Below are 72089 nucleotides of genomic sequence, written 5' to 3' on the forward strand. Positions count from 1 at the left end.
CAGGCTCCTCCTGTGATGTGAATAATTAAATCTTTTTTAATTACTTGAAGATATTTTTATGTTATTTTCTTCTCTTTTCTTAACAGTTACATTGAAGGCACTGAGAGGTATGAACATGAACAATGTCCCTAAAATTGCTGTGCTGTAATGAATCATGACTGCATATGCCGTCATCAGCAGCTACCTGTAAGAACATGCTGCAGTATCTGGTAAAGTGACACTTCGCTGCCTACACATTGACTGTCTCCCCTCTAAACGGAAGCATTTGTTCAGCCAGTTACGCCCTCGGTGTCTCTGATTCTGTACCCCTAAATGGTAACAGAATTGAGTTTGCACTATGAAAGTGAATTTCTTCCTTTCATCTGTCACATTGCATAGTATATGAAATGAGTAAGAGAAAAATCTATGATCTAAATGGTGAATATTCTAGTTAAATTTAACACGTTTGTGGCACAAGTTTCAAGAAGCAACTGGCATAAAGTGACTTATTCTAAAAGTACAGCATGAGCTAACTCTAGCTCTCTCTGTCTCTCTCATTTTCTCTCTCTCTCTTTCTTTCTTTGACTAATTAGCAAAGGAAAGGATGGAGTCATTTGCTCCTAGAGAGACAAAACTAAGAGTAAAGATTTGCATGAAACTGCATATGATTGAGAATGATCTTTAAATGAAGAGATGGTCCCAGACAGTCTACTGCAAGCACTGCCTGTGAATCTAAGTCCTGAATGATATTTAAAAATCACAATATATTTGATTTCCATTTTTTCTGGCACTCATCCAATTTCAGAAATCTTCTTCAAAAATAACTTCTCTTAAAAATTCCTGGAATAAAAAGAAAGTCTCTGATAAATTTTTGTAATTTATTGTTTTTATTGAATTTATATAATTTACTATTTTGTTAGTACAAATATAAAAATCAATGTATTACTTAAATTATCACTTTTTGACAATTATACATTTCATCTCACTTGTCACTGGGTAAATATGCCACATTAATTTCAAAAATAAAAATAATATGAATATATTAGTGTAGGAATAAAAATTAAAACCAAAATTTATTTTTGTGATTATGTGATAGAATATCTCCATTTTAAAGTAAGAATCCCCAAGAAATTAAGTGTTTTGCTCCAGGTAGCTGTTATAGTCAAAGGACTTTTGATTTCAAGTCAAAAGACTGCTGGAAGTCCAAGACTTAACTTCAGAAGTGCAATCATTTAATCACTCTAGTTCTGTTACTATTATACAAGTTTTTTCAATAATGAACACATAATCTATGAAGTATTCTAGAATGTTTGTTGTTTCTTCTGTGTCATGATATTCTCACAGCTAGAAGTTTACCTACTAGAAACCCTATCACTGTCTGTAGTATTATTGTGTTTGTCATAGATGCTGTTATTTCTGCATGAGTCTATGGTTGAATTTTCTCTTCTATGACCACGTGTTAAGTTTTAGGTTTAGATTTCAAAGTGTTTTTCACATGAACTGTTAGACTTCTATAGAAACCACTTCCTTGTCTTTGTTGTATTTTAAAATAGGGCCTCATTTGAATTTTTATGGAACTATACAAGTTGAGTTGTATAGTGTTTTCTTTTTAACTCAAAACTAGGCTTTTACAATTCATCCAAGTTGATTACTATAGCTGTGATCCATTCATGATTGTGGCTATATATTTTGCCATGTGAGTATACCATAAATCATTTATTTTATTTTTATGAACATCTCGGTTGGTTCTTATTGGTGCAATGGTAAAAACGATGCTCTGCACTTGTCGGTGCATGCCTTTCTGGGTGTATTTTCATAGTTTGCAACCACAAAAGTGTGATTGGAATAATATTCTGTTGAATAAATATTTTACTCAGTATACATTTTAATTTTAAGTAATTTTAAAAATATGCATTTTACTGAGTATGAACAATGGGTTGTCTCCAACTTTGGTTGTTACGTTTAGTGAAGCTGGAATATTCTTGTACATGTCTTTTGTTGAACAAATATATGCATTTTTGTTGAGTTTATAAATAGGAATGCTGGGACATAGGAAATGCATGTATTTGGATTTAATAGATATTGTCAAAGATTTGTTTTACAAAATAATTTGGCCTATTTGCCCTCTTATTTGCAGAAAATGTGAATTCTGCAGCATTCACATCGTCAGTTATCTGTTATTTTCATTTAAACCATCCCAGGATCTGTGCATTTCTCTCCCATTGTGGTTTTTAATGTTTTTTTCCTTGATTAATAATGAAAGGAATTACTTTTGGATAGATTTTGAATTATTTATAATTTTGAATTTATTTTGAATTATCTATATTGTAAAGTGCCTGTTTATTTTCTTGCCCACTTTTCTTTTGTCTTTCTCTCACTTAGTGGTTTGCACAATATTAAACTATATTTTAGAAATGAATTTCTTATTACTTATGCATGTCATAAATAACGACTCTCATTTTATGATATTCTATTCTTTATTAACAATGGCCTTTGATTAATTTTTCCTTCATTCTGAGAAAATTTTAAATTAATGTATATGAACATAATGAAGACATTATTTATTATAAGAGTAGTCAACTGCACTTTCCCCCAACTTGTTACAGATTGTGGTCTGCCTGGAAAGTGTCCAACCATTGTTAATATAATGAGAATAACTTGCATGACACCAGTATAACCTGGCAGCCAAGGAGAGTGGACTGGATGCCCATGCATAAACAATGATGATTTCATTTACTAGTCAGTGGGGGTGGTAGACAATGTTGAGTGAGCGTGTGTATTATGTGGCCATTGCTTTCAAAAATGATCAAATGAGTAGAGCAACAAATCTGCATCAGATTTCTTGTTAAGCTTGAACATCCTCCATGGAAACTATTCGGATGATTCAGAAGGCTGCAGTTATGGACAACTGGTGATGGGCAGCTTTATCATGACAACACACCTGCTCATGCGTCATGTCTCGTGCAGAGATTTTGGCAAAACATCAAATCACCCAAAGTGACTCAGTCCCCATGCAGCCCAGATTTGGTGCTCTGCACTTCTCTTCTGGCTTTTCCCAAAACTAAAATCACCTTTGAATGGGAAGAGATTTCACACAACTGATGAGATTCAGGAAATTCAGTTGGCCAGCTGATGGTGATTGGGAGAACTGTGTGAGGTCCCAAGCTGCCTACAGGACTAAGACCTACATTGTCTTATGTACAGGGTTTCTTGTATCTTGCATCTTCTTCAATAAATGCCTCTATTTTTTATATGACATATATTATATGGCTGGATACCTTCTGGGAAAACCTTGTACCACACACACACACACACACACACACACACATATGTATGATACTATATATGTGATACCATATATATAATGACTCTGTAGCCTAAATGTGAAGTCTCATCTTTACTTAAAGTCTCTTCATACCATGTCATTTTCAAAGTAGAGATCACTTTCAAATTCTTATCTTAAATGTGTACAGAATGTTTGTCCTTTAGTAAGGATGAATAGAAAAAACATTTGTAGTTTATATACATATAATTTTACACCTTAATTCATTCTAGAGAACACTGTGCTTGGTTTAATAAATGCCTGATAGTTTGACTTTCATCAGGCATGTATTTTGCTCCTGGGAAATTCTTAATCATTAGCCTACACAGTTCTTAAATATTAGAACCAAGGGGAAAATCTGCCATATTGAAGGCATGGATTTTGCTGAAAAACATTTAAATAGTTAAGAATATGCAATAATACAATGGAAAATATGACAAATTGAAAACTGGAATATTGGCACAAATGTAAGAGCATGGATGGGATTCATAACATGAAGAGTCAAATTAAAATGATGATAAAATACAACGGTAACCGGTTACTGTTAAACCGGTAACAGTAAACCGGTTACTGTTTACTGTTACTGTAAAATACAACAGGTTACAACAGTAACCTGATGCAAATCTGGGCCAAGATAAATTCATCTTTCAGAAGGCTAGAAGATTTTTAAGTACTTTTCAGGAAGTCATCTTTTTCTCAATCAAACATTGAAGTAATTTTTACTTCCCTTAGAGAAACAGTTTATTGCTAGACTGTGGTATGGTTGGTAAAGAACATAGCTGGAGTTTTTTCTTTCCCTGAGATAGCATCATGGCGAGTAAATGGAAGGGTGCCAATAATGTCTAGGATTCATGAGTTCTTGCCTCTGATGAGTAAATGCTTTTATGATCCTAGACTTGTCACTTCTTTTTTACCTTTTATCCTCACACTAAGCGATTCAGGATTCTTATCACACTTGCCTATTTCATCGAAGCAGCATAAGATTAATTGCCAAATTCTGCCTAAAGCTCCAAGGGAAAAATTAATAAAAAGAAGTTGCCAAAAATGTTGCACTGTCCATTTTTTAAAATATCAGAATATCTAGTAAGTTCTTCCACACATTTTCATCTGTCAAAACTTACTCATCTTTCAAGCCTATGGAAGAAGTAATTTTATGCTTTTTTTTGTGAAGTTTTCCCTTGTCTCAGTCAGAATAAATCAATAACCTTTTTCTCAATACTCTCCAAAACTTTGTTTTTACCTTTGTTGCAAAACTGCTCCCAGGCTTTGCATGCTGCAGTTGTGTAAGTGTCTGTATACAAACCCTTTCCATTTATTTTATACTTTCAAGGTTTGCTATTAAATAAATGAGAAATACCAAAACATTATAGGTCACATTTAGGAAAACTCTAATTTTTTTATTATTTTATAAATCCCATGAACTCAATAAATGAAGGTATTTCCTGGTTTTCATTATCAGGGATGCCTCCCTAACCTAAGTGTACACCAAAGTGGAGTGAACTAGGTTGAAGGAAACATCAAGTAGAAAATAAGCAAAAGTGAAGGTGAAATAAGAGCAACCATTGTTTGTGATTGAGGTGACAAAGGTGGCCACTTGTAGACATTACAAGATTGAGATTGGAAAAAATAATAATTAGACAAAATTAGATTTGTAAAAATATTAAAATAAGTACATGTAAATGATTCAAAGTCATATCCAAGACTTATTCTGCTGTTATTATTAAGATACTTTATAAGTGAGATAAAATTTATCTTTCCTAATGTTAACATTTGCTACCCCACCAAATCATTATTTTAGAGCATGGAAGTCTCTTTTTCTCCAAATAAGTCTCTTTCTATTCTATATACACCCTTTACCCATTTTTCCTGGGATCTTTCCTGTTACGGTGAGAGATTACTTACTGCCGGATGGTTATAGGAACAGTACTCTTGAGACAGGAGAGAGAGAGGGAGAGAGAGAGGGAGATTTCATGTGAATATAAATAAACATGTATAAAGAAAAAACAAACTGTGTGATTTTCATAGGTAAAATGGACTTAAAGTACTAAAAATTAAAACCAAAATAATTTTGGAAAAAAGAAAAAAAACAAATGAAATTAAGTTAAATGTATTTCTAATAATTGTTTTATTTTTAAAAAGGATGCTGTATTACTCCTAAGGAATTTTTCATATGTATTAACACAAAATTAATTTTATAAAATTTTATGTTTTTTTATGATTTAAAATAAATAATATTTATCTTGTACACATGTAGAATATTACATGTAATGTTTTTAATTTTGCTTTCATTAGTGCTATATTTTAAATAGTACCCATTCTGAGGTATATGTCTATTAAATGGTGTGAATATGTATTTACTTATCTATACTTGTAGTGTGATTTTATTTTGACTACTAATATGGGTTTTTACATTAATGAATTAGCTTTCAATATTGAAACTCTGCTAATGCTCAGTGGTTCTCTAACCCATGACCTTGGTCATATTAGGACAATGTTTTCTATGTTTAAATAATTTATATTTATTTAGTTATTTAATTATAATTCAATCATTAATTTATTTATCCACATTCACTAAATGGCAATTATATGTCAGTAAATGAGGAGAGACAAGGTTTTTCCTTAAATGTAGATTAGTTTTGGTTAAATGTGAAAGTTTTTAGCTATAAACAAACAGAAATGAAATATAAATTATTGTTCTTTAGAAAATGAATGTAAAGCCATGGACTAGGGTTTGACCAAGTGGCTACTTTAGACTGAAGGTACAATAAATCCCTCTGAGAAAGAGATTCAAGTACAAGAAGGTGCCAGTCCAGGGGGACATGAGAGGGAAGAGCTAAGGCAGAATCAATTTTATACTTTTAAAGAATAGCCAAAGACCCATTTACTCTAAACACTGTAGACCAGGGAAAGATACTGTGCAGTGAGATAGGAGATATCTATGCTGGGACCAATTTAGGTAGAGATCGGTAGGTTAGAGTGAAAGTTGAGAAGAATGACTCTGAGTCTTGGGGGAACTACTGCACTTCCCACTCAGATGTGTTCCATACCTTGGCTGTGGCCACTCTATAACACTGTTGTTCAAAAACAGCTGCCCAGCTTGATTTTCAATAATGTCCCAAAAGGCAGAGTTACCTTTAGTAATTTTGATATTTCTAGTGCCTTTTGATATTTCTCCCGCAGTTGTGAATTAGAATAATTTATACATGTCTGGCATTTTATATATCATGGATATTTTCACATACAGCACTTGGTATGGTTGTCACTAACATCCCTACAGAGTATGCTGAGAGGTAGCAAATAGAGCACTGGTTGACAGTGGAGACTTTGGGGTTAAACTACATTCCAGTTTTGTCATTCAGTAACTGCAACATTAGAAAAATGATTTAACTTCTCTCTGCTTCTTATGCTTCATCCATGCATATTTTTTTTAAATTTACTTTTTATTTGAATACTCATTTAGCCAATTTACTGAAAGCTCTTAAGAGTATTCATTGCTCCATTATTCACAATAGCCAAGATGTGGAAACAACCTAAGAGCTGTTCCACAAATAATTGGATAATGATGTGGCAATATACAATGGAATCCTACTTGGCCATAAAAACGATAAAATATTCCCATTTGCAACAACAGGAATAGATATTGAGAGTATCATGTTAAATGAACTAAGTCAGACAAAATAGGATAAGAACCATATGAGTTTACTCATAAAACAGAAAATAACAAATGAACAAGCAAAAAAACCCCTTAGACACAGGCAACAGTATGGTAGTTATGGCAAGGAATGGCAGTGGGGGAACAAATAAGGGGGTAGAGGGGGTAGAGTACATGGTGATAGAAGGAGACTAAACTTTAGGTGGTGTCCAGATAATACAATATACAGATGGTGGATTATACAATTGTACACCTGAAGCTTATATAATGTTAATATTAACTAATGTTACCATAATCAATGTATTTTTTTTTTAAAAAAAGAGTGTGTCTGGCATTTTCTAATCATATTAACTATTATTATGATGTACAGTAGAGGTCTTGCCAAAATTGTGGTTTCGCTCATGTGTTATTATAAGTAAATGGCTGTTTAATCTTTCTGGGCCTTGGTTTCTTCCTTCCTTGTGAAATGGTGTAAATATCTCTACTAAGTCTACATGGTTTCCTGAGAGTTTAGTGACATCTATCAGATACATTTCTGACAAGGTAATGTGGTTCCAAGTAAATGATTTCAGTGACTCCCTTTCCCATACTGAAGAGGTGGGGCTATATTTAGAGAGATGTAATGAACTCCCAAACTTTGTCACACCAACAGATAAGAGGTGACTTCACCTATCACTTCAGATTTGACTTTGATGATTCCCTTCACTGGCATGGCCCATATCAGAATTGCCCGTAATGCATCAGTACAGAAAACGTGAACTGGAGCAGGTCTTTGAGAAAATGACCAGTTTGAATAAGTTGAGCTACAATAGGTTTTATTCCTTATTAGCACTTATTGTTATTTTAGGATTTTACCATTTCTTCACCTATACATTGAGTGCAAGGGGAAAACACATTGAAAAATACCTACTGATGGTGGTTTTCTACTTTTATTAGAAGGCACAAGGATATATAATTATTACATGGCCCTCAAATGTTTTAATATAAAGATTGTCTTAAGTTATCAACATAGCCTTATTGTATGAATACAGATAATTTTTTTATGTTTAGCTCTACCTGAGATTTTGAGTGACATTTAATTTTACTTTCAAAGTTGATTTTTCATAATGTAACCAAGTTTTTTAATTTAATTATGTTGTTTATTTATTGCAATAGCACTTAAGAAAGTGAAGAAACCATGACCTGGTAATTATGTGATATTAATTTGGGGATATTACAAAGAATATGCCTCTGGGTATATCTGAACCCAGACCCCCAGCTCTCCCGTGACAGAGCTACAGGAAGTCATTATCATGTTTTAATTTATTTCCTTATGCTCTCACTGTGCTGACCTTTGTCATTTTGCTTTTAGATCTAGTCTTCTCTCTTAACCAACTATTTTTTTTTTACCAGTAACTGATAACAGACACTGAAAAATAATTTGTAGGGTCAGAGAACAGGAGAGTCATCCATCATCTTTTTTTTCTGCTTCAGGGGGCATTTCTACAAGTAGCTGGATCTCATCTGTGGTTCTTATTTCTACCCAAAGCCCTGCATCCAAGACTTGGGCAACTAACTCCACCTCCTCCTTGCAGGTAGTAGTAGTGTGCTATTCCTCATCACTAGATTGCTTCACTATCTGATCTTTACCCATTCAACTTCTTATTTCCTTTGTAACTATTTCACTCTGATGAAATATCTGAGCTGGGCTCTGTTTTTTTCTAACTGATATACTCGGTTACTCACACCCCAGAGTTATATTGCGTAACAAACATCTTTGTATTTGCCATGATACAAACCTAAAACCATATTGGTTTGGAATACTTACATTTTGAACAAAAACAAATCTTTCCAGTTATTGATAAAAATTCCATGACCGCACCTTGCAGCACAAAATTATCTACTTAACATAAGTATGAAAGTGCCTTAGCTTTTAAGGACAGCTGGAAATCAGTTTTTTTACTTTGTTCTGCAAGAATCTAAGTCCACTCAAATCTTCAGTGTTTTTAAAATTGAGATTGTTGTTTTCACTAGTTTCTCTGAGGTGCTTCATCTGGTATACTTTAACAGACAAAGAGCATTTAATTCAGTTTCCCGAGAGGAGTAAAAATATATCTACTGAATATGAAGGAATAAGATTACCTCCTAGAAAACCAGTGCAATCTGGATCTCTTCCCTCTAGGGGCAAACAACTCAGCGTATCAATGTTACGGGGCTGTCATTCATCAAGGCTTCACAACTGATGACTGTAAAGAGAACTCCTAACCTAAGCTTTCAGGAGAAGTTAAACTGTAGTCATGTACCCTGATCAATAAGGTAGGAAATCATGCAAAACTATCTGAATTACAGTACTAAAATTTTTTGATGCTTTAAATAATAACCTTTCAGTTTTTCAGAAAGTCATCTGGTAAATAATAATAGCTTGCATTTATTATATGTTGGTTATGCTGTGGACAAATTATAAGCATGGCAATGCATATTAAACATTACAGCATTCCTGAAAGATAAGTGCACTTATTGCCTATGTTACAAATGAGAAACTGAAGCTCACAGTTAAGTGGCTTGCTCAACTTTACTTAGCTGGTAAGTAGCAAGCTCACCCTAGAAATCATGCAATTAACTTCTTTAATGTGTTCTCTCTCAATGTCCTAGTGGGCTGTTTAGAGAGACAGCTAAAGCTGGAAAATTTCAGCTCATGCTAAGTGCCAAAAAAGGAAGTGTTGAAGAGGAATTTGGGGTTAGCCTCCAACCTCCAGTGCCTCTATTACTGTGTGTAAACAGCTTGCATAATTGGTTCCATTTTTATTGGTTTGCCTGTTATTCCTACATATAGATGGGTATTAGATTCACTTGGAGTAAATTTCCCTATATGGTTTCTAATACCCATCCAATGGCTTATGGGATTTCTTGGTTTAATGGGATTACAATGCCTTACAATGCCAGAAGTAAGGCCAAGGAATCTGTATTTTTTAAAGTGCTCATTATGTGTTGACAAGACTTAGATCTAATGCAGTGCACTTTGAAGTTTTTGAGGGTGGAAACTGTGTTTAACACTGGTTCTTGAATAGAAATAACTAAAAATAAATAAATAAAATAAAGACTTTCAGCAAAGGCTTGTTAAACATGGCAAGTGAGCAGATCTTCAGGATATATTTAAGGGTTTGGCAACACAGATGAGGCAAGAGAGATAATTCTGTAACTATTCCCTTCAGGGACCCAGCTCAGCTCTAGCAAAGATAATCCATTGAAAGCTCTCACATAGGGGTATTGGTAGCACCTGATAAAATTTTTAAGCATTTCTAAGAGCATAAAGGAGAAACCATCAAGACAGGAATAAATGTTATGATCTAAGAGTGAATTAGAACCAACAATGGAGCTGACCTTGGTGGTTAAGAAAATGAGTTATGCTACCACAGGTAGTGGGAGAATAAGCAGTAAAGAGGACCAAAGGCTAAGGCAGGGAGGGACTATATTCATGTCTGGATAATGGAGAACCGAGGAAACCAAGGGCTGGTCATGCACCAATTTCCAGCCTGCGAACTTTAAGTTCTGCTTCTAAATTTATCTATGATATGTGGATGTGGGGAGAGCCTCTTCCAGCATCTCTCCATTAAGTTTAGGTAGTCAGCAATAGCTCCTAGTAAGATGATATCTGAGACAATGCAGGGGAATTAGGAATCTTTGTAGTAGATAAAGGGTGGAACTAGCCCCAATAGCTTTTATTAAACAATGCTCTGATTTTATCAATGATTTTCAAAATACAAAATATTTGTTCTGTGTTTCTCTTTGATTCTGTCCCTGAATTACATATAATAAAATTGTTTAAAGACAGTGTCAGTTGTGGGTCACAGGGTTAGAGAAAATTACATTTCTTCAATATTCATTTTGCGCTCTTCAAATAATAGCGGTTCAGTGGAGTTTTCTTCCCTAAAGGTTCAATTATTTATATATTCCACACATTAGTAGCTAAAAGTGTAAGTTCAGCTTTCTATTTTATGGCACTATTAGATTGGATGCTTTAATAGGGAAAATATATAAATATATAAGAAAAATATCAGCTTTAAAACTGGCAAATGGTGCTTTTCTGCCCTTTTAATTTGCATTCTATAGGTCAATCTGAAATTCCGGCATTTCCAAAATTATGACATAAATTCAGAATTAGATTGTTGGAAATGATAACATAGTTAACATTGATCCACCTACAGTTTTTTCATAGAGGAAGCATTTGAATATTTTAAATGTTCTCCCATGACAGTGGTTACCTTAAATCTAACTAAACTCAGATGAAATTCTTTCTGATTGGAGAGAATGCTATATTTTCTTTATGCTCTTAGAAATGAAGTATTTGTTCATCAATTCCTGAATTTGAGAAAATTCGCTTAGTAAATGATTGAATATTTAATCTGAGAATTCACTAACATGACTAATTTGATCTTCATTCTCAGAGACCAGAGGGCTGACCTTTGACTCCTTGCAGTCTCCTGATTCTTCTAGTAATGGTATATGTTTTTTCTCGTGTCAATTTTTAATCTTTGCCATTATACATAGAATTTGAAAAATTCTACATGTCTTACTATTTTAATAAAATTAAAAAATGGACTACAAAGATGGTGTTCTAAATTTTTAAATAACTTTTTGAAGCATAATGCAACATTTTGGGTAACATGATAAGGAAACTGAAAGATAATTTATGATAGTATTTCATCATCTCTGTAAACTATTTCATCCTTCTAAAGTTACTGTATTTATTCTCTTATTATTTTGTATCACAGTTATATATAATTATAAGTAATGATAAATTATGATAAAATGTTCCAAAATATAGGAAAACAATGTCACTGATACCCTATAAAATATGCAATATATATAAAAATTAAGTCTAATGGATTTATATTGTATTTTCAATGGAAAATGACATTTAATTTTTAAAAACAAGTCATTTTTCTTATTTTTTCCTTGAAATACTTCTGACAAAGATCAAAAGCCTTAACATAACAATATTAAAACATAGTTGGAACTACTAAAAAAAAAAAGAAAGAAAAAACCCTCTATAAATAAGTTGGTACCAATAGACCTTGATGGCATATGGAGTATTAATGAAGTCACAAGCAACCTCTTCCTTCAATATCACCTTCATGTTTTATAGCTCATTGATGCCACTTTTGGTTAGAGTTGGGAGATATTTTCTTTTCTACATTGTAATTTAAAATACCATCAATTTTCCCATCAGTGTGTAAAAAACCCACAACAACCCATTGTTGATAGCTGCATAGTTGTAACCTAGTAGTTAGATGCAAATTCTGATTACCACAATATGAACATGAAAGGCAATTTTCTTCTTTTTCAGCAGAATAGTCAAGAAGAAAAATAGGGTTCTTAGCTTTTCATATAAGAGGTGTCTTAAAGAACATGATTATACTAAGGGAAAACAGTAAAATAGACCTACACATCTTTCCCTCTCTTCTCGGGTAATCTATAAAAAATATTGCCTTAGAATAAATAGAAAAAAAGGAAAATCTTAAAAACATATAATCACAAATAGTTTTGCAGGTTTGTATCAAATATTCATACAACTTGGTTACTATGAAGAACCTGAAAGCCAAAATTTAATTTCCTGTGTGCCAAGTAATCTTCCAAATGCCTGACAAGGAGCAAAAGCACACATGCTCCGTAGAAACTCAATTTCAAACCTGGCCTCGAATAATTCCCATGGAAAAGTTCCATAAATTTAAACTCACCACCACAAATCACAAAACCGTAAGAGAAGAGACAACATTATTCAGGACCAGCAAATAAAGTAGGAAACAGAATGAGATCCGTAACAATAACATATTAGAATTACCAAGTGAAATGTCAAATTATCATGTTAAAATACTTAAAGAAATCATAGTTATTGAAAGTATGTTTATGATAAGAGCTACATAAAAACAAATAGATTTGAAAGGAGTCTAAAGATAAAACTAAATGAAGAAAAATCAATAGTAATTGGACAGGATTCATAGCAGAACAAGGACATCTGAAGACAACAACATTAATGAATAAAGGTAAATCTAAATAAATTATACAAATACAACACCAAGAAGTAAAAGACCTATAAAAATATTTCAAAAAATTGAAAGTCAACATGGGAAGAAATGCCACATATATAATTAATGTTTCCCAAGAAATGGAGAGAGAGTGAGGAAGAGGCAAATTTAGATGAGGGACTGATTATTTAAAGTAATATACATGTTTTCAGAAGCTCAAGAATAATAAGCAGGACAAGGAAAGAGAACACTTCACCTAAGTATATCACAGTAAAAATCCAGATCATCAATGAAAGAACTAAACTTTTAAAAGGTTCTAGAACTAAAAGAATATTTTCAAAGACATGATAATTATCCTGAGGGCTGACTTCTCAACAGCAAAATAATAATAATAATAATAATAATAATGTGCTTAGAAGACCAACAAAAAGAAGACATCAGAGCTCTACATCAACTGAAAACATCTATCACAGATTAGAACAATATTAGGGCATTTTTTACCAATGAAAATTTTGACTGTTCACCCACACAGCACACCCTTTCTAAGGCAAATCATGCAAAATAATTGGATCCTCTAAAAGTAATATTGAGACAATGGCTTTATGTACACATTCTTTTTTTATTGGAAACTTTCTTTTATATCTATCATTCCTTTTACCCATATTTTTTCTTTTCTAATCTCTGAAGATTTTAGTTTATTACCATTTTCTTTACTTTCTAAAATGGATATGGTTTCCTATCATTTCTTCATACCCACATACAATAGAAAACTGATATTGACTATTAATGTACTATCTTCTACATTTTACAAATATTGAAACATTTCAGAATTTGAACACAACATATGTCTGAAGACAAAGGTCTATTTAAAAAATAAATATTGGTCAGGCTGTCATGGAAAGAGAGTCACCTTGGAAATCAGAAATTTAGGAAGTGATATTTCTTTTCATCTTTGGTATTCCCACTGTGCTGACAATACCTTGGATCTAAACTCACTCTCCCCACTCTGCTCTCTCCATTATCTTTAATGCACTCATAATCCAGAAAAGAAGAAACAAATCTTGCATTAATCATTTATAATTGCAATGACAGGGCAAATCTCAGGGAGGGTAAGTGTAACTATACATAGAGTTGGTGATATAAGAGCAGAGCTGACTTATCCCCTCTCTCCTAGTTGCAGGGTTCCAAAATTTCTCACACTAAGGTGAGATATGAGAAGAAATATATTCATTTAATATATGTAGGTTTATCATAATGATTTCCATGAGACACCTTCAACCAGTGAGGGTTTTGTCAACTATAACTATTTAAAAATCCCAACTGTAATTTTTATTTCTTTTTGTTTTAAAGATTTTGTTCATTTTATTTTTAGAGAGGGAAAGGAGGGAGAAAGAGAGAGAGAGAGAGAAACATCAATGTGCGGTTGCTGGGGGTCATGGCCTGCAACCCATGCATATACCCTGACTGGGAATCGAACCTGAGACACTTTGGTTTGCAGCCTGAGCTCAATCCACTGAGCTATGTGTAATTTTTATTTCTATATTATTTTAGATTATATTTATTTTTATTTAGAGAAAAGAGAAGAGAGGGAAAAATAGAGGGAGAGAAGCATCAATGTGAGAGAGAAATGTTGATCAGTTGCCTCATACACTCCCAGACAGGAGACTGAACATGCAACCCAAGCATGTTCCCTGACCGGGTATCAGATCTGTAAACTGTCACTTAGTGGGACAATGTGCAACTAACCGACCCACACCTGTCAGGGCTGACTCTAATTTTTAAATTGTAATATGGACTGTGAATGACTTTTAGTGACTTATAAATATGTTATGGGAGGTTATATATTTGATTTTTTATATTTATGCTTGGAATCTTTATAGCATGTAAATTTACACATGTAACAACTGCTTTTACTAGTGCAGCAAAATTATCTCTCACTGTTTTTGATGTTTTAGCTCTTTTTGAGATATTTAAAAATGGTTAGATTGTGAAGACTCTAAAATCTCATGGAAAAAAATGGGAAATAAACATTAGAAGAGGATCAAATTATTTTCATACACAAACAAAATTTTATAATACTTTGTGGATAGAGACAGCAAGAAAATAATGAATATTAAAGAGAATGACTAGAACTGGGGATAATGAAATAGAACTTAGTAAAAAGAAGTACAGGATCTGAATAATAAACAATCTTTAATTATAAATTATATAAAGAGAGAGAAGTTCTTCTATAAGAACTGCAAATGAAGCAAATGGTGACCAGAGGTAAACTTTTAGAAGAATGAAAACATTCAATGTCACAATGAAAATGTTTTGCTCAACCCATCTGCTTTTCTGTTTTACTTCCTGATTTATTCTACAATCAGCTTAAAAGGAATGTATCAAAATTTCAAAATTACCAAGTTAATAGAGAATACAGCTTAATAATTAGTATTGTATCTTTGGGTACCATTTTTGTGTCCTCTATGCACTGTGTCCTATATGAGATACTCCCAATCAACCAGCTAAATAAATAAATACATACATAAGATGTGTTAACAAGTTATTAATTTCTGTTAATACATATGAGAATGTTGTGTACACTATAGACAATGAAACTACTATATATGTTTATTTTAGTTTCACTTGTTATACATAAATATATTTATATATACTTATTTTAAGAAAACAGGTTTCCCACTGACAATATAAAAATATGTTCAGATTTCTTATTTCTTTTTCTGTAATGCTAATTTCATTTACTCTAATGTCTATGAAAGCATCGCAATATCGTCTGAGATTTGGATATTTCTTTCTTTAAAAAATACCAAAACTGTCTTCCACACCTGTGACCAGCCATCTATGCTTGTCAGAAACAGTAAAAGGGAACTGTCCTAACCACTGGGAACAGGTCTTTCCACAGGACCATAGGGAATCCCATTCGGGAAGCAGCTGCTCTGCTTAAATCTATTTGGCACTACAAGCCATATGCAAGAAGTTCTCCTGAAAGCCGTGCTTACATAATTTATTTTTTTTTAAAGATTTTATTTATTTATTTTTAGAGAGAAGGGAAGCGAGAGAGAAAGAAAGGGAGATAAACATCAATGTGTGGCAACCCCTCCCATGCTCCCTACTGGGGACCTGGCCTGCAACCCAGGCATGTGCCCTGACTGGGAATTGAACTGGTGACCCTCTGCTTCATAGTCTGGTGCTCAATCCACTGAGCCACACCCTCCAGGCATAATTTATTTTCAAATAAGCTTTTTGGTTTGATTATAAAATTGCAGTGTGATATTTTTTAACTAAAAAATTTCCATCAGTTATAGAAGTTATGAATTTGCAACCACAAATTCCAAGCATTAAGAGAGGCTGTGATCTGGGTTGTATATTTAATCTCTCCCAGAAGTGAATATTTTCCCTTTTACTAAAAAGGAAGAAGGTTTCATCAAATATATGGAATGAAAGTCATAGCTCCTTGTGGCAGGATGTTTGATCCTGACTCAAGTATCACCTGAGATCAAAATAAATTCGATTTTTTGTAGGTGTGTATTTTAAATATCATTCAAAATTCAAATTGGACCTTCTAGAAGGTCCTACCTGGACCTTCTTTCCAGGTAGAATTTGAATATGTTTAAATTGACATGATTGATTAATGTTAGCATATGAATAGAAAGTGGAGAAGCAACAAAACTGGTAGATTTTTCCCCCTACAAAAATGGTACCCAAAGATACAAGACTTATTATTTAACTGTATGTTTTATTAATTTAGTAATTTGGGGATTCTGATATACTCTTTTAAAGCTTATTTTAGAATAATGGGGAGAGGTGTTGGAAGTCCCAAGATCACTGACAAACTACTTCAGCAATTATCATTTATATGTAACAAACAAATAACAATACAAATTTGTATTTGTTCAAATACAAATAAGAAAAACAAATATTTTTATTTAAAATTTTTAAAATTTTTAATTGTGTATTGTTGTTCAAGCATAGTTGTCTCCATTTTCACCCCACCACATCCCCCTGCCCCACTCATTCCCACATCCCACACTTGAACCTTCCTCCTTTTGCTTTGTCCATGCATCTTTTATAGATGTTCCTTGATGGCCCTTCCCTTATTATGCCCTATTATGCCTCTCCCCTCTCCTCTCTGGTTACTGTCAGTTCTTTAGTTCAATGTCTCTGGTTGTATTTTGCTTGCTTGTTTTGTTGATTAGGTTCCACTTATGGGTGAGATTGTATGGTATTTGTCTTTCATCACCTGGCTTATTTTACTTGGCATAATGCTCTCCAGTTCCAACCATGCTGTGGTGAAGGATAGGAGATCCTTCTTTCTTTCTGCTACATAGTATTCCATCATGTTAATGTATCATCGTTTTTTGATCCACTCATTTACTGATGGGCACTTAGGTTGCTTCCAGCACTTGGCTATTGTAAATTGTGCTGCTATGAACATTGGGGTGCATAGGTTCTTTTGAATTGGTGTTTCAGGATCTTAGGGTATAATCCCAATAGTGATATTGCTGGGTCAAAAGGCAGATCCATTTTTAGTTTTCTGAGGAAATTCTATACTGTTTTTCACAGTGGCTGCACCAGTCTGCATTCCCACCAACAGTGCACTAGGGTTCCTTTTTCTCCACAGCCTTACCAGCACTTGTTGTTGATTTGTTATGGTGGCCATTCTGACCTGTGTGAAGTGGTATCTCATTGTGGTTTTAATTTGCATCTCTTAGATGGCTAGTGATGCTGAGCATCTTTTCATGTGTCTCTGGGCCCTCTGTGTGTCCTCCTTAGAGAAGTGTCTGTTCAAGTCTTTTGCTCATTTTTTAATTGGGTTGTTTGTCTTCCTGCAGTGGAGGTATGTGAGTTCTTTATATATTTTGAAGATCAAACTTTTGTCCGAGGTATCATTTGCAAATATGTTTTCCCATATGGTTGGTTCTCTTTTCATTTTAATGCTATTTTCTTTAGCCAGGCAGAGCTTTTTATTTTGATGAGATCTCATTTGTTTATACTTTCCTTTATGTCCCTTGCTCTATAGCACATATCGGTAAAAACATTGCTGTGTGAAATATCTGAGATTTTCCTGCCTATACATGTTTTCCTTTAGGACTTTTATGGTGTCACACCTATATTTAAGTCTTTTACCCACCTTGACTTCATTTTTGTGTATGGTGTAAGCTGGTGATCCAGTTTCACTTTTTTGCATGTACCTGTCCAGATCTCCAAAGACCATTTGTTGAAGAGTCTATTTTTACCACATTTTATGCTTCTGCCCATTTTGTTGAATATTAATTGATCATAGAGACTTAGGATTATTTCTGGGCCATGAAATCAAATTTAAATCTGAATGATCCTTTATGTCTTTTCATTTTTTATTCTAAATATTTTCAAAATTGAATTTTATAAATTTTTGCACCCACAATCCAAGAAATAAAAAGAATAAAAAGCTAAAAGAAGCTAAAATTGTCTTTAGCTCAAAGTAATCTGCATACTACTGAGACACATCTCAGGGTGACTTATTCTAAAAATCCACAAAATTGATAGCTAACATGTATTCAGTGATTTCTATGTGGTATAGCACTTTCCATATGTTTTTTCCCTTATTCTTCACAAGTCAAAGAGATGCATACTATTTTAATCTGTTTTACACATGAGGAACTGCGTCATGGGCAAGTTAAATAACCTGATCAATATTGATAAGCAGTATGTGGATTGAACCCTACAAAAATATCTGTCTTCTTTAAAAGTGAAGTGTATGGAAGTTAAAGATATTAACTTTTATTGTATTCATTTATAAATATAAGGTAAGAAAATCAAGACCCTTGCTTTTAGTATGATCTGAATCTGATTATGACATTTTCTTATTTTCCATAAACTTACAGAAATGTTAACAGAGTGGCCAGGCCAAATCACTGGAGAAGGCAGGGGGTTGGGAGAAAACCCCAAGGGGGCATTGAAAGTTATAATTGTCTTGCCCTGCCTGTGAAGGGGTGGGCTTCCAGATAAGGGAGATTGCCCCAAATGCAACTATAAACAACTGTAGCTGCAAACAAATTGGCATGTGTTGTCCTGACAACCAAGCATCCCATGCCTCCTCAGCAGGAGGTGCTCCAGGGAGGAGTGCCTCAGGCAGAGTCACTAGCAGTGTTGCTAGCAGGAGGAGGGGCAGAGAGGCAGAGCTCACTCTCCAGAGGACACCTGAAAGGGCTTGGGAGGCACCAAAGGAACAATTAACGGAGCTTGTGACACAGGTGCAGAGAGCCTGTGTGAGGTGTGGGGGCTGGATGCCCTGCTCCCTTACGCAACATGGTGCCTGGAAGAGGCAAATATGTCTGACATTAACCCTCACTGGTTGCAAAGGTGGACATGGCCACTGGTTTTGGTGCATATGGGATTCTGGGAGAGGACTTTTAAACAGGAGGTGGACAGAAGATGCTATCTGCTCTTGCTTTGCCCCATAGGGGCAGGAGTGGCAGACAGGGGAATCCCCTGGGGCTTAGGCCTCACTGGGTTGGAAGCCAGCGCCCTGGAGGCAGGGTCCCATGTTGGAATGTGTGCCCCTGTGGAGCACGGTACACAGGTTCTAGGCTGCTTCCTCTCCCATGCCCTGAGAGCAATGCATGGAAACTGAGGCCAGCACTAAAGATGAGAGCTGCTGTGAGGTGATGGCGACTCTGGCCACAGAGAGGGAGAGGGGTGCTGGAGTTGCACAGAGACGCAGTCCAGGAACAACCTTAGGCTACAGATGAGCAATAATGAGGAACTTCTGGACATGGATTGGGGCTTTAATCTCTGTGGGGGTGGCTAGTTTTCTGTGTTTTGCAGGAGATGCCGCCTCACTAGGCCTGGAGCATGAATGCTTTCAGCCCCCTCAAATTGGGAGCCCTGTTCATAAAAACCTATTTCCTTCCCCACAGTTCCTTGTTAGGTGCACATGGTGATAAGTGCCTGGATCCCTTGCTGCCCAGTTACAGCTATAATACATCCATTATCATTATTTGTAATACTTTCCAAAAAGTTTAGTAAGAAGTTAAAACCACTCACAAAGAATACTTTTAATATCATTTTAATGTCTTTTCCTTTATTTATGTTTACATAAATCCTACTGACTTTAATTAGTTTTTTAAATCAATTAGACTATGCCAAATGTTTCATTATTGATAGCTATATCTTAATTTTTTTTACCATTATTCAATGTATTTCTGAAAATTTGATTAAATCATATAATGACAAAAAATATTTAATGCTCACCAAATACCCATGTATCCCTCTGCACGCCACAGCTGACCCTGTAGTCTGTTTGGTACGCTATGACCAGGTCTGGGCAGTGAGTTTTAGGGTGTGGTGTGTAAACTCCCATTGGAATAATAAAAGATCTATTTGTTTTACATATTCCCTCTTACCCTGCCCCCAGAACACTAAAAATACATTTTGTAAAGACAGCACAAATGACACGTTGGCAACCTGTGATATCTTGGTGGAAGCGGTTGAGATGCTCACTGAGAATGTCCCAGAACATGCAGCAGACACTGTGCAAACCAGCAATGAACTTCTGTGGTAAACCACTGAGATTTCGGGGTTAATTTGTCCCAGAGCACACTCACCGGTTCACCCTGACCGATATAAAAGAATTAGGAGCTAACACAATTGACTCCTGGTAACCAAAATAATTCACCTGGTGAGAACAGATGTGCATGGAAATACTTCAGAAGATCCAATTAAGAGAAAATCTCAGCATACCTGGGCATCAGTCAGCATGTTTTGTAGAAGAAATAACTACACTGATTACAAAAGTTGTATTGTGTGTCTGAGTGTAAAATCACTAATTTAAATGGCTTTCCCAAGCATTATAAATGTATAAAATTTCATCTTTTTAACCCAGAATATTTAAAATATATTAATTGATCTACTAGGGTATAGTTCCCATGTTTTGTAGGCAAATTTTCTTTATTCTCTTTACCTAATGACATTTTCAATTATGTTTGTCACAGATCAAAAAAGTATTGTGAGCAGCCAGAGGTGAATAGGAGGAATTGTACTGTTTAAAATCCAGCTCAGCCGTGTGAGGTTTTCATGACTGTCTGCAAAGCCCTAATGGTTTTATTACATCCCCTACAGCAGTGAATTAAGTACTAAGAATGAATAAAGGCAACAATAACACATTTTAATAAAGTACATTAATTAACATATGTTAAACGTTAACTAATCTCTTATTCTGTCAGAAGCTTTACCAGCCAGAGGGCAGTAAAATATATGAAGGGAGCTCATTGTACTTCTGTCACAAGAGCTTATTTGGAGAAGACAGGCAGTGACTCACAGGCCATGTTAACACATTAATTTCTAAATTGAAATTATTCAAGCAGAGTAAGCTTTCATTTACTTATTAAAGGGGTGTTTCTCACCTTATTACAATTTAATGTATGATCAGTAAAAGCAGAATTACAACTGCCATATATCAACAAACTCTGGAGACTTCTACTTAATTAATGTGCATCATAAGTCAATACAACTTAGCTCATGGAATTCAGGCTCCATAGTAGAATCCCTGCTGGTTAATATTTGCTGGGGAAACGGTAATGTGCTAGTTACGACTTTGGTGCGGAGTGAGTATTGCTGATTGACTACACAAGTGGAGTGAAGAATAATTCCACCTGGTAACAATATGACAAGTGATTCAATTAAGACATTGCCAGTGAAAATCAATCACTCCTGATTGAAAAATATTTGCAACATTCTAAAGACGAAGATGTTATAGTTAAGCAATTTGTCTATTTTTTTTGTATTCTGTTATCACAGACACACAGGAGCTTCATTTCTTTAATATGGCCTCTTTCTTTTCATTTACACCACCGTTATCCAGTCTAATAACAGCACCATGACCTACTGTACACCTACTCGCTTAACCGTCAGGCCACAGCACATCAGATTCAGGTCAGAGTCAAACTGTCCTGAGAATGAAGCCTCCGTTTTGTTGATCAAGGGAACAGAGCTTCACTCGGATTGGAGACGACATCTGGACCTCAGTTGCCGGCTCCCGGCTCCCGAACAGAACACACCCTCATGAAACTAGACAGCATGGTGCCACGGCTGGCGTCAGGAACTAATTCCATGATGTTACTCCCTATCCCGTTCCCAACAAATTAATAGCTCTGATAATCACCCTGATTAATTATTTTCCCATATATAGTCTGTCTCCAAGTGTACCATCAGGGGTACCTGTCTCTGGGCTTGGTACCATTTCCTTAATTGAATAAAACCCTCTACTTTCTTTGCTACAAACTCCTGTTGGCATCTTTTTCTTTCTTTATTGAATTTATTGGGGTGACACTGGTTAATAAAAGTATATTGCTTTCAGGTGGAAATTCTATAATACCTCATCTGTATGTTGCATTGTGTGTTCAGCACTCCGAGTCAAGTCTTCTTCCACCCCCTTTCCCTCTGGTAATCAACGCATCTGTGCCTACGAGGGTTTTAATGTTATTGTTTTAGTTGTTTTGTTTTTTTGCTTAATCTAATGAACAAAATTAACTAACAAACAAAACAGACTCATAGATATGGAGAAGAGACTGCTGGCTGTCAGAAGGCAGGGAGTTGGGGTCCCGGGTGGAAAAAGTGAAGCAATTCAGCAAACAAACAAACACTCCTGTTAGCATCTTATTGGACTTTGATGCATGCAGGCAAACAAAGTTCTGTAACAAGATTTGAGGGATTCACAATTCTTAACATGGTTACTGACAAATAGTAGTTATGCTGCAAATGGATTTCAGGATGCATAAAGAGTTAAATAAAGTATAGATGCCAGAATTTATTTTCTTCTTTATAATTCTCCAACTCAAGGACCTCCATTTATTGGTACTATGGAGGTCCTCCTTTGTGGAAAGGAAGTGAATTCTGTTACTGTATTTAAATAAGGATTATTACAAGATAATGCAATATTTTCCACTCTGTATACATACACCAAGCTTTTTGTAATTTTAGTTCTTTAAGTCAAACGTTACATGGGGTTTATTTTTCTTTCATCTACTTAAAATGGGATTCCTGAACACGCATGAGGAGGGACCCCAAGAAAACCAGAATTATCTTCTGGAGGGCAGGCCCCTCCTATCACAGGCTCCCCGACTAGGTGAGTGGTTTAGGAACCATCTGTATCAGTGTACCACTCAGTGTTGCTGTGAGAGGCTGTGTTTGGTTTCAGTGAATGTATTCTGAAGAATTTTTCAGCATGTTTGGTCATTTCGCAATGGATGATTTACAAGCACACAGGCCCACACTGCACTGAGTGTTCCGTAGTTTTTGACCAAAAATGGCCTGACCCCTGTGCCCCACCCTCCCTATTCACCTGATCTCACCCCAACCAACTTTTTTGGTATTCCTGGATGAGAAGAGTCCTCAAAGGGAAACATTTTGCTGATGTGGGAGAGGAAATGAAAAACAGCAGAAACACTTAAAGGCATCAAAATCAACAAGTTCAAAAACTGTTTTGAGCAGCGGAAAAACTTCTTGATAAGTATACTGCATCAAATGGAGAGTATTGAAGGTGACTGAACTTTAAACATGTAAGAATAAATACACAGTATTTTATAAATAAACTTTGTTTTGGGGGGATTCCCCCTTGTATATCATATTAATTTTTCTACAGTTTATTAAAAACAGGTTTCTTTTTTCAAGTTTCGAGATTTTGTTTTATGTGAAGAACATTAGAGGTTGGAGAAGCGATGTGTTCACTAGGCAAATTATGGGTTTTACCCCACTAAGTGAGGGAAGGGTGGTCTGGGAATACTGGGATTCGGATCCATTTTCCACCTCCTTCTGCTTTGCTCACATTTTCTCTTCCCACAAATAACAGAGGACACAAACACAAAGAAAACAAAAATCAGAACCAGCAAGATCCACCTTGGATGGGGCCGTGCCCAAGCTTTCCCTTTCCCAGGCTCTCCAGGGCCAGGCAGGGGTAGCTGCTCCACAGCCCCTACTGCAAGGGAAGGGAACCGTGCTCCCTTCTTAGATTGGATGGACTGACATTAATAAATTATTCATATTTTATTCATCAAAAACATTACGTTAAATCTTATGCAAAAGTAAAACTACAGGGAGAGAAATCAGATCACTGTGCCAGGTGCTAGGATCTGGGGGAAAGAGACTGTCTACAAAAGGACGAGAGGGGACTCTAGACATGACAGAAATATTCTGTCTTTATTATGGTGGTGGTGTTTGTACGACTGCATCAGAAATGTGTTACGATTCTCCTGTACATCTAAACACCTTTACTGGATATAAATCATCCCTCAAGAAACCTGAAAAAATATTATGCAAAATTTGCTGGTTATTTTCTGTTGTCACAAAGCATTTGCTAGTGTTGGTAAAATCTGTGTACGGAATGTTGGTTTTCGGCCTGTGGATAGCATGGGACTTGCAACTTGCAACGCTGTCACGTATTTCTTGACACAATTTCTCCTTTCTTCATAGTATAAGTTTGGCTTTCCCTACTGCTTTCCTTGACTAAGAGACACAACTTCTTAAAAATCTGTCTGGCACAGGGAAAAAGTCCCGTGGGACACTGTACTTCTGGTTTGATTCTCAGCTTCAATGGGTGTTAACTGGGTGAAGGTGGGCAACTTAACTCTCTATGCCTGTGTATATTTATTTTTAAAATAGTGAGTTTTACAGTTTAGATGAATAAATGTTTAGAAAAGTGACAGAATCCAATATCATTGAAGCTTTAGTTATTACCTATTGTATTGCCAGTATTATTATTACTGTTTGAAGTGACCCGTTAAATGCCTGGACTTACTAACCTGACCTGTGACTTCAGAGTAGATAGATCACTCACAAAGTCTCTAGAGGAGATACCAATGAAAAAGCCTTCGTGACAATTATTCTAGAGTCTCTACTAGCTGGTAGAGTTAGCTTTTATAAACTCCCTCTGTTGTAGATGAAGGCTCCAAGTGTCCTAAAATCCTTTTCACTTCCGACTCTTATGAAAGAAGAAACGTCTGTGACATTTTATTCTTTTTCTCTTCTAGTATTTCTAAGGCAATTCAATTTCATTGTTTAAAATCTAAAGGTCTACATAGAAAATAATCTTATTATTAATAATGATTTAAAGTTTCAAAAAGTCTATTGGTATTCATTGGAATATGGAATTCTTCTGGAAGTTTTCTTTAGAAGGCAGACAAAGAACTGAATTTTGACATATTTTTGTGCTTTCTTCCCAGGTAGCTGTCTTTGAAGTGATATGACAGTCTGCTCTGGCGGCATTGCTTGGCTCACTTTTGTAGAACTTAACTCTTAAATCAATAGCAGGAAAAAAAAGATGGGTTTAACAGAGAATACAGAAATATTAGAAACTTATATAATACATTTTAAATATACCAAAGTTGCACTGTGTAAATTGTGTGACAATCCCACTATTGTTACTTAATATATGTCATTAATATAGCAAATTTCCAGATCACATTAAAGATACAGAAAAGCACATATAAGTATTAACAAACCCAAGGAATATGGGAAGAATATAATTTGTTTAGAATTAAATAATTCATCACTCTGAGACCTGAGAATGACTAGAATATAACTTTATAAGAAAATTCCATGAAATACTAAATCTCATTAGGTCTCATCAAGACCAGCACACTCTGTCTCTCATTGGACAAAGTGAGAAGGGAAAGACTGCTTATTGTTTTGGTACTGCTCCTGGATGAGGATGCTCCTGGAGCTCTTCCGGGTACCCTTTCCAGTCCATGCCCTATTTGCTAGAAGCTGCTGAGGGTTGGCTAATACCTACTCACAGCTACCTTCTTTCCCAGAGAGGTGCCCTGGTCAAACAGCATCTGCCTTAGCAGCCAGAAGAGGCTGTCGCCAGCTCTGCCCTCCATCCTCCACCCTCCACCCTCCACAGATCACAGCCAAAGACACAGAGTGAAGGGACAGAGCCTCCATTCACAGAGGGGCCTGTTTTCTGGTACAGTTCAAGCTTTGGAACCTGCAACAGCATCAGGCTGATTCTTGCCTAAGTGTTTTTTCTTCACTGTTGGGGTGCTCACCCTCCTCCTCTTCTACAAACATATGATAATTTTCTTGTTACCTTTTAAAAAATTGATTTCTTGCCTAAATGTGGCCAGAGAACATTTTTGTCATTATTTGAAATTTGTTGACACAGACACTTTTGGCAAAAAAAAAAGAAATGAACATTTTTGTATGTAAATATTACATTTGGGTTTGAAACATATTCTGATTTTTTGATATAATGTTCAATATATATTTATTATGCCAAGTTTTAGTGCTGTAGTTCACATATTTTGTTTCTTTGTTTTTTGTTTTTACCAATGTGAAAACATAATATTCAAATAGATAAACATATTCTTTTTAGTTTTATTTTTCAATTACAGTTTTCATTCAATATTATTTTATATTAGTTTCAGGTGTACTGCATAGTAGTTAGACAATTATATACTTCATAAAGTGTTCCCCAATATTCCTAGTACCTACCTGGTACCACACGTAGTTATTGCAATTATTATTGACCATATTCCCTATGCTATAATTTACATCCCCAGGACTATTCTGTTACTACCAATCCCTTCACCTTTTTCATCCAGTCCTCCAACCCCCCTCCTCTCTGGTAACCAACAGTCTTTTATCTATGAGTTTGTTTCCATTTTGTTTATTCATTTATTCTGAACTTCAGATTCTACATATAAATGAAATCATATGTTACTTGTCTTTGTGTAGCTTATTTCACTTAGCATAATACCCTCTAAGTCCATTCATGCAGTTGCAAATGGAAATATTTCATTCTTTTTTATGGCCAAGTATTATCCCATTGTATATCTGTTAGGTACCACAGGTTTTTTGAACCACTTGTTTTTAATGGGCTCTTTGGTTGCTTCCATATCTTGGCTTGTAAATAATGCTGCAGTGAACATGGGGTGCATGCATTTTTTTGAATTAGTGTTTCCAGATACTATGGATGTATATCTAGAAGTGGAGTCGCTGGATCATAAGGCAGTTCCGTATTTATTTTTTTGGAGAAACCCCACACTGTTTTCCACAGAGGCTGCACCAATTTGCATTCAAACCACCAGTGCCTGAGGTTTCTTTTTCTCTATGTGCTGGCCAAAACTTGATGTTTATTAACTTATTGATGATAGCCACTCTGACAGGTGTGAGATGATGTTTCATTGTGGTTTCACTTTGCATTTTTCTGACATTAGTGATGTTGAGAATCTTTTCATATGTCTACCAGTCACCTGTAGGTCTTCTTTAGAGCAAGATTTATTTTGCTACTTGTTTTTTAATAATGTCCCATTAGGATTCTGAAATGTTTTTCTTTTTCAGTTCAGTTGTTTTTTTTTTTACTTTATATAGTTTGGAATTATGTTATTAGATAAATACAAATATCATATTAAATTTTTATTATTTTTAAATGTTTTTATTTTTGTAAGATTTCCCCTTAAATCCAGTTACTTATATCAACATAATCGTACTGACTTTATTTAGTATTCTCAATGTATATTTGTTTTTGTGCTTTCTCTAGTAAGCATTTTGTATCCATGTATGTTATATCTGAATCTTGAAAACAAAGTGTAATTAAATTACTTTTTAATCCAGTCTGATAATCTTTTGATTTTAATTAAAGTATTCAGTTCATATCATTTAACGTAATTACTGCTGTGTTTAGTTTTAAGTATCTTATTTATCTCATTTCATTATCTAATTGTTTATTGATTATCTTATTTATTATATCATTATTTTATATTATTTATACTCTTTCTTTGTCCTCATTACTAATTATTCATCTCTCTATTATTTTACTGCTAAGTCAACTGAATTTTTTATTATTTTGTTTTCCTCTCAGAAAACCTTGTAATACCTTAATCTTACTCAATCTCTCCTGCATTAGGATATTTTTCTATGAGTTTTAATTCTTCATATTTTAATACAATATTATTACACTTATTAGTTCACACATTTAAGATTAATTTTGATTTACCAAAGCTCATACAAGTTTTGCCTCGATTCCATCACCACATGGACCACTCTGGCCTACTGCCTTGCTTATCTTTTGCCTCCCACTCCAATAGCAAAATGTCATTTTAATTAGTTGTTCAACTGCAGTGCACATGTGTAGTGGTGCCAAAATTGTTAAATAGTGCCCCCACTGAAAACGATGACAAGAACTAGACTGATAGTTTCTTCCGCTTTTAGTCTTGTAGACACACTCATCTTCACACTTAGTTAGTTAGGTAAACACATTTCTCCCCAGCCCACTTTGCTTGGTCACATGCTGACGTCCATCCTGGAATCCCTCCCCACTTACGTTTGATATATAAAATTGCGTTGGAGAGGCTTTATGGATTTTGACAAATGTGTGTGTTGTGTATCCAAAAGTACAGTATTAGAATAGTTTCACTGCCCGAAAATTTTTCTCTGCTTCACCCAGTCATCCCTTTACTTCTTCAGAATTGCTGGCAACTGTCAATTTTTTATTGTTTTGATAATTTTGTCTTCTCAAGAATGCTATGTAATTGAAGTCAGGTAGTATGTAGCATTTTCACACTGGCTATTTTCACTTAGCAATATTCATTTAAGGTTCATTCATGTATTTTGTGGCCTGATAATTCATTTCCTTTTACCACTGACTACTGTCACATTGTATAGATGTGCTACAGTTTGTCTTCTATTAAAGGACATCTGATTGTTTTCAGTATTTGGCCACTATGGAAAAAGCTTCTATAAACATTAGCATGTAGATTTTTGTGGGGACAGAACTTTTAAATTAGCTTGGCAAATATTTAATAGCATGAACACAGAATTTTATGGTAAACCTATCATTAGCTTTGCAAAAAAAAAAGTTGCCAAACTGTTTTTGCAAAGTGTCTGTACAAAACAGTGTCTGTGGAAATTATGCATTTCCACCAGCAATGAATAAGATTTCTGATTTCTCTGCCAGCAATTGCTGTTTTTCATTTTTGAATTTTAGCCTGCTAAGTGAAGAAATTTTGATTTACGGATAGAAAATATTTTTATATTTTGGTCAAAGAGTTTTTTTTTAAGATTTCCTTTACTAATTTTTAGAGAGGAGAAGGATGGGAAACAATTGCCTCTTTCACACCCCCAACCCTGGGGACCTGGCCCACAAACAACCTGCAACCTTTTGGTAAACAGGCCGGCACCAAATCCACTGAGCCATGCTAGTCACTTTCCTTATATATTGTCTTTTATTTGTTTCAACGCATCAGTTAAGTTGCTAGTTACTTTATTTTAATATTTTCCATCATACTATTAATAAAATTGCAATGTATTGAAATTACATAAGTTAACTGTGACTTATGCCTTTGGTGTTACCATTTTTTATCTTGCAATTCTAACAGCAAGTGACTTAATTTTGACTGTTTCTGGGTTAAAAAATAAACTCTTTCCAGAGTTTGGATGCATCAACTTTATTATTCAGTTCTGTTCTCAAAATCTGCTGTATGGCGTATCACATACCTGCCAGAAATTGAAGAGAGAAAATGGGAAAGAACAATAGCAAGATCAGAGAAGCCTTTCTATAGACAGAATCGTTAAAATATCAGTCTTTCTTGGGTCTTATCTTTCTGTTTTGTGACAATTTATGAAAGAGGAAAGCTGTGAGTACTTATTTAATTCACATGCCCTATCTTTGTCTGAAGGGTTTCTTGATAATTTGACATACTGGGTGCAGATGAAGAGATGAAGAGATTTAAACAAGAATGCATGAGCCACACATTTTCTATTTAAATCTGATGTGTGCTTTTAAAATTGTGATGCTGCATTTTTATCAAGATGCAGAATTGGTATTTCTGACAACAAGAAATATAGGAATTATTTTTCTTTATTTTTTCCTAGACCCTTATAAGAAAAAACATTTATTGTGACTATTTTATAAGTAATAATAATATTATCAATAACTAAAACCACTATACAAATATTATGTTATAAAGCAAGTATAATTCTATTATATGATAGAAAATTATTATTAATAGTATTAGTGATAAGTTTAACAGTAGATACTGCTACTAACACTGCCAATGCAATATTTTATGAAAATACCATTGAGGATTTGTTGCATTCTTATATTTTAACCAAGACATTTGAAATATATCACGAGCCAAATACTTGAATTGTCAAGCAAAGGACTGCAAGCTGAGATCCAGGAGAGGATCCCTTCGTTCCTCCGTGACCCTTCCGGAACTGACGCGGAGAGCATGGAAGGGCATGGTTTTCCTACTACAGACCCTTCTCCTTCACAACTGGACTTCTCATTCAAGCCTCTATTGCTAGTGTGCAATGCATTACTGGTCTGAATTTCACTTCCCTTCAGTGACTCGGACATCTTGTAATACTTCCCCTGGGGAGATTTGGGTCATCAGAGTCCAGGATCTTTTCGGTAATGGTTATATGGATTTAGGGGCTCTCCTATCAGTGGAGGAGTGGAGAACTGGACTCTGAGCTCGTAGCACAGTTTCACATGAACGAGTGGGGGGTGTGTGTGTGTGTGTGTGTGTGTGTGTGTGTGTGGGCATGCACAGTACAATTCTAAAATCATGCACTAAATAGTCTTTCATCTGTATCACAGGTAATTGAATTGTGGCTCATTTTATTAAACATTCGTTCTCTACGGAAACTAATTTGAAACCAGCAAAAGCTAGGTTATAAAGATAATTGCTTCAATCCTGTTATGGTGCAGGTGTTAGGTTATTCGTTTTGACACTCGTGGTGTTTATTTTATGAGAGCATAAGAATATCCTTTCCCCCTAGTCCAGGAAAGCTTTGGCAAGTACAGTTATGTGCAGACTTAGTGACAGGGATGTGTTCTGAGAAACCTGTTGAGTGGTTTCACTGATGTGCGAACATCATAGAATGCACTTATGCAAACCTAGATGTTTGTGTAAACCTGCACTCCTAGGCTATGTGGCATTTATATACTATTATATATGTGGCCTGTTGTTGACCAACACGTCATTGTGCTTAATGTTTTACAAATTGTCATATTTTACAAAAATATACATAATGCATTATGAATTAGTACAATGAAGCAGTGAGTTTTTTGAAAATAACAAAATTATGATATGAAATAGAAAGCCTATAAATGTGTGATTTTCACAAATTAAAAAATTATTTTAAAAATCCTCACTTATAATTGTCAGCTTCCTATGCTTTCATTTCGTTTATTCTTTTTCTATAAGTATTAAGAGTTGAACCTTTTATTCATATATTTCTGCACCCTGTATTTTCATAAATAATTAAGTAAATTTTTACATTGCTATTATTCAGCTTTATAACTTTTATGGTAGCTCTGGATTATCCTGTTGAATACCAAAATTTCTTCAGCAACATATGTCTTCACCAATTCCTTTGCTGACTGCATTTTTTCTGACATCCAGAATTCTTGTGGAAACATCTGACATCTGAAAAGCAAATCTGAGTGAAATTTGTTAATTCCTTAGGCTTTTGTTTCTTTCTGTTACATTTCTTTATGTCTCCATGCAAACTGTTCTCTGGCTGTATTACTTGTTCACCACAGCACCAGCCCTTTACCCCACTGCAAGCCCAGTGCAACATGTCTGCTTCATGTCCCGGCACGTAGATATGTGTTTGTGTGTGTATATATGCAAGTTTAGTTTTTGTATTTTTAAAACTGACATCGATGTTTTCTTTTGTGCTTCATTCTGTTTTTTAAAACATATTTTTTCAAAATATTTTTATTAACTTCAATGTTACTATGTTCCAATACAGTTCATTTTTTTCTAGTTGCTTCGTGAAATTCATAGTGTGCCTTCACTATAATTTGGTTATATGTTTCCTAGGTCAGCTCCCTGTTACCCTTCATGGTGAATGTTTTGCGCATGATGCTTAGTGGATTTATGAGAAAGTTTTTCCAGAATTTACTTATATTTGAGGGGAAAAGCATATTTAAATTAAGTAAAAAATTCTACATTGGTTTTAGTCTAAAGAGCCCTTTTCCTATCCTACTGTTTCCCTTAGTGTGTTTCCCAAATTATTTTTATCTTTATATATAAAAAACTGACTAAACAATGCCTACATAATATTCAGAGGTAGAGATACAGAGAAAGATCACAGTTCAAAATAGGTATACATTTTATAAGATAAATTGCAGCTTAGAATGAGTACTACCTGCCCTTGTTCAGAGCAAAGTGAGGCATTAGCATTAGGACACATAAGTCATCCCTCAGAGAGCCATGGGCAAATGGCTCAATCTTAATTCTAAACGGTTCATATGTGCACATGAGTATTTTACCTGAATCCATTTGTAGACTAGTCTTAAATCACCACCCCCCACCATTAAAGTGACAGGGCATCTAGTCCACAATGTCGTGTGTCTGCGTATCTTCCTATTTCCAAAATGTTTTTCCAACACTATTCCAAAGTGTGTTTAGCAAAATTGAGATGACATAGATGAGCTTTTTAAAGTTAAGGTATAATTTATATATAACATTGTGTAAAAGTTCAAGTTGTACAATGTGTCAATTTGATAATTTTTATATTGCAATATGATTACCATGGTAACATTAGCTAACTCCTCTACCAGGTCATATAATTTCAGTTTCTTTTTGGTGGCGAGAACATTGAAGTTCTAGTGTTAGCAACTTTAAAATCTATAATACATTAAGTGGTTTTCAGTCTTTTCTTTGATCTACTATTCTGGTTACCTTAGTATTATTCTTGTCATCACTGTTCATTCTGGTCTTTAACACTCACAGGGCATGCCTCCCAATGACTTGCCCTCCATGGTGAAAGTCTTCAGGGGTGAACCTCTGTCTCTGCATCCTTGTGGGCACTGTAAACAGCATCCTATGTCCTGAGGGGTCCATTACAGAGGTTAACCCCTTTAGGACAAAATAATTTTCCCCTCAATATTATCTTTATTTTTTCCCCTCAAATAAGGTACATATGGAATTTAAACTAGTCAGACTCCTGTTCTTTCTTTACCTAACTATTGATGGACACTGTGGTTGTTTCTATGGCTTGGGTACTGTGAAAATGCTGCAGTGAACACTGTGGTGCTGGTATCTTTGGGAATAAATATTTTAAAATTTTGGGGGGCAAATACCCAGAAGAGGGGTTATTGGATCATATGGAACTCTATTCTTATATTTTTTTAGGAATCCCCATATTGTTTTCCATAGTTTATATTCTCACCAGCAGTCCTTGGATAGATAATTGTATAAAGAACATGTGGTATATACCATGTGGGGCAAAGTAGGTGTCCAGTTGTCCATATGGAAAATTTTATGTATATGCATATACACACACACACTATGGAACACTACTCAGCCATAAGAAAAGATGAAATACTACCATTGTCAACAACATGGATGGATTTTAAGAAAATCATACTAAGTGAAATGATTGAGACAGAAAAAGTCAAGAACCATATGATTTCACTCATATGTAGGATATAAAACTAAAAGAATCAAAAGAACAAACAAGAGAAATAAACAAACACAAACTGATAAACACAGACAGCAGCATGGTGGTTACCAGTGGGAAGGGGGTGGGGAGGCAGTAAAGGGTACAGGGGGCCAGATACATGGTGACAGAGGACTTGACTTTGGGTGGTGGGCACGCAATGCAGTATACACAGATGAGGTGTTATAGAATGGCACACTTGAACACTACATAATTTTATTAACAAAAGCCATGCCAATAAAATTAATTTAAAAATAAAACAAATAGTCCAAGTCATGGAAACCAAGAATGAAGTGGTATTAGCCTTACCTGAGAGGAGAAAAAATAGGGAGGTGTTGGCCAAGGTGCCCAATACTTGAGTGATGCCGGATGCTTAAGTTCTGGAAATCTAAGGTACAATAATGTGAATACAGTTAACATTATTTTATTGTATTATGAAATTTCAACTAAGAGAGAAGGTCTTAAGTGTTACAAATAAAAAGATAATGTTAACTCTCTAAGGAGATAATTATGGTGATTATTTTACCATGTGTATGTATGTATATAAAATCATCAAATTGTGTACCTTATATATAATTTCTACTTGTCAAAAATAAATAAATACTTAACACTAATCTAAAAAAAAAGAGAAAGTACAGATAGCAATGAATGCTGAGTTTGGATACTGTGCCAAACTGATACATTACTATCATAAAATTGGTAAGAAAAATCTATATTCAGAAAATTTTTAGCGATATAAAATTTTATATTGAGATAAATATTTCAAATAAATAGTAGGTGAATGTGATCAGAGTTTTCTACAATGTCTAAAGAATGAAGCACTGCTTGCATATATAAATATTTTAATGTCTAGTACGACTGGTGTTGAGGATTGTAACAAAGAGTTGCAAAACCTTCGTGAGGTCCCAGAAGTGGAGGGGTGCGCACTCACAGGCAGTGCTTCAGACTGGATCTCAGGCTTGAATCGGGCCTCACACAGAATTGTTCGCCCTAGCCGCAGGTGGGCGCCCTTGCTGCAGGTGGGAGCCCTCGTGAAGGCGAACCAAAACGATGAGAAGCACTGTTCCAAAAGTATGTCTTCTTTCTACTGTGTTTCAGATAACTACAGGTGTGTGTCTGTATGTGTACACACACACTCCGCCTCACCTTCAACTACCCTGTATATTTGTACTTTGGTTATATTAAAACAATCATTTGCCCAAATTATTCAAGTTTAAGTGATTCTTACTTAGCCAGAGGGTTTTGACATGTAGAGACTAGATAGGTGTGACCAGTGTTCTTTCTTTTTAGCAAGGAATGCTTTTGAGTAAAAAAAGAAAGAAGAAGAAGAAGGAGGAGGAGGAGAAGGAGAAGAAAGAAGAAGGAGGAGGAGGAGGAGGAGGGAGGAGGAGGAGGAGGAGGAAGAGGAGGAGGAGGACAGTGTACTAAGTAAAAAAAAAAACACATCAAAGAAGAAAGGTATGTCCTGCTTACATGAGACACAGTGTATATACTCCTGTCTTTTTCTTCATGAAGTGCAGGTACAGGCTTCCACCCAGTAGGAAACCCAGGGGGAAAGTGCGTGAAACAAGAAAGATCAAATGACAAAGACAAAAACCATCTGGACGGAATATTGAAACATTTTGGAAATTACGAATGGAGACTTTTGGGTGGTGTCCATCAGTGTATTTTAAGCCCACCATTAGACCTCCGCCTCCACATCGGGGCTGATATCCATCCACCTCCCCAGTGTCTTCTCAAGCGTGTCTCCTTCCTCTCATTCCAACCTCCTTTTTGGAAATTGTTCAAACATGTTTGGTCCAAGGTGGTTTGTACCTTCTCGCAATTCTTGAGGAATTTAGCATGAATGTTCTTTTAATGTTATGGTTTGCCCAAGCTACTGTATATTATATTTATGTTTTTATGTATTTAGCTCAGTCCTCCAAATAGCTAATATAAAGATTGTGTTTATGTCACTGTATATCTAGAGCTTATCCAGGGACTGACTAATAATAGGAGCTAAAACATACTAAAGGAAGTAGCTATTTTTTTGCTGTTGGGGGATAATAATCTTCCATTTTAAAAATAAAAAAAAACTATAATCCAGGGTAAGTAAATAAGTAAAGTGAGTTGCATGAAAAAATATATTTATGCATGTGAGAGCTTAGAAAACAGTGTTCTTCCAGAGGGTGATCTAAAATAATTTGTGTAGTCCTAGGCATGAAACATTTGGATTTAAACCATACTTGTCAGAATGCACAACTTTTCCATCTATTATATTTCATTTTCAAAGATGATCATTGGGACAGTTTTGCTGTCCATGGCTGCAAAAACTACTGAACACTGCCCTTTGCAATACCTAAGCACAAATCCAGCATCTCCATGTGTCTGTGGACCGCATTTTCAGAGCCTGTCACTGAAGTTTATCTCTTCACAGTTTACACCAGCTCCTGAACTTGGTTTCATTAGATAGGCTAACTGTTCTAGAACCAACAGTTATTCCCTTACCCCTGATTTCATGGTTATTGCACAGCTTTGAAATCATGTTTCTGTGGGTACTTATGCAGTTACGTTTGCTCCAGAGAGAGCACTTCAGTTCTGCTCAATCTTGCTGTGTATTAGAGTTTTTTGTCAATGTAAGTTTGTTACTCGAAAGCTGCTCTGATATTGAGGATGAGTCTATCATTGTCACTGTTTCTAAAGAAAGCACTTCAAGCGATTTTCAGAGCAGTCAGTCATTCAGAAATTCTCCTCTCACTAATCATGTCGTCTTTGGGGAGAATAGGAGTTATATTTTAAAGGTGGGTCATAACTGAGAGATAAAACATGGGCCGTCCTGATTCCTAGAATCCGCATTCCTTTTTCTCCACTATGTGAGCAGAATAATCCAATCGTGAAATTTGTTTTACAAATTTATATTTGGCTTGTCTAATAGAGAGGTTTGGAGGAATTTAAGAAGCTATGGATCAACAATCTGATTATACATGAATATTTTAATTTGGCTAGCATTGCTCAGATTTTATGTTCCATTTCTCACATTTTGTTCTGTCCATCTGGAAATGGAAGAATTTTCTTCTCTCATAGCCCCTGCTCTAAGCAATAAAGGTTTGATTATAATTCTTGCTTAACATTTGGGCCGTCACTATCTGGTTAAATGTTTTGGTGATTCTGCCAATCTGCTTGCTTAGATCCCTGTGGTAGGCTATTGCCTTGTTGGTGCCCAAGGAATCACACCTCCTAGAGTTCGTGTCTTTCTGAAGTAGGCTTCCCTGCTGACTCTGCCAATAAGCTATGTGCAAGTGTGGTGCAAACAAAGCTTGATAAATGCTTACACATTGGGATTTTTTTCCTTTTTGAATGTTTCTTTTTTGAATTCCATTGCTGTGTTGTGAAGAAGCTGAAGATAACCACTTCAAGAATCCCTGGACTCTCTAAACAAGCCAATGTGAGATTATGTATAAACATTAAATTTATAAAGACAAACAAGAGGGTGATTATCACAAAATATAGATCAATGGTTACATATAAGGATTTTGAAATGTGTGATGAGATGTTATCAGGAAGGGCAAAAAGAGCTGTCAAAAGTACAAGTAACCTTTTAGTTTAAACACTGTATTCTTCAAATTTTCTTCATTTAAATTTTATTTTCTATTTTTTTAAATTAAATTTATTGAGATGGCATTGATTAATAAGATTACATAGCTTTCGAATGTACAATTCTATGATACAACTTTGGTATAATGCATCGTGTGTTCACCACCAAAGTCAAATTTTCGGTCACTAGATGTCTGACCCCACACTTCACCACACCCCTCACTCCTATTCCCTTTGGTAACCACCACACCACGTCTGTGTCTCTGTGTCTATGAGTTCTCGTTTGTTCGTCTTGTTTTTTCATGTATTGCTCTCAGGTTTATGTCCCAAGTACGAGTGAAAGCATGTGGTTCTCGACTTTTTCAGTCTGACTTATTTCACTGAGCATGATACCATACGGTGCATCCATCTGTGTTGGTGGAAATGGCAGCATTCCATCTTTTCTTAAAGCTGAGTAGTATTCCATGGCGTATATGTACCACATCCTCCTTATCCAATCACCTACAAGGGACACTTTCTTGTATGCCACATTTCACGTTGCAGAAGATCTGGTGATGTACCGTCGCATAACAGCACGAGGATTAGTGTTAGAGGCAGGCCTAATGTAACCAAATTTTGCATGAGCATAATATAGTTTATCTAGATTTTCCCACAAATAATTTCTTCTAATTCTCCAGTAGTGTAGCTCAGTGGTGAAAGTTTTATTTTTATCATGCTTGTAGATATTTTATGGAATTATGTAGGTGGATTTAATTGCCCAAAGTGAAAAGCAATTGATGGAGAAGGACCCAAACCCCACTATTGTGCCAAGACAGATTCTTCCTTGATACTAGGTTTATTCTGATTTTTTTCTGACATTATTTTCAGTATGTTCCTTTTCTGATTGTAAGGGTGAAAATGCCAATTCTTTATTAAGCATTTCAAGTATGGCGAGGGTTTCTTATGATATAACACAGTTAGTTGTAAACTTATAGAAATATTACATTTTTTCCTAGTCATTACAAAAAATGCTTCAGTTCTTATTTATGGAGTCTGTCTTCAATGATGGATGCATTGTTACCATTTCATTGCTGAATAAAAGTCATGTATTTCATTTGCTGAAGAAAGCTTATTTTGAAAGCAACATTCTGTTATCCTCAACAAAGATTTATTCATAGCATAATACTCTGAACCTTACTACCTTCTAAGAGTTTTGGGAACATTTTGAAACTACAAAGTACATTCGCTAATAATAAAACCTCAGAAGGTCTTGAGTTACAGCCTGCTTGTTTTAGAAGACAATGCGGCTTTTCACTCTCCAGGCGCTGCATTCAATTCAACACACACATTTTGCCAGAATCCTACCAATCCCATGGCATAAAAGGTGTGCGCTGATTTTGTGAGCAACTGCAGATGCTGTTGACATTTTGTCTATTTTCCTGCACAGAGTTCGCTAATGGTAGCAGCAGATTATTCATTCTTGTCAAACAATGTTGCAAAAATGTGTTAAGACCAAGAATGATAGTGCAGTGTCACTGGTGAAGCACAGAACTCCAGGTGAAAGGGCTGAGGCTATGTTTTCTCCTGGGCTTTTGTTTCTGAATGGATGTTTGTAGCCATCCGTGTTGTCTCTAACAGAATAAGAAAAGTCAATGTCCCTTAATTTAGATCGTTTTTCTCCACTTTCCATCTAATTCTTCTCATTTTCCACCTTCAGTAATTCTGTATTTCTCCAGTACTTTAAACATCAGGAAATAATCTTGATGTTTACTATACTAAATAATATGCATCTTGATATACATGCTATGAACTCAAAGCAACTTTGAACTTAAAAAACTAGACTTTATTTTAAGAGAAGTTTAGGTTTATAGCAAATTGAGCAGAAAATGCAGAGATTTCCTATTTACCTCTTGCCCACATACATGCACAGCCTTCCCCATTACCAACATCCCCCACCAACTAGTGTATTTGTTAAAATGGATGGACTTACGTTGGCACATTATGATCTCTCAGACTCCAAAGTTTGCATTAGGGTTCACTCTTGGTGTTGCACATACTGAGAGTTTAGACAAGCGTGTAATGAATGACAGGAATCCATCGTTATAACATCACACAGAGTCGTTTCACTGCCCTAAAAGTCCTGTGCTCCCTCCACCTGTTCACCTGCCCCACACAGCCAAACTGTCTCCAGTTTGCCTTTCTAGAATGTCCTGTGGTTATCATATGCAGCTGTCTCAGTTTGGCTTCTTTCACTCAGTAACGTGCATTTGAAGTTTCCCTGTGTCATTTCATGTTTCAATAGCTCAGTCTTTTCAGCGCTGAGTGATGATACTCGGTTGTCTAGATGGGCAGTTGATCCATCCACTCATCTGCTGAAGATCAGCTTGGTCGCTTCCAAATTTTGGCAATTATGAATAAAAAGCTGCTACTTCTATAAACTTTTAAGTGCATGTTTTTTTTTTTTAGTGTATTTAAGCCTGCAACTCCTTTAGGTAAATAGCCAATTGTCAGATTTTATGGTAAGAGTATGCTTAGTTTTGTAAGAAACTGCTACTGTCTTCAATTACCGTTTTGCATTCCCACCAGCAGTGAATGAGTGTCCCCCATGCCCCATACCCTTGCTAACATTTGGTGGTGGTGGGGTTCTGGATTTGGGCGCGTTGAAATTTAGAGAAAAACATAATTTATTTCAAGTAACCCATGTACTCTTAATCAAAATAAATAATCATGGAATAAAATGGCAGTGCTACCTTGGGGTAATACATAGTAAAGTGGACTAAATTATTTGATGCATGAAAACAAATGAATAATTATGATCCTGTATACAACCTTCAAATAAAAAATGTTCCTTGAAGAGCTACCAGTAATAGTCAAAAGATTTCAAGATTAGTCTGCTCCTGAAAAACATGTATGTTTACATTTATTTATATCTTATCCTTGAGAAAATTTGCTTCACTACAAAAATAAAAAGCAAGATATATACCATGCTTTTCTCTAACAAAAAATGTTCGCTTTATTGATTTTCCTGAACATAAGATACTAATGGCTTTTCTAAAATACCATCTCAATTCTGTGTAATAATACATACATATTTTGAGATAATTGATCTATCATTTCTTAATTTTGGCTTATCATGATTTTTTCAGCCTGAAAATAGACTATAAGGTACTAATGGCCACCAGTCACCATTAAGCTATTAGTATTTCAGGCTGAGTCACTATGAATTGATCGGCAAAATATTGTTATGACTTGTATTAAAAATACTGGTTCATTAGGTAAAAGCATGTTTATGGTAAATACAGTGCAAATTTTGTCAATGACTGACTGCTTTCTAATGGGCTATTTGGGAGTAATGATTATTGGAATGGATGTAGCAACTTCACTCAATCTACTGTCTATATGTGTATACCCTTTATTGCAATCATCAAAACCTCTGGTGTCAGTGCTGTGCCTAAAATGGACAGCTACGAACTCCAGGGTAAAAGTAATAATTAATGGGGAGAATGTAACTGTGGAGAAAAGATATTTCTTTCCTTTTTACATTGAAATGTTATTATATTTTGGTTATTGGTGTTTACTAATTGAAATGTTTAGTGTGTATTTGTCATCCTCTCGATTTAAATATTGTCAGAGCTACATGGGGTCTGCCTGAAATTATTAGAGAATACAAAGCAGGAGAACATGAAGGCATAATATGAAGCTAAACTTTATTTAGAAGTTATAGAAAAAAGTGTTTCTTCAATGATTACACGTACCTTTCCTACTGAAAGGCTCAGAGAAAGTAGTCATGGTTTGAAATGTATCCTCTCCTCTTCCTTGCAGACATTAAAATGACAGGTTCATAGAATAAATTAATAGATATTGAGGAGCTTTCTTAATGGCCAGTTTGTAACTGCATATTTGGGTGCATCTAGAAAAATCTTTCTAAATAAATCATTATGATCATTGATGACTAGCACTGTGTGGTCTCTGATGGACTGTGTGTTTGTTTTTGTTTCCACCAGGCAGTGGTATCTGACAAGCTGCCAGTTCTGGCTCAATGAGTTTTGACAGTTTGGTGTCTTTGGGGATAAATTATTAAAGGGATTAACAGACAGCAAAAAGTTAATATTTTTAGGAATAGTAAGCATTTCTCTATCTTAAGATGCATTGTAAGATAGATGATAACAAGCCCACATTCACTTCAGACATGATGGTTTTCATTGTATCACATTTTGGAATGATGTTGACACACCAGCAGCTCCACAGTACAAACACTGGGGACTTCCATTTTCTGCAGATCAGATCAAAAGTGTTTTTGTGTATTTTGTATCATCCAGCTCCAAACTTCAGGAAAAAATCTCTAGGCTCTTACTGGTGCATAGAATAGCATATGAACATTTGTTGACTTACTGTATCATTTCAATCAACCTGATTATAATCTGTTTATTATCCTTTAATAATACAGTATGAATAGAAGTAATCATTTCATATCCAAATCAACATAATTTAGTAAATAAATCTTGGCACTTGTAATATAATTTTGAAAGACAGTTGATACTCTTAATTATTTTGAATGTTTCTCAGCCCAAATGGGTGATTTTAAAAATTCTTAAGACTCTTAAAATTCTTTGAAGTAACACTGATAATGAACAGCCTTTACTAGGACTTTTTCCAGGGTCAAAATTCAATCACTGTCTATACATCAATAAAACACCTGCCCAAATAACTTTTATGAATCAATTCACTATATTTAAAAATGAACATTATTTTATAATTACACAGAGGGTCAAATTAGAAATATTCACGGATGAGGTGACCCACAATGAAACGATCATGACCCACATACGGTGCATGTGGCTGTTACCAGGTCCTTTCCCAAGAGTAGGAGCACATTAGACTGAAGAGAGAACAGATTAGAGGGGGAAGAGGTGCTGACATGAAAAAGGAAATGTGGTCAGTTGCCAATGCGGAAGACACGAGCAGTAGATACCAAAGTCAAATTTAGAATACGATATTTGAGAACGAGTGTGATAAACACAATAACGACAAGTGGAGTGTCAGCTAGAAGTAGTTAGTGGCACTCCCCGACTTAGCTGACATTGCTTTTCTGAGGCTTTCTCTATCATCCCAGTGACCTGTGGCCACAGCAGCTGAGTATACATTCAGGGAACGAGAGGAAAATGTTCATGCTCAGTTTTTCTGATGTTTGGAATTGAAACAATATTACTTTTTCTGGTCTTCTTGACTGATTTGCATTATTCTAAGGAAATTAAATTAATCATAATTAATTTTCTTAAGGTATTTGACCTTTTTTTTTACCTGGCTTGTGCTTCGGAACTGTTGTGCATGCAATGGACCTATTTTTGTGACCACGACTGAGGCAACAGGTGGTAGAGCTTAGCATATAAACAAGAAATCCCCCAAATTAACAAAATGTTTGAAATTAATACCTACATTTTATAAAAATAATTTAAAAATGAGATGATTTATAATTCTTTTTTTCTTTCTCAAAAAAAAAGGGAAAACAAACAGAAAGTTTGTGGAGAAACAGGTCATGCCAGGATCGGGTTTCAGTTCAACACCCAGTTACCATCTTGTTCCCATGTGTCTGCACCTCAATAGCAAGTGTTGTTGCTGTGGTTTGACCTGTAGACTCTACTCACTTAGGTGAAGTCTTTCTATAGAGTAGCACAGTATAAAGGTAGAAACTACTTAGTTCTGTAGTAGGTTCTATCTGGTTATTCTTCAGACATGTACACTGTATCTAACTGTAATTACAGCTTCAAGATAATTACCCACGTCAGTCGTCAGTCATTATTAGCTTTTGCCTCTGCAAAGAAGCAACCACCACTCATGTAGGCCCTTCCAGTATCACACTAGTACATCCGACGATGGGTTTGGTTGAACTCTACTCCATTTGGCATACTCTCATGTTATTGCCATGATATAGATGGCTACCTAATATCTTGTCTGGGCCTTCTTATCTTCTTGACTCCCTGCTGGTTGGATTTAGGTCTTGGTTAATTGAGGGTGGTCTAGGTTAATGTACTCTTACATTCCCAAGTGCATGTTCTAAGATGTGAAAAAAAGTTCTGGTAATAAATTATAATGTTAGACAAAATTCTGCAGAGTGACGATCTGGACATCACTCTAACACTTTTCTCCAGGTACACCTACTCAGTCTGCCGATGATGTTGAGTGCATTAAATCTGTGTCTTGTCCTGTGTGCCATAATTAAATATAGCTTTCAACAAATGCTTAGTAGAATGAAGAGTATTATATTTTAGAGCAGAATATTTATTTAAAAAGGTGACCCAAACTTAATTGTTTTATTGTTTTATTCCTTCACAGCATGACATAGGTAAGATTGAGTTCAAGTTGACCACAGAAATAAAGAGGGGTTTAAAGAAAAATGAATGACACAGAAAAGAAAGAGCTGGAAATAACACTTAATGAAAAGCTAAATAATATAATCAACAGATAATACACACACACAAATTATGCTGAATAAGATAATCACTCAACTTAATGCAGGCAATCAATCCTGTAAAAGGACTGTAAAAGATGTGAATAAATGAACATTTTATAAAAAAATCAATCATTGGCTCTGGTCAAGGCAGCAGCATATACATATAGCAGCACACACACACACACACACACACACATACACACACACACACATATATATATATTTGGAAGAAAACTTGATAATGTTGCCCAAGAACTAATTTAATAAGGTTGAAGTCATGATTGTTGTTGGCTCTTTACAGTCATGTCCAAGACCTCAAATGTTAAGGTGGTAATAGCTAAAGACTGTTATTCCAATTAGCATTCATCTTTGGGGTCTCATTTCCATGAGAGAAGTTTTTTATGTCCTGCTTATTCTGGTCAGGGCCTAGAACCAAAGCTAATAGAAGCTGCATTTATTATTTATGTTTTCATAAAGTTTAGAATAGAAGTTTTATGATGACATAAATATTAAGTTAAATTAAAATTAGACAGCGAGTATGCCTGTCTATTTATGTGTTTTACTAAGGTAAATATTAATAGAGAATATATATATAAAATTAAAGAGTGCCTTGTGTTGCTTTTATTTGAGAATCAAATTATTGAAAATATACAAACTAATATAGAGTATTTGAGAGCAAGTTTTTAAAAATTATTTCTATAAAAATTGAGGCTATAACTTGATTTAACCTCCCAAATATTTTGTTAAGCAGTTAATTTTCATTATTTGTACTTTATTATAAATGCATTATTATGTGATTGACTTAAAATGTATATTCATCATCTTATTTTCTAAATAAAAAATATCATACTCAAATAGCCTTATATTGCATATGAAAGGCATGTTTCTGATACTATTTCTAAGTTATTTATAGCATGCATTGCTGTGTTTCTATTCAACAGGTCTTCTAGAAAAGAAAATATCTGTTATAGGTATTGTAACAGGGTGCAGCCAAGAAGGGGGGCCCAAATAGGGATTTGAAGTGGGGTCCAGGACCCAAAGTGTTCAGGAAATGTTAGGATGCCCTCACCCCGCCCCCCAGGTATGGGTAGGGGGAAGGGACACATGGAGCAGGGCCACTGAGAGCTGTTTTGTGTAGCAACAGCTTTGCAGCTAACCTCTGGTGTGGTCATTTAACATATCTATAACCTTTAACTGGTTGCATCAATATGTTAAATAGCTGTGGCCATGCTCTGAGCCAGGGGAATGGAAATAACTTCCCCTCAAGATGTAACTGGGGTGGAGGTCCCACTAGTTACAGCACCTGCCTGCGAGCTTGGAGATTGGCTCCATGATATGGGGCCACACCTACCCAGACCCATGATGGCAGCCCAGTGAAGCTGGAAGGATAGGAGAGTGCTGGCATGTGTTAATGATTGTAGGAGGAGTCAGAAGTGGGGCTGCAGAGGAAGATTGGTGCAGGGATTTAAACACAGATGTGGCAGCCCTTGGAGGGAGAACCACTCAGTCTTTAGCAGAGTGGGAACTCCAGCAGCCCTGTGAGAGAATCACCATGAGGCTTTAGCAGAGAATTGCCACTTGGCTTTGGCGAGGAGTGGCGACCCCTCCTCCTCGCAGCCAATGAGGGGAGAACTATGCCGTTTTGGCTGAGTAGAAACTCCCTAGGCCATTGTGCAGGGAGAGAACCATGTGGCTTTGCCTGAGTGGGGACTCCATTGGACGTTGTGTAGAGAGGACCAGGCGGCTGGGGCAGTGGAGAGAGAACTTGCAGCATTGCCAGAGTGGGGACCCCCACGCTTTAGAAGGGGGAACTACCACCTGGCTTTAGCAGAGATGCCAGCGACATAGCTGATGGTGCAGGCAACCGAGGGAGGCCTACCAGCCATGATGGATTACTGGGAAGAACCAGGGGCTGCCTGAGCCACAGACTTCTATTTCTTTTCCTAAGATATGGTACCCCAGACTGGGCAAAGGGGAGATGGAAGAACTGTATGTGTGTTCATGGGTGTTTTAAGGGACTTTGGGATTTTGATGAAGACATTAGGTCACTACTTTAAGTTTGTATAGCAGTAAATAAACATTTCCTTTCCTTTTCACGAATCTCTGGCATTGAGAGACATCTCTCTGGCGGCAGACGTAACAAACCTGGGGGTTTCCTTTCGGTAATAATAAATCATCTCAGCCCCACCTCTTGTTGTTCTGTAACAGCAATAACCTGAGAACACTGGAATTCTACATATACCATGTTTGCCTAAGTGTTTAATGTTATGTGAAAATTTACGCCTTGTTTCTCTACTAATTTCTGACATCTGATAATGCAAACTATGTTCTACAATATCTATGAGAAAATTTACAGGAGTACTTCCTTACTCCATTGTTAACCAAAAGAAGTATCAACTTCACTCTAACTAATCCAATATGGTACTATCACCCACCAAGATTTCTAAATAGTGAGGCATAGTATCATAATGTGATTGTCAGTGTAAAGGAACATGGCAGAATTCACCCACAGTGAGGCACAGAGAATGAGGATTGAAAACACCTGGGTTTAAATCATACCTTCACTAAGTGCTACTTATGGAAACTATAAAAATGAACTCCTCCAGGCATCCTCATGCCCATGTATGTCAGGATGAGGATAACATTGTGATGTGGTAGACTGTTCTGCATGGCATAGGCCCAGTTCCTACTTAGAGATGCACAGGACCCATGCCCACGGATAGGTTTTCCCATGGGGAATCAGGCCTGCAATGTTCCTAGGCTGCTATGAGTCTTGCTTTTTGCTAAAACTCCCTCACCCTGAATTGAGGACATTTACTACAAAGCAACTTCCTAAAATCCATGCTAAACCTTCCAAGGATGAGTGTAACTGGTCCAACTACTTTTGCCTTTTCATTTGCAAATATCCCTCTTCTGTGATGTGATTACCAGCTTCCTCTCCTTTGTTTTCTGTATAAGGAAACCGCCTAAAGCGAGCCTGTGCATAGTTAATGAGGACATTCTGTAATGTGCCCAGTAAGACAATAAAAGCTCTCATTGGAGTGAGGGCCAAGGCTTTTGCTCCCCTTGAGAGAAAAGCCATGCTGTCCTTTTTCCTCCACCGGATTTGATAATCCGCATCAATGTTTCATTTCATCCATAATGACGTGGACCCCATGAGCCAGGGTCCGCATCATTATGACATTTATAATTGCTCTGAAAATTGTGGAAATCATACAAATGCAAAAAAATAATGGTATCACCATAGTTTTATTAACATATTATGTTTCAAATGTGTATAATTAAGGTGGTGAGGAAAAAATGAAAATAAGTAAATAAAGGCAGGTCTTAGGAAGAAGCAATAATGTGAAAGAGGAAGTAAATAAAAATATTAAAAATAGAGTCTTGTATAAATACAGAGAAACAGAGGTGATATATAAAATAAAAACAGTATGTGGAACAAAAAATTATAGATCAAAAAGAAGATAAGAGGAAAAAGAGAAGGAATAGAAGGGAAAAAAGAGACAAAAGAAAAGGAATTGAAGGAAGAGCTGGAGCAAGAAAGGAAACTAACTGTCCCATTTCTTACACTCCCCTCCAAAAATCCTCCAGTCTCACCAATAGCTAATGGGTAGGCTATGGGAACCTTATTTAAATAGACCCAACACATGCTGTTTCACCTCCTGGGTACTTGTATTTGTTACCCTTTTTGTTTTAATAGACAAAGAAAAAGAACATTATTATATTCACTTTTGAATCCGTATCTTCTAATTGGATTTTGATTAGATTCTGGATAATATTTTATGATTAAAATTAAATATTTCTGCCAATAATAAGTCTTAACAGACAAAAAGAAAGAAACAGCGAACGCCTAATGACAGGACAATAACAAACGATATGTGGACTCACAATTTCTTATAAAGTCCCAGTTTTTCAAGGCAATTTCTGTATTAGCTGAGCTGGTAAACACTGGCAAAGCCTGGCAAAAAAAAAAATCCAATGTGCTCCAGAATCAAAATTATTTTATCAAAAGTTTCCAGAGGCTCAGACTTGAAATAGCATGCCTTTCAGAGTGAACAAGTTGTTTTTAATATTAGTGACATTGACTTCACCTTAAATTTCTGCCTTTAGCAGAACAGGAGTCAATCATTAAACTGTCAATAAAATGCTTCCAGGTGACAATAATTTCTCTAAAGCTGTCTAAGTTAAAAGCCCCAGACAAGAGCTCCCCACCCCAAATTTAAATTTGACGGCACATTAGATTTTGCTGTATAAAATGGCACATGATTTACATATGACAAGTTTTGAGAACTCATAACCGGAAGATGAAAACTTTCTTTCCCTTTCTACCTAAGACCCTAGTCACTTTTGACCAGGTGGGAATTCAGGCTCTAGTGAGAAGGTTGTAAGTCAATCAGGTCTACCTGTGGTTTGCACAGGATGCACTCCACTCCTTGAAAATATTCTCAAAAATAAGAATGAGCTTCACAAGTCTTGTGCCACAATGGTTACCCCAAATGAGTTAGTCTCTCCTCTATTACGATACTTTTCGTGCATAGTCCCCACCTATGAAAACAGGGGGGAGATGTCTGTGAACCTCTAGACTGCATATTGGTGATTCTTCAATGTGTACATTCTGTCTCACACTTTTTAATCAGCCTTTCAAGATTTTCTGTTTGGCTCCATTGTTGATTTTTGCTCTTCATCTAAATTACTTCTATTACTTCCAGATACTTCGTTCCTGTTCCTGTTTTACACCTTTTCATGCAGGTTTTACATCTATGATTCTGCGCAATGTTTCTGTGGCCAAAACAACTTGTCCCCTGCACCATGTCCATCATTTGGTGGGATTGTGTGGCACTGACATCAGCAGATTAATAATATTAACATTTGGATGCCCAGGTTCAGCTCCAACTATGAAGAATTTGCAAGTCCCTCACTCTCATCCCTACAACAAGCAAAGGATGGACAAATGGAAAGCCAACAACTTATCTTGGACCCCTCTGAAAACTTAGGTCCTGGAACTGCAACCTGTTAATCTGGAGAGACATACTGACATCTGCTTATCTGGGGAAGAAGCTGCTGAACACGAATCTGGAAGGGACACTGCAGTGGGGATTTAGATGAATGGCTTGAGGCAGAGTGTGGAAAAAGTGAGCACGGGAGAGATTCCCGAGAACTGCACTCTTCAGGTGGGCCCCCACATTGCATGGACTTCACCTGCAGAAACCTCTCGAGTTTCTCACTGCGAATGTCTAGGAAAGATCACCTCATGCATCTGAAAGGGGAGGGAGAAGAGCAAACTCATCATGAAATAGTGGCAGAGCCTTCTCCATAGTGGAAGTCTACAGTCCGAGAGGAAAGATTTGAGATAGTTTTATCCTACTTGTAGGAAGGGCATTCTCCTTACCCCAGCCCCAACTACCATTCCTGTCTCATCTAAGGAAAACAACATCAACACAAACAATTAAAAAATTAACAGGTACAATAACTTCAAAGAGGTAGTTTGGGAATGCTGAGACCAGGAGGGAAATAGGTGGTAGAGAGAAAGCTATACCAAGAGAGGTGTACCAATGAGGGATACAACCGCACGGCCGCAGTCCACTCAAAGTCAAGGTCACTCCTCCACAGCAGGTCAGACATAAACTCTTTGCCAACCCATAAGCTGGGAACTCTTGGGTCTGTTGCTGCTAGCAGTTCATAATATGTGTGCTGTGATACTGTCATAAAGTGCCCAGCATGGCTGCCTGAGGGACGCTCTTCCAACCAGGAAAGGTGTCATGACTCACCTACTTTCGAAGACAGGGGCTGCATTCGGCTTTTCATGGCATCCCAAGTATCTCTAATTGAAGTTGCTCCAAAAATATTGATTGAGTGTAGGAATAAATATATGATAATTTAATATTCCAGTAAACTACTTGAAAAACCAAGAGGAACCGGTTAATCAATCTACCATGATGCACTATTAATGCCTGGAATGGCGATGAGGCTGTCTTGTCCTGTTAAGTCCTGACATATATATTTTTTAAAAATTTTGATCAGGAGCATTATTCTCAAAGCACATAGTTTCTTCTGGAACCATGCCAAGACTTAAGAGAACAAGACAGTCTCAACATCCCCTGAATTCCAGAAGTCTAGAGTACTAATGAGAAGAAGAAGAAAAACCAAACCAGAAGTTTCTTATCCCAGAAAACTCACCACTCAACCCTCTATCCAGACAGCACTGAGGTTCCATGTTACCTTCTCCAGGGACTCTGCACTTTATTCACCCAGGACTGGTGATTTCTATAAGAATTTTCCAATTTTCTAGAACAAAAACTCAGAAGAAATAGAGATGCTCCAAAGATTAGAATGGAATATAAATTAATGACAACTATCTTCATAAATAAGTTCATGGCTCGTTTATTTAGTGTGCAGATAACAGTTTAATTTATTTAGACTTTTCAAAATGAAATGTTGTCATTCATTTTAATTTTAAATATGAAAATGTCATTTCCTTCTCCCCTTTTCACACTACGTATCATCTTTTTTCTGGTTATTTTATCTGTGTGTAAACATTGGTTTCCTCTTTATTTTTAATCCTTTAGTTTTTATCTGTTTAACATCTATCACTCCACATCTCCATTTTCATAGTTTCTTGGAAGACTACAATCATTTTTAGCAAGTCATGTTTGTCAAACTCTAATTGTCATTATTCTTTCATTCTCTAATATCTTTTTTCCCTAATATCATCTGTTACACGATTCTTTGTTTTTGTTTCTTTCAGCCTGTCCACCCTATTGTTACAGACCCTTTGCCCACACTCTACAAGATCCAGTGATGAAAATTTGCATGAATTTTTTTCAAGACTTGCTTATAAACGTGGCAGTTTGCCTAGCTGCTGTGGCAAGTGCTATATTAATATTCCTTCTCATTAACTTCACATTGGGTTGAAGAGGAGTTACTTGTAGTCTGTGGAACAAGTTCATGTTTACATCCTGTAGTAAAACAATGAAAATTAACAAGAGTCCTTTTTAAACAATTCGATAGGGCCTAAGTATATTATTATTCCATCATGGTTAGGTGTTCAGTCTGGTATCCACACATACACACACACACAAATGACTCAAAAATAACAAGTTATTTTTCAAGCTGTGCGATAATTGCATCAGAGTAAGTAAGTATTTTAAAGCTACATTCAAGGTAACTGATTATTGTCAGTGTTCCCCTCCCTTCACCCTACTCAGGAATTTGTGTCTATTGAGTATGTAGGAGATGGTACGTTTATTATATGGTTTTGTTTAACCAATACTTTAAATAAAATGAATATCAGTTTCTCTAGAGTATATACACTAAAGGATCTTTTGATATGATATATGATATGATATATGATATGATATATGATATGATATATGATATATAATATAATCTACGATATGATATGCTCTCATGTTCATAACTATGATTAAAAAGAGTCCTGAAACATAGACTTGTAATGAGTATACTAGGAAAACAAACAAGCAAATTATAGGGTTTTGTTGAAAGTTGAGTCACACGGGGATGACACTAATAGTCAGTTACAGAGCATATGTAACACATCCTGATGCACTTGAAAACCCCTGGCCCTAATCCCCTCTCTCATTTCCACACAGCCAGAAGCTCTGCTGAGAGCAGCAGCTGTCCAGGAAGGGTCTGTTGGAAGTGGGGAAATAACCCCCAAGGGTTCTCAAAATTGCACTGACCCCAAACTCCCAATAAGTGCAATGAGTTTTTATTGTCAACTGCCTAGCCAAGATAGTTGTCTTTAAAGCCAGATAATACAGAAAAAAATATTTTATATAATGCAAAATCATACAATTTAGGGAAAAACTTCTCAGCAACTTTCCGTAAGTATTTGATTCACGTGCCATAACAAATAATAGACTCCTATCTTATGATTTTGTCACATTATTTTATATTTAATTGTTTCGTGTCTGATTCTCTTTCTGGATTCTGAACCAAAGACAAAAACCTGGAACAGATTTGATAAATGGGACCCGCGCTACAGATGCCTGCTAAACTTAATCAAATTTGTTTTTAATATAATTCCGAGTTTTTCATCATGTTCAATTTCAAAGGCTTATGGTACAGAATTCTTTTAAGATGGATACCTTTTAGGCGGCTCTTATTTCTGTGAGAAGCAGATATTTATTGGAACATCAAACTTGATTTATAGATTAAGGACTGCCTTGGATCCTCTCTGCCCCCAGGGTTTATGTTTATGAAATTCATTTAGAATGCTGCGCAAAGTGCATTCCTCTTGGTCCTGAAGTTATGGCAACGTGAGCACAAAATGTCACTCTGTAAATACATTTTGAGGAAGTAGCTATAAAATACATAGACATTCAAAATATGTTATAATGTTTTAATATTGAAATCTTTAAAATATGTCTAGGTTAATTTAACTTTGAAATGTAAGACTGTTGCTACAAAAATGTTTGCTACATTCCAACGTGTTTTTGGTGGCACACAACCTTCACTGGTTGTAATGTGCTATTTTATTTCTCTTCTAAAAGTGCAGGTCATAATTTCTTATTTTTTGTCTTTCAAAGCAGAAACTAAGTTAAAGGGGCATGCATTGATTCCTTACGGGACACTTGCCATGAAATTTGGAGAGAACAAAAATACGTTTCTAATCTTTTAAAATTTATTGTTGTTCAGTTACAGTTGTCCCGCCTTTTTCCACAATGCCCACCCCTACTCTGCCCCCCTACTCCCATAGTCAATCCTCCCCATTGTCTGTGCCTGTGAGTCCTCTATTCATGTTCCTTTGTTTGCCCATTCTCTGTCTTTCCCCCTCTCCCCTCCTCTCTGGTCTCACTTTTTTCCTTAAAGCAATAAGTGCTTTGCATTTCCTAAACTGCAAAAGATAGAGAACATCTCACACCCCTGGCTCCACACCCGCTGCCATGTTTTGGGGAAGACAATTTGAATCACGATAGAATGAATGAAGCAGGGTCTTTTTAATAGTAGTATTAGGCACATAGATTGTCAGAACATGGATGATCACATTCACTTTATAGTATAATGTTTATTTCCAGATCTTGAAAGAGTTAATTGATTCCTTTATGAGTGCACCTCCAATTCATGCAGATAAATCACTGTTTTTCTGAGTTCTCTTCTAGCGTTTTCTCCCTTCCAAACCATTCAACATTGTACCTTCTTGCAGTTCTAAGAACAAGATTATGAGTGAACATCTTAATTGCTAAGCACGGTCCATGTTTTTTATTTTTATATTCTGTGTCACTTTAGACGCCTCTTACACAATCTGCCCACCATCCTCCTGCTTTAGAGAAGCTCGGTTCTCTTGGGCACTATGGCTCGCCACTCCCTGGTTAGCCCTCTGTCTTTCTGGTGGATGCATCTCTGTACAACTTCCAGGCTCCTATTTCTTTGCTGATATTTTTGTCCAGTTTTTTTGAGATATGATTTACATTTAACACTGTATACATTTAAGGTATACAGTGTGGTGATTTGATACACATACCTACTATAAAATGATCACCACAATAAGGTTATTGAATGCCTTCATTACCTTATAATTATCATTTTTTAATAGTAAGAACATTTAAGATTTATTCTCTTAGCAACCTTCAACTATATAATGCATTATTGTTAACTATGGTCTGGAGTCCCAGAATTTATTTTATTTATTTATTTATTTATTTATTTAAAGATTTTATTTATTTTTTTTTAGAGAGGGAAGGGAGGGAGGGAGAGAGAGAGAGAGAGAAACATCAATGTGCGGTTGCTGGGGGTCTTGGCCTGCAACCCAGGAATGTACCCTGGCTGGGAATCAAACCTGGGACCCAGAATTTATTCATCTTGTGCCTGGAAGTTCACATCCTTTGACTAACATCCTTCATGCTCCTGACTTACCCGCCCCCACCACACCCCAGTTCTGCCGTCTGTTTCTGCGAGTTCATGTTGTTTTAAATGTTGGTTTCCATAAGGTTTGATTCTCAGTTCCTTTTATTGTCATTTTGGAAGTTTGTTGATATTGTTTATTCCCATTATTCCCATTATCATCCCTCAGTGAGGAATATATAATGTATTTCAGAGACCAGACCCCGCTGCAGATGGCCTGGGTTCAAATCGCAGCACCATTAATTACAAATTAGTGAGCTTGGGCTGGTCGCTTCACTCTTTTCATCTCAGTTTTATCATCTAACACATGAAAATCCAAAAATACTATTTCACCTCACACAGCCATTGTGGAGATTAAATGAGATCACCATATACAAGATACTTAGAATAGTGCTTCGTATCTGACAGTTGTTTCCTGGTGTTAATATTATATCTGTTTTCGTAACTCCTATGTCTCTATGCATAGCTTGGATAATTCTCTTAAACTCTAGACCCTTAAGTACAGCTACTCACCCACATAAATTCTGTGATATTATACAAGCCTACCAAGGTTATACCTAATGTTATACATCATACGTTATCTAGGAAATACAAAATAAACAACAAGACTTTACTGCACACCTATTAGAATGGCCAAAATCCAGAACACTGATGACACTAAATGCTAACAAGAATGTGAAGCAAGGGAAAGTTTCATTCATTGCTAGTGAGAATGCAAAACGGGACAGCCACTTTGGAAGACAGTCTAACAGTTTCTTATAAAATGAAGCATTCTCTTACTATGTGATCCAGTAATTTGGTATTCAGTTAAAGGAGTTGAAAACTTATGTTCATACAAATGTGCACACAAATGCTTATAGCATATTTATTTATATGTCAAAACCTGGAAACAACCATGGTGTCCTTCAGTAGGTGAATGGATAATAAACTGTGGTACACCCCCAAAATATATTATTCAGTACTAAAAAGATAAGCAATATAAAAACATGCAAAAACATGCAAAAACATTAAGTGAAATAAGCCAATTTGAGTTTCTCTGTTTCTTTTCAAGTTTCATACTTTCATTTGCATGGTATATATAAAGTCATCTTAGAAGCTGCAAATGATGCTTGCTTTCCTAAGGGAAGGTTTTCTTTGTTATATAAGCAGGTAGATGGAGTAGAGTTGGTTTTTTAATGTGACTCACCCACCTACGTTTCGCTATATCCCTTGCCCCCGGGTTTTGATAGCCTGACAGTTTTCCATCCACAGCACTAGAAGTGTTCAGGGGATTCCATTCTTTCCTTTTCAGATCTGATCACCTGAAAGACCTCTGTCCTCAGCAATGAAGAACTACTGGAGATTCAGTTCTGCTCTAGTGAGGTCTGAGTTTACCCTGTGAGCTATCTGCCCTGTGTAAATTTAAATCTGACGTTGGGAGAAAAGACTGTGTCTAAGGAGCTCTTTCCACTAGTAAGATTGCTCTCCCAAGTACTGAGAGGCAATTGGTGTCTTCACTCTGATTTTCAGAAGTGTTCAGCCCAGCACCCCCAACCTTCTTCTGCACCAGCACAGGAACCGCTGAATGTCCAGTGGGAAAAACATTGATATATTCTAGATTCTAGTGCATCATATTATCCTTTGTGACTTTTAAAAGCATGTTTAGTCCATTTTCCTCTAGTAGATTCCCTTTGCTTAGATGGTACCTGATCCCTAGCCTGCACCTAGAATTAGCAAATACCTCCTTCTAGGGTTTTAATTTATCTTTTCTTCATTGCTTCACAGACCTGTGTGATATTAAATTGGCCACAGTGGTTTTAGTACATAATGGTTTATTTTGCATGATACTAGAAAGAAATAGACTGAAACATGGCAACAGCCTTTTATTAATATTTTCCTGGATGAATTAAAAGTTTCCTAGGGGAATATGTTTTTAAAAATTTTATTAGTTTGGCTTTGGATTTGTCTTAAAATCCCTTACACATTTTTCTTTTAGAAATTATTGTTGATAAGTTTATTATGGTCTGATTCAGTCTAGTGTATGACTCTTTTCTTCTCTCCTTGGCTAGACCCAGCCAGAAGCTATGTGGCAATTAAATTAGGTGAGTTTAGCTCATGCAGAACAGCCTCCTGAGGACTAGAAAGGGGAAAGGTGGTAGATAGATGTGGAAGGAGAAAGAGAGCATGATTTGCAGAATTCTCATTTTTTCACTTAATTTTTCATCATTTTCTTTTATTGAATAAAGGAAATTATGACCCACATAAGAAAGACACAAAGTCTTGACTAACCAAATTTTCATGCATAAAATTGATTCAGTAAAAAAACATTCCATTATTAACTTGTAGCTTTCACTACCACTGGTGCTCTCAGTAAAAGAAAATATCAATTAACACAAGATATGGTAACTATCTAATTATTTTATCATTTCTACACTATCGACAATAGTCTTGGCAAGTGCTTTTGAAAGAGATTCTTATTTCTTCATGGGCACAATTCTCATGTCTTATAAAAGGAGTAATTGCCCTTTACAAATTTCCCCCTGGGAGACTTGGTGAGAGCGTGCTGCACAGTTGCCTGTAATACATCCATTTGTACATTCCCACTTTGCTGAGCTTTCTGACTCTCGTTAGAGTATGAAACGAGAGTTAGAGAATTTCCAGCATCTCAACCTCATTGTCTAAAGCCCACCGTGGAACCAATACATTAATAACCAACCAAGAAATGCATTAGAGACACTCCCAAGTACTTGAACTAATACATTAGATTTTGAATCCTGGATGAATGTACACATATAAATAAATTCATTAGATTTAACTTTATATTTGACCCTCCAAGGTTTAACACTTATAATCTAATGCCAAATATACCTGGGACCCTGCTGATATGATTTATCAATATTCTAAAATTTCTTTGGTGTTTATTGCATTTCTCATAACATGACTAGAACTTGAAATTGGTCTTATGGGCCAATTTAAGGCTTGCACATAAAATGATGGTAACTGGTGCTAAGAATAGGCATTACTTTGGAGGTACCTGTCCCAAAGGAATCAACTGAAGATACGTATGCAAGGGAAGACTGCTGGATAAGCATATAGGAAGCGATCTGCCTCCACCTTCAAGAAAATTACATTGATATTTCAGGTTTCAAAATAGTTTTTCTAAGTTTGTTCAAATATTCATCTTTCATAAATCACATCCCTCCCCTTTAACTCACAGCCTAACTTCAACCTAAAAAATCTTAGAAGTGTTCAACTAGAATTCAACTAAAATTATAACTCTGAAACCCAAACTTTGAGCCTGCTTTATAGCCATGTCTGTTCAGCAGATAAATAAACGGAGGAGCCACCCATTGAATCTCTCTCATTCTCCACCTATGCTTTGATTTGGGAGGTCAAAGACGTGAAGTTTAACTGATATTTAATCTCTCCTTTATTCCCAGAGTGGCTAGCCCAACTGAAAATTGTACTACTAATCTGCATTGCCTGTAACTAACACCGCCACAGGAACTTTCTCAGTGCTGAGCACCAAACCTGAAACTAAAAGCCAGTTTCCCATTTATTTCAAGAATAGTAGTTATCTGCACTCTGACCAGATATGTGAGCAATCCAACTCCAGAATGTCATCTTGAGCATTCATTTTCTGGTGCAATTAATGGTGCAATCAGGGTCTAAACACAGTATCAAAGGCATATTGATCTCAGATTTTATATAGATTTTGATAAAAAGCTTATTTATTGAGGTTTAATGAACTTTAGAAAACCAAAAGGAATGTTCAGGCACAAAACACCAGTAATGAGGGGCCATGATCACCCATCACAAACCCAAAAATTCAAGGGAAAGAGCTCAGTGAGAGCGGGATCAATGGACAAGAGACTGCTGATCAGGACCTGTAGCTGTGAGAAGTGATTCTCAACACTGGAGCTATTGCTATTTTGGGTTAGGCAATTCTTTGTTTTGTGGGGTTGTTTTACAGATTGTAGGATGTTTAGCAGTGTATTTGTCCTCCATTAGACAAGTGGCATCTCAAATGCGACAAATAAACCCTCAAACATTGTCAGTTGTCCTTTTTACTAGAGAACCACTGGTCATAAAGGAAATATATATATATATGTGTGTGTGTGTGTGTGTGTATATGGTCTGGCACAAGTAATGCCCCTTTCTTATTATAAAATCTTTTATTACAAAATCATAAGCATGTAATTCTATAATAAACAGTATCACATCAAGCACACCATATGACATTTTAGGTGACATGTTCAAATTAAAACTATAAATCATTACACCCATATTATTACCCTACCAACCACACTCAAGCAGGCCTTACTCCTGCTGGACCTTGTATATGTATGTATATACATGTATATTTGTGTGTGTGTATATATAAATAAATGTATGTATTTATACATTATTTTCTGTATATTATAATATTTTGACATCCCAAATAAAAAAATACACACCCCTTTCTGGTTAGAGAGAGAGACTGACCCTCCCGGGGCTGGCCAGAACTAACACTTCGATGTGCAAACTAACAGGTCTAGCTCTGCATTTCCTCCGTCTGTCTCATACACCCCAGAAGGCAATGTCCCTCTACTTTAACTATTCTGGGACGAGGTACCAGGAGCTATAAAACATCTAAATAGCTCAGAGCCTGACAAAATTATTAAAACTAACCAGTGCTAAGATGTCCTGCTTTGCCTTGCCTTTCACTCAGAAACCACAGTAAAGGCTGTGGCCTATGCCTGCTCCTTGCTTCTGCCATCTGCCTCCTGATCACGCTGGTGTTTTCCGGGTGACCCTGGGTGGTGTGCTCTGCCTCCCATTTCTACAACCTGTGAGCCTAATAACCTTTGTTTTATTTTTTTTTCTGAACCTTTCCTGTGTCTCTTCCTGTGGTCACACATGATTGACCATCTCATAAAAGAACACACAACAGAAATCTTTTCATAAGCAGAACATAGTAGCAAACAAAGGAGAGAGGGGGAAATTGCCCTAATTACTTCTTTCTTCCAGTTCTGTCATTTCCTATTCATGCCATTCACAGAGGCTGAGGGAACCCACATAGTGCAGTCTTTGGATGTGGCAGCGTAGAATTGGGCATTATGCTGTTGTTGGAGGAGATAGAAAAGAAGACATGATTATCTTTAGTAGGACACACAATCTATTGAATCCCCTGTTAAAGACTAAATTTTAGGTATTTTTATTATGTAAATGTTAATATTTTTTGTAACCACATATGCACATTCTTGACAGTCACATATCTTGGTTAACTTAACTTTGTCTTCAATTATTTACATTAGCGTTTTAGGAAGGTAATATGTCATCAAAATAGAGTCCCAAACCTTATGAGTATTTAATGATGAAATATTTTTATGCTTACACAACTTGTCTAATACTGTCTATCCAGGGACTCAGCCTGTCATAGTCACTCAGGAATCCAGGGTGACGTAGCTGACGTTTCATTATGTGTTTCCATCATCATCGTGGTAAGCCGTGCAGTGACGGCTAAGGCTTTTGCCCGGAAATAACACATACCACTCTGGCTAATGTTTCATTAACTAATAATTAACATCTTCCTACATAGGTAGAAGTGTGCAATGCAGGTAGAAGTGTGCAATCATGCAGGTAGAAGTGTGCAATCATGCCATGTGCCTAAGGAACAAATCAAAATACTTTCAAACACTTCTAATAATTTATCGCAGAGAATATGTTTTATTTGGCTTTGACTCACCTTACAAATAAATTATTTTGCATTTCTTCACAGTTTTCTCTGTAAAAATTTCCTGTACATATTAGGCAAAATGGAGCCTTAACTTTGTAAGTTTTATATTATTATGAAAGAGCCCCTCATCTGATCTCTGCTTGCCATAAATATTTGGGCTTAAAATGTAAGGTCAAATTAAAAGCCACTGTATGGCCTTATGTTGGTGGTGGCTCAACAAATAACATATGATTTTACTTATATTTGGAATCCAGAAACAAAATAAACAAACAAAATTGAAACAGACTCATACATAGAAAAGACCGATGTTTGCCAGAGGGGAGAGGTGAGTTGAGTTGGTAGAATGGGTGTAAAAGAAGAGCAAATTAAGAAGAATACAGAATAGCTACAAAATAGTCATGGGGATGTAAAGTACCCCATAGGGAACATGGTCAAAACATTGCAATAACTATGTACAGTGCCAGGGGGTCCTGAAAATATTGGGGTGAGTAGTTATTAAAGTATGTGATTATGTAACCACTATGCTATACACCTGAAACTAATACCAATACTATTAAATGAATATAGTAATTGAAAAATAAAATGGAAAACAAAGCCACTGTATGGATGCTGGATTTCTGTGGGTGCCAATGCCAGAGTAGCAACTACCGTCACTGGAGGAAGTGGACATGCCCTCCAAGTGCTCTGGCACTCAGTCTTGCTTCCCATTCAGACCCCTCTAGGCCAGCCGGTATGGCTGAGTTACACCTTCTTCAGATGCATCCAGGTCATTCTGAGCTTTCAGAAGAAAACAAACAGCAACAAAAAAAACTGGGTGACTACTCTCTCATTAATACGATTCTTACTATACTGTACTTGGCTAAAATATTGAAATTCCTGGCATGCCAAATTATCTTTTGATAATTCATTGGAAATCAAGAGAAAAAAAAGGAGTATTTGGAGATAAAAGCTTATGTCACCATCTCACCATAATTCTAGATTTTGAATGCTAGAATTCAGGACACCATATAGAAAGGACAGAGCTGACTCACCAATAGTACAGACAACGAGGAGCAGAATCTGAACTTTACAAAAGCCAGCAAAAAAAGAAGAGACCTTAAAACTGAGGTGTGTCGATTTTTATTACACCTTGTTTCATTTTTTATGGAGTTGGGTGTGGTCCATTAAACGCGTGAATGAAAAATACTGAAGTACTCACTGAAGGTGAATATACCACTGAGGTACAAAATAGGTGAAATAAATAGGAAAAATAAATAGACTATACATTTCAATATGTTAAAATGCCATAATACAAGAAATGGGTATCTACAGAAAAGTCAAAATGAGTACCAGCACACATATTAAATGAACTAAAAGCTCACCATTAATTAACTGAATTAAAAAGGTTATAGATGATACTTAATCCATTATATTACAAAGATGTAAAGTGAGTTAAAAAATGCCAAATATTGGCAAGGTTTTTTGAAAATTCACATCCCATAGAGTGTTGGTGAGTGTTTACACGAACAGTCTTCTTTCTAAGGTAAAGTTGAGACTTTTATTAAAAATTAAATGCATTAAAACTTTTAAGAATAAATTTCTACTATAGAAATTCACCTTCCAAAGTACTTACATATGTATTAAGTTATGTGCTCAAGGACTGGCACTATTACTAGAAATTACTTAATGTCCATTCCCATGTAAGGGATAATTATAGTAGAAGCATATTATTTAAGAACAGAAAGTGGTAATAAAAAGATAAAGGAGTAAAAAATGTGCTGGGTCTAATCAACCTCTGAAATTCTAGCAACTTGTGAGAAAAGGCTACAAGAAGCTTAGGAGAGAGAGCTTTTTTATGTATGTTCCTTGGCACAGACACAACACATGCAGTATGCACCTTACAATTATTGCTGTATGTCATTCTCCCTTGTTGTAAAAGAAAAATATATGACTGCTTCATATTTGTAAGCAAGCATAGATGCTTGTAAGGGTGAATGAAGTTCAATGCCATTTCAAGATGGGATGCAACTAATCCATCTTCACATCATAAATTTCAGTTGCCTGGTAGTAGAGCTGAACTTTCCACTCTTGAATTAAAGATGAATGAATTAGGGTCTTTGTGTGACACCAAAGAATAATATATACACTGAACTGGAAAGTCAATGTGTTTTTCAAGAAGCTGAAAATACAGCTCATTGGTAAGACTTTTAGAAAGTAATTATGTATGGGTTTAAAATTAAGATTTAATGAAATGAGAATATTTGACATTTTAATTAGTGATATGGAATTCAAGACCAAATCAAGCGGGATTGAGACTTGTTTATTCCAATAAATTTGCCTGATTAGACTACAGCTATCATAACAACTTTTAATTTTTGTATGCAAGTGTTTGTAAAAGATAAAATTACTTATTTCATGGCTTTTTTCTTTTTCAATTCTGTTATTAATTTAGATTTGAATTTGAGTATCTAAATAATAGTCTAGGTAATAGTTTGATAATTGTGAGTTTTGATTTAAAATATAGTTTACATTAGAAGACTAAGTCTTCTAGTGTAGAATTATCTCTAATGCCCTTAACAAAGTCAATATCATAAGCTGATATCTCCACCAGTTTAGATATAAAAGGTACATTTTTCTGAAGTTGTACTGCTTGATTATGTAGAAAACACCTAAATTTTACTAGTAATGATTTACCATGTTGAGGACTGTACCGTGTTTTGTGCTTCACTTTTAAATCAGCACCATGGAATATAATTTGTGGGAGAAGAAACATTCTGAGTGAATAACTGTGAAGGCTAGTGCTTAAGCTCCATTTCATTAGACTCTTGTGTCTATGTTTTCTCCAACATCATCTGTGATAAACTGATAGAATTCATGCCATAATCCCTAGCTCTTTAGCAAAATGTCAATATGTGCATTAAGAGCAGGTTAGACTTGATCATTTGATAACCTTAATAATATTATGTGTCATATAATGGACCAAGGGAAGCCCTATGCCTATTCACAACTGAATAAATTCATTCAGTTTTAAGTTCAATGCATCTTAATTCAGGAGCTATCACCTGCCAAGCCTTACTGCATTTAATGGGTATAATGTTGAATATGATAGATATAGTCTCTGTTCACGGGCCTTAGAGTCAAAGGAGGTGAAATGAACATGTAAAACAATTTTGTTTTACCCTGCCATGTGCCTTTGGCTCACCAGTATTCAAGGCATCTCTGTTGGACAATTTTATTTACTTTGCAAATTTTCCACATTAAGCATGGGACAATGTTATTTTGCTTCCCTAGGGCTATCTCCAAAATTACTGATAGCTGGGCAGTCATGCACATTCACAAGTGTTCATAGCAGTGCAATTTATAATAGCCAAGTGTTGGAAACAGTCTAAGTGCTCATCAGTAAATGAGTGGGTCAAAAAAATGTGGTGCATGTACACAATGGAATACTATGCAGCAGAAAGAAAGAAGGAGCTCCTACCCTTCACAACAGCATGGACAGAACTGGAGAGCATCATGCTAAGTGAAATAAGCCAAGCAATGAGAGGCAAGCCAGGTAGTGAAAGATCATACCATATGATCTCATCTATAGGTGGAACCTAATCAACAAAGCAAACAAGCAAGCAAAATATAACCAGAGACATTGAAATAAGGAACAAATTGACAGTAACCAAAGGGGAGGGGAGAGGGGGATAATGGGGAAAGGAAAGGAAGGGTCATCAAGGAACATGTATAAAGGACCCATGGACAAAGACAATGGGGCGAGGGGAGGATTGAATGTAGAAAGTGGATGTGGGGAGGGTGGGGGAGAGCAATGAGGGAAATGGGGACAACTGTAATTGAACAATAAAGAAATAAAATAAAATTGTAAAAAAAGAACATAGGGAATTTTATGTTCCCAATGGCAATTCTCAATTAGAGGAATGCAGATGTGAGTAGGTAAGTGTCCAGTGGAGGAAGCCCAGAATATAAAAGGATGGAAGAACTTATTAAATGCTCACCAAAGACAGTGGCTTGGGGTAACATACCACAATGGTGGGAGCTCTAACCTTTGGAGTGCTGTGACCAAAGAACTAATATGTGGCGCTGTGTTGTCAGTTGTTGTAGACCCTGGCTAGTGGGGTCCACGGCACTGTAGCTGAAACAAAAGAAATTCACAAGGCTGATGGATCCTGTGGGAAAAAAGGGCAGGCGCTTCTTTCTCAAGAGGAACAAAACCCTGGGCCCTGCCTTGATCAGCTTTTATTCTTTTTCTGGGCACATTACTTGAAGGTCATCATTTATTATGCACAGGTTTGCTTTAGGTGGTTACCTTTTACAGAAAACAAAGGAGAGGATGCCGCTAATCACATCAAAGAAGAAGGATATTTGCAAATGAAAAGGGAAAAGTGGTTGAACCAGTTATACTCCTCCTTGGAATGTTTAGCAGGGATTTTAGGAAGTTACTTTGCAGTAAATGCTGAAAATTAGGGTGAGGGAGTTTTAGCAAAAGCAAGTTTCATAGCAGTCTAGGTACATTGCAGGCCTGATTCCCCACGGGAGAACCTATCCGTGGGTGTCGGTCCTGTGCATCTCTGAGTGGGAGCTGGGCCGATGCCACACAGAATGGTCTCCTATAGCCAGTAGCTAGAATAAGTAGCTCCAGTACCCAAAGTGGAAATGGGATTAGACCTGCTCACCATCACTCAGTTGCCCACATATATAACATGTTTTCAGTCTTCTAACACTGAAGTTCTCACTGTTGTCCTGATTCCTAGGGGTTGTGTAGGAGCATGTCTCTGTGGGGCATACAGTAAGTGATCTTCATAAATCATGCTAAGGCCACCACCTTGTCATTTTGAACTTCTCATGTCTGTCATCTACAGGGGCAACCCTGGGTCCTTTACATAATGGAAGCAAGGAAGCGTAGGTCTGAGCCTCAGTGGATTGATTTGGGGGAGTCCAAATACTTCCATTCCCCTCGATAATATAGCCTCATAAGAACTTAGACCCATCAGAAATAAAAAACAATAATTTTATATTCAATGAGAATAGAAACTTGTAGCTTTTCACAACCACATTGAATGGCACAGTTTTGGGGATCTAGTATGATTAGCCCTGATTGTCCACAGCAGCAAAAATGATTAATGAAGACAGTGACAATTAGCTAATTGGCTGGATGAGGAGATACCCAGATATCTACTTAAGCATTATTTCTTGGTGTGACTATGAAAGTGTTTCTGGAAGAGATTAACATTTTCATTGGTAGGCTGAATAAAGCATGGTGCTCTCCTATATGGACAGGCATCATCCAGTTTTTGGAGGGCCTGACCAGACCAAAAAGGTAGTGGGGGGTTGAATTATCCTTGATGTGACTGTTTCCCAGATGGGATATCAGTCTTTGCTTGCACTCAGTGCTCCTGATTTTCAGCCCTTCAAACTCGGATGGGAATCTATACCATCAGCTTACTTGTCCTCAAGTCTTCTACATATTGATCTTGGTTTTTCTGGGGAACTCTGAATAACACAAAGCCTTACATGGCTTGACTCTTTTCCCTGGCTTTTTTTAAAAGATGCCCCCATTTTTGCATTGGGGTTCTTGCCTGGCAGTTCTTCAAAAGATTAAAATTCATCAAAGTTGAAATTTCTTTGGATGTACTGTGCAAACTAAGCAATTCCATTTATAACTGTAAGTATTTAAGAGACCTGGAAACAGTGCAACACATAAACATCTATATGAATGTTTATAGTATCATAATTCATCTTAGCCAAAAGGTGAAAACAACCCAAAACTCATCAGCCAATGAATGGCTGAATGAAAGGTGGCATCTTCATAGAATACAGCAGCATTCATCAATAAAAAAGAGCATAGTATTGCTATGTACTACAACCAGAGTGAATCTTGAAAACATTGTAAATGAAAGAAGCCTGTGGCAACAGGTCATATAAAAGATTTTTTATTTCATTTATATGAAGAATTCCATATAGGTATGTTTATAGAAATTAAGAACAAATTAAGCCCTGGCTGGCGTAGCTCAGTGGATTGAGCGCAGGCTGGGAACCAAAGTGTCCCAGGTTCGATTCCCAGCCAGGGCACATGCCTGGGTTGCAGGCCATAACCCCCAGCAACAGCACATTGATGTTTCTCTCTCTCTCTCTCTATCTCCTTCCCCTCCCTCTCTAAAAATAAATAATAAAATATTTAAAAAAGTGGTCCTTTAAAAAAAAAAGAACAAATTAGTGGTTGTCTAGGACACTTTAATGTGAAATGACTGTTAGTAGGTATAGGGTTTAATTCGGGGGTAATGAAGCTATTCTAAATTTGATCATCATGATGGTTATATAATTCTGAGAATATATAATAATTGCATACATTAAGTGGATAAATATTATGGTATGTTAATTTGCCCTCCATAAACCTATGAAATATAGCAAAAACTTAAGAAAATCTAACTAACTGTGAGCATGAATTAAAACAACAATTATTGTTATTAAGACAAACTGTATAATACTTAAGTAAATGGAAGTATGTATCACTTTAATGGGCTATAATGCTCAATATTGTAAGGATGTCAGTTCTCCCTAAAGTAATATCCAGATTCCTATCGCCCAAAACAAAATACCAGGTATTTTAATATTTGGTAGAAACTGGTACATGTATTCTGTAATCTATATGGAAAGCAGAGAGATGCCACCCAAAAGCAATTACCAAAAAAGAATATGAAGTTGAAAGTCTCTCATGAAGATATATTCAATTGCTAGAGGAGTTGGAATAGCGTGTATACTGTAACAGAACAGAGTAATCACAAACAGACTAGAACATGAAAAAAAATCAGTCTGATTTCAAATTGAATTTTAAAGAAAATGGTAGAACTTTGAGAAGAAATACACATAAAATCTTTATTTTAGAATAGGCAAATGTTTCTTAAAGAGTGTACAAAAGCACTAATATTAATACTAAGGAAAAATGATAAATCTGGCTTAAAAGTAAGAAATTTTGTATCAGTTTAGTGTTAAGAAGTTAAAAGACAGTTACCACAGAATAAAAATTTATAATACAGATATACTTTAAAAGCAAACACTTCATGCCCAGACTATATAATATTAATAAGAAAAAACCCTAGCCAAAGCAGTAGAAATAGGGCAGACTTGAATGAACACTGTAAAATAAGAGGTATGCAAATGAACAATAAGTCATGAAAAATTGCTCAGTTTCATAAATCATCAAGAATTGCAAATCACGACTCAAATTAAAAATATGAAAAAAGTGTTGTCAAAAAATGTGGAGTCCTTACCCTCTTATGTAGTAATAATGAAAATATACACTAGGACAGTCAATTTGGAAATAATTGGTTTCTACTAAATCTGACCTTATAACTGCCATCTAACTGGACAACTCCATTTGTAAGAAAATATCAACCCAATATATGTTCACAAAACCATGTTTTTTAATTTAATAGTAACTTGATTCTCATTAGCCAAAACGTAGTAATTACCCATACGTTTCTGGAGAGGAAAAGGAATACAAAAAGCTGTAATATGTTTAGAGATTGAATTACTATGGTACAGTTAGAGGAGATAGAATGAGTATAATTGAGTACAATTAGTACAATTGTGGTGTGGAGATTTTTTGGTCATAAATGAAGGTCAAATGGTAAATGTGATACATAACTTTCTAGATAATCATTTGCTATAAGTTTTGAGGTTCCTAAATTCTTCATGATACATGAGGATTGAATGTTTAAAAGAATAATATATTTTGCTACAAGCATGTCAGTATACAAAAGGGGGAAAGAGATCAGGAAATTGAACCATGTCCATAGGTCATGTCTGTTAGTAAAGAAAGAACTTGCCAGTGTAACTTAACAAAATTTAGCATTTTAAGTAGAATTAAGTACAATTATCTACATTTATGTGCAATCACATGCGTGATTCACACAAACACAATGTGAGTGGTGATTAGCAGTCACACAAATAAACAAAACTAATGTCTGCTGTTCCACATCTGTGTAGTGGTGGTTCCTGGGGGAAAGGTGCATGGATGGAGCTTCTGGGGTGCTGGTAATGCACTGTGCCTGGGTGGGCATGCTGGTTACATCGGGGTATCCACTGACATCATCAGGTTTTGAATCCAGACATCATCAATTTGGCTTTGTAAAATCTGAATTATTATTAGCTTTCCCAAGAATTCTGATGTAGACAAAAAGGCAATGAAAGCATCTCCATTCCAAGGTGGAGATTAATAACAAAAATAAAACAGCTACATGTTTTTACCTCAAGTAGCCACTGTTTGAGATTGTTGCCATGTGCTTTATATTCATGATCACCTTTATCACTCATTTCAACCCGAAAAGACATACATTATTGTTTCCATTAGTAATGAGAAAACAGAAACATAGATTGTATCAGGTACTGATCTCAGGTTTCAGTAACAAGCAATTATCAAGGTTAGATTTGAAATCTAATGCCTTCTTAAGCTGAATGTTGTTGTATCTGCATATCATCACTACCTGATAAATGTATATCCAAAACAGCACACAAATGAACAAAACATAGAATTTGAAATAAAAATTTTGTCTTTGTTGCTCTTCAGGGGTAGAGTTTGAAAAAATATAGGTCAATGTAAAATCAACTTCCTTCTTGACATAAGAGTTGAAGAGTATGTTACAAACACTGAAAAAAATAAAATATTATTTTCATCTTTACCTACTCTGCCTCTACTCATCTGTGGTGCTTTGGGGACTCTTCTGATATTTTGTAACAAATAGGAAAAGAAACAAATATAGCAAGTTTTTACAAAACTCTGAATACAAGTGAAAATATGAAGCTACATACAGAAAAAACTCTTTTTATTTTTTATTTATTTTTTCAATCTTTTATTTGCTTTGCCTATTAATAAAGAACTTGCCAGTATAACTTAATAAAATTTAGCTTTTTAAGTCAAAAGAGCAGTTTTACAAATGAAGATGTCTTTGCTCTAAGTTCTTATGTCTCTGGCAACATCTTCATTTATAAAACTGCTCTTTTGACTTAAAGTGCTAAATTTTATTAAGTTACACAGGCAAATTCTTTCTTTACTAATAGACATGGCCTAATGGATCATGGCTAAATTTCCTGATCTTTTCCCCTCTTTTATATACTGACATGCTTGCAGCAAAATATATTATTCTTTTAAACATTCAATCCTCATGTATCATGAAGAACTTAGGTACATCAAAACTTATAGCGAGTGAATATCTAGAAAGTTATGTAACGCATTTACCATTTGACCTTCATTTATGACCAAAAAATCTCCACACCACAGCTATCCATCCATTCATCCAGACACACACACACATACACACACACACACGTGAAAGTAGGGTCCCTGCCATTTTGATTTAGTTTTTATTTTATAAACCCTCCATTAGACTACATTCTCATTTTTCAGCATGAATTGCTAGATACAACATGATCTAGGAGGGGACAGGATTATTTGCTCAATGAATTAAAAGAGTTTTCATGAAAGATAACGAATGTAAGCCCAGCATCCAGATTCTGGGATCATAATTATACAAGAAAGGTTATTTCCATCTTCTAAAGAATGAAAAGCCCAGAAATATCTTTCTTTCTGTATAAACAATAGTTATGAAATCATATTTCTATGTGAATATGGAAAAGAACAGCTTTTGTCTTCATAAAAGAAAATAAACATCTCTTCAAATTTTCCCCTTTAGTTCTCTGTTTTTTACACAAATAGTCACATCCTCTTTTTGACTAAATAATTTCCCCATCATATTCTTCCAGAGACTGGTTAAAAGAAAATATAGTCCAAGAACATTAAAACAGAACAAAAAGTCATTTCCTTCTGCCTTATTTAAAACTCTCAAAGACCTGAACATTTCTCATCATTAAAAACAGCAGTGCCCTTGTAAGTTGTTTGAGCTGATTGAAAACACAGGTTTGTTAGTCCAAAGTATAGTATTAGAAATTAAGTTCCTCATCAACACATTTTATTTTATATTAGTAATTACAATTATTTGAATTTATCTCTTTTTTACCCCCTCTATTGCATCCATAAGTAGTATGATTGTCTAGAATTTGTGTGTTTTTTAATTCCCTAGAAAAGCTAGGAGCCAGCAGTGTGATGACAAATACACACAATATACTCATACATACAATGTCACTTCAAATGTTCATTTACTTGTAAGTACTCTATCCCCACCCTCCATTCCACTCGATGTGGAGCAGAAAAATATCTAGTTCAGTAAAATCACTCCATTCCACTAAGTTAGTGAGTTTCTGATGGCTTGGTTTTCAGATTTCCTTTTGCCACCTGTCTCTGGGCAAGGGAGAAGTTAGCATCAGTGGACGTGGGTATAGTGCTAGCGTCTGCTCTTGCTGCTCTTGCTACAAGATCTCTCAAATGCCACCACAGTGACCTTCCCGGTCAGTTTGCCTATCAGCACCTTCAACTGTCCTTAGATCTCTTTAACGGGGTTGGGGAAAGGCAGCTCCTGGGTATCTTCCCATCCACATGGAACCCAAAGAAAATTTCTACTACTCCAAATCAGGCTCATCTTCTGTTAAATCGAGGCAGGTTCCTGGCCAATTTGATTCCCTATAGCTGTTTAGGGTAGAAAATATATATTGCACACATGTGAGTGGGAGATAGGGTAGATGGAAAGAAGGGCTCTCAGGCCCTCACCGCCTTAATTTTTTGATTCAACTTTGACCTAACTTGTCTACACCATCTTTGACCAGAGCTAGAAAACCTTCATTTGCCTGCTTGCTTGCTTGCTTGCTTGCTTCCTTCCTTCCCCCCTCCCTCCTCTCTCCCTTCCTTCTCTTTCTCCCCTCTCCTTCTCCTCCTCCTTCTTCTTTAACACTGTGTTTCTCTCCCTGTTACAGTGTTCTGTTTTAGTTTGGCATGTTGTATCTTTTACATCTTCAAAGACACATTTTCTCTATATTGTTCCCTGGTGTATAATGTGGAATTGTTGCTCAGGTTCCTGGCTCATGGTGATTAGAAATAAATATATCTGTTTAACATTTTCAAAATATCGCCTTCTAAACACAATTTTGAATTGAATTCTATGGACATCTTAAAATTGAACTGAAATTTTCTTTACTTGTTATTCACTATGATTTGGGATGATGCCAAAACAGTTTTTCAGGATCAAATTCTGCAATTCTGATATTACGTTCCCTGATTCTACTACAGGGAGGATTATTAGGAACAACTGATTTAGTATCCTAAAACTGTGTTTGATGATATGAGTGAATTCCATCCACTTTAGGAGGTATTCTATTTCCATAAGGAGAAAGAGTAATTTCTCTTCACTAAGGCACAGCTGATTTTAGCACTTTTTAATTCCAAAATCCATTCAAATATGTGTGCAGACCATTGATGAATGCTATAACCTGGTAAGCAAGAGATGTCTGCTCTAAATGAGCCAGACAGCCATCTGGTCAATGTAGAGGAGAACAAAGCTATGATTAGAGAAGGCTTTCCTTAGATTTTATAACATACCTGAATCAGAAAGGATTAACTGTCTCGGCCCTTTGAAGTTACACTTTTAGTGCACCTTTAATTTATATAACTGCCTTAAAAATTGTTGTAGTTTTTCCGATACCATTTCTCCCACTGATACTCCCCTCCTCCCCTGTCCCAGAATCACCACCCTGATGTCCATGACCTTGAGTACTTTTTCCTTTCTGCTCCATCTCTCTGCCCCCTAAACCCCACCCCTAGTTGTCATCAAGCTCTATGAGTCTGTCTCTATTTTGCTTGTTAGTTCAGTTTGTTTTGCCTTATTTCTTTTGCAAATGTTCCTTGTCTTGCTGCATTAAAATGAAAAGCATCATTTACTCTTTTTTTTCTTAATGAGCACACATAAGTAAACATTAATTTCAAATAAAACATCTAAAGTATTATGTAATGTAAATAAATGAAATTCTTAAATATTACACTTATGAAAATTAAAAATCAGCAGGCTAAACAAATCAAATTTTAACAACTCCATATTATTGAAAGTGGATGTTTCCCTTTCCTAATGAAAGCTAGTAACTTAGAATTATCTGCCAAGAAAGAGACAAGTTGTTAATAAAGGCTTACTTTTTCCCAGATTAAAAACACCTTCAAGGTTGTAAAATCAATACAACAAGCAAGCTGCTATTATCTTCCTTTGAGTTGATGGGAAACCAGCCAGGAGGATGGAATAACAATGGCATTTATTTACGTGGTCACAGAGGTAGGAATTGATTCGGTTTGCCATTGGTGAAATCAGATATTTAGATGACTAGAATATTAATTTTTTGGCAACCACAACTTTCCTTCAAAGAAACTTATATTCATAACTTTGTTATATTGAACTGGATGAAGTACAGCCTCATCTCCAAGAATCCTGTCACTTAAGTCTCAACCCCTCCCTGTAAGGCAGCCAGATGGGTTGACCAGTTCCCCAGACTCATGAATCACCTGGATATCATTGACAGGAAAGCCAGTGTATGCCATTCTTATCAGCTGTAATATTGGCTCAAGTCCTGAGTTATTTATTACCATCCTTACAACGCTGAGCTTTTCATTAGAAAAATATCATGGCATGATTTTGAGAGCTAAAACAACTGTACAATTTTAAATGTAAAATAATTGTTGAAACTATAACAAATACAGAAAACCGTAGGAAGGAAAATAAAGCTACCTTTTATTGCCACTATATAGTGTTATAGTTTTTTTGGCATTCTGTTATATTCCTTATTGTCATTTCTTCCTATGCATGTGTTCTTTCCTTCACCCTCCCCTTCCTTCCTTCTATCACTCCTTTCACTGTCTGATTCCAAACTGAAGATCATAGTCAAAATGTTTTATTCTTTTTGTCACACCAGTTAATACTGAATTTTTAAAAAGTTCCTTATATCATTTATTCATTAAAAATATGTAAAGTTCCTACAGAAATGACTGTTTCAAAGTATTTTTGACATTAAAGATTATTTTTGGCTTTTTTCTTTTAATCATTTAAAATATGTATACTGCCTGGCATACCATTTTTTCACACTTCTGGAGGTATATGTTATAACTTTTTATTTATTAAAGTTTAATATTGGGGTGTCAGTACTACTCATTATTCATTATAATTTTCATGGATTCTAATTCCATGTCTTTATTAATTTCTGTTGGAAATGGGACTGTATAG

The sequence above is a fragment of the Phyllostomus discolor genome, chromosome 3 (assembly GCF_004126475.2).
Source record: "Phyllostomus discolor isolate MPI-MPIP mPhyDis1 chromosome 3, mPhyDis1.pri.v3, whole genome shotgun sequence".
NCBI lineage: Eukaryota > Metazoa > Chordata > Mammalia > Chiroptera > Phyllostomidae > Phyllostomus > Phyllostomus discolor.